The sequence below is a fragment of the Micrasema longulum genome, unplaced genomic scaffold, assembly GCF_059751315.1.
Source record: "Micrasema longulum isolate JH-2025_06_02 unplaced genomic scaffold, ASM5975131v1 h1tg001556l, whole genome shotgun sequence".
In the NCBI taxonomy this organism is placed as follows: domain Eukaryota; kingdom Metazoa; phylum Arthropoda; class Insecta; order Trichoptera; family Brachycentridae; genus Micrasema; species Micrasema longulum.
The window spans coordinates 7,564-79,652 of record NW_028278739.1 but is presented as its reverse complement, the minus strand read 5'-3'; the positions used below and the strand labels follow the sequence as shown (position 1 = coordinate 79,652).

General features: G+C 38.6%; 4 protein-coding genes across 7 annotated transcripts; 3 read left to right on the top strand and 1 right to left on the bottom strand.

Annotated features, from left to right (window-relative positions):
- Window positions 1-647: 647 nt before the first annotated feature.
- LOC148274938 (N-acetylglucosaminyl-phosphatidylinositol de-N-acetylase-like) lies at window positions 648-12,698 on the top strand. Of its 2 annotated transcripts, XM_088236395.1 has the most exons (4): window positions 648-1,182; window positions 3,363-3,650; window positions 8,286-8,379; window positions 12,415-12,698. In XM_088236395.1, exons 1-4 carry the CDS (start codon window positions 864-866, stop codon window positions 12,587-12,589), a joined length of 876 nt encoding a protein of 291 aa, XP_088092521.1. In that variant the 5' UTR covers window positions 648-863; the 3' UTR covers window positions 12,590-12,698. The 2 variants fall into 2 exon arrangements, with proteins under 2 accessions (XP_088092521.1, XP_088092522.1); XM_088236396.1 differs by lacking the exon at window positions 3,363-3,650 and having other exon boundaries at window positions 12,415-12,690.
- Window positions 12,699-16,613: 3,915 nt separating this feature from the next.
- Window positions 16,614-27,145, top strand: LOC148274937 (phosphatidylinositol transfer protein alpha isoform-like). The gene is made up of 5 exons (XM_088236394.1): window positions 16,614-16,706; window positions 17,114-17,144; window positions 20,689-20,800; window positions 23,283-23,512; window positions 25,100-27,145. The coding sequence occupies exons 1-5, from the start codon at window positions 16,690-16,692 to the stop codon at window positions 25,526-25,528; spliced, it is 819 nt and encodes a 272-aa protein (XP_088092520.1). The 5' UTR covers window positions 16,614-16,689; the 3' UTR covers window positions 25,529-27,145.
- A 961-nt stretch (window positions 27,146-28,106) lies between these two features.
- On the top strand, window positions 28,107-32,176 carry LOC148274936 (uncharacterized). The gene is made up of 3 exons (XM_088236398.1): window positions 28,107-31,412; window positions 31,485-31,680; window positions 31,952-32,176. The coding sequence occupies exons 1-3, from the start codon at window positions 28,678-28,680 to the stop codon at window positions 32,087-32,089; spliced, it is 3,069 nt and encodes a 1,022-aa protein (XP_088092524.1). The 5' UTR covers window positions 28,107-28,677; the 3' UTR covers window positions 32,090-32,176.
- Window positions 32,177-32,248: 72 nt separating this feature from the next.
- LOC148274935 (uncharacterized) lies at window positions 32,249-46,196 on the bottom strand. Of its 3 annotated transcripts, none has more exons than XM_088236401.1 (6): window positions 46,000-46,196; window positions 45,698-45,814; window positions 45,144-45,572; window positions 35,479-35,704; window positions 34,399-34,605; window positions 32,249-34,198 (listed from the first exon to the last, which is right to left on the bottom strand). In XM_088236401.1, exons 2-6 carry the CDS (start codon window positions 45,801-45,803, stop codon window positions 33,391-33,393), a joined length of 1,776 nt encoding a protein of 591 aa, XP_088092527.1. In that variant the 5' UTR covers window positions 45,804-45,814; window positions 46,000-46,196; the 3' UTR covers window positions 32,249-33,390. The 3 variants fall into 3 exon arrangements, with proteins under 3 accessions (XP_088092527.1, XP_088092526.1, XP_088092525.1); XM_088236400.1 differs by having other exon boundaries at window positions 32,251-34,198; window positions 35,479-35,701; window positions 45,144-45,608; XM_088236399.1 differs by having other exon boundaries at window positions 32,252-34,198; window positions 45,144-45,608.
- Window positions 46,197-72,089: the final 25,893 nt, after the last annotated feature.

The following is a 72,089-nucleotide window of genomic DNA, read 5'->3' as shown; positions in this document are numbered from 1 at the left end:
TGTTCGTATCGTATCCTAAATTATTTTGTGAGATATAATATTAGTATACACACTGTGTCGTCAAACTCCATATATGGTATGCCGACAAACCCCAATCACAATTTTACGACAACGCTATTTGTTCACGACAAATACAATTAACTTAAATATTGCATAAAATCACGAATAAAACTTCTACATTTATTTATATACTATATAAACATTCAACATTATTGATGACAATACAATACAACAAAATATTTACTTACTTTGTAAAAATATGAAAAATCATACATTAATCTGAATACACGTCGTTTTTCTAAAAACAATGAATGGATACTGACGCGAGATCTGCATGGACGCTTGTATACTGACTTAGAGACCTCTGAGCTGGTATCATGAAAGCATTTATAGCGTGGTATAGCGCGTATTAAGAACGTAAATATTCACCATACCGCGTTATAAATGCGTTCATAATACTAGGCTTGGTGCGATGATGGGGTGAATGATTTATTTCGAGTCCACAAACCTTGCGTGTCAACTAACACCGGTCTCCCGTATTAATTTATATAAAAAAATTAAAACACCATAACTCTGGCTAGGACACCCTAGTAGCGAGGTAAATAATGCCATTATGAAAAGATGTAGAAGACTTTTGAATTTTTGACACTGAAATGAATTATTTCTATGACGAATCCAAAATTTTTGTGTATTGTGACAATTCATACTGAAAACCATTTGGTTTAAGTTGATTTTGGCTGATTTGCCAAGTCTTCTTTCAAATCATTTTAATTACATACCGTAATGTTTTTCCTTACAATACTTTTAACTAATTATGCATCGAGTTTCAGTCATTGTAGTAATAAAGACATATTTCTTTTCAAATGTCTGTAAATGAACCATTTCCTTATGACGTTGGGGATCTTTTATGGAAGTTTTATTCTTCCACCAAAGACGAGTTGACGACATATTGCTGTAGTTTTGCAGAAAATGTTTTTTTATGGATTTTATCATACTTTTTGATTTGTGGATTTTTATATGTCTGGACTCTTAAAAGAAATTGGTCGTGCTCTAAAATCGAAGGTGTCAAAAGAGCACTTTTCGTGATTGCACACCCAGATGACGAGTGCATGTTCTTCGGACCCACAATAGTTCACTTCCTAAGGCGGGGTATCGATGTGCACTTGCTGTGCCTTTCCCAAGGTAAGCGCGCGAGGGCTTATATTAATAACGAAGAATTTTCTATAAGAAAGACGGTACATTTGTATCTAACCTTACCTTCATTAGTCGAGAGTGTAAATCTGGCAAGTCCGATTTGGACTATTTTACAGGGGGGTAGTAGAGTAATCGGGAATAATTAGTCAAGTTTGTATTTTATTTCGATTGCACCTGTATATATTATAAAGAAATGTATTCACCATTGTTAAGTAGACTAAATATGTCCATAATTATTATTGTAGTTGGGTAATGTATATGGCGGTGTACAATAAATAAATATCCGAGCATTACTTGCAGCTACAGAATGCATGGACGATTCTAGTTCCCCGTTTCTAATTATGATCTATTTCAATTATAACAGATAGAGGCTATATTACGGCACGTTTTGCAGGTACAGAGCGCATGGACGGTAAGTAATCTAGCCCCTGTTTACATTATGTTTTAATTTGATAGTGAAGTTTAGTGTTTGAATGATATTAAAATTTAAAAAAAGAAATAAAAAAAAAACTCATTTTTAAAAATACGAGTTAGATTATAACAAGTCTTGCAGCTATTGAGCGCATGGTCTGTTGAAATTCTAGACGTTGATAACATTCACATACTGAAGCAAGATTACCAATCGTCTTGCAGCTACAAAGCGCATTGACGAGTGGAATTCTAGCAACTTAAAATTATATCAATAAATTTATAAAAAATAAATATTGAGCATAGCAAATAATTTGTCAAGTGTTCGTGCTAAAAAGTAAATAGCCGTAAATAAATAAATAAACCACCTCTTGTAATGCGAGTTCTCTATGAGCAATGCCTCTCTATTGGTGGACATAGCAGGTTTACGCTTTATGTTTTTAGCAGAGTAATCAGGAATAATTAGTTGAATCACCAAACCACCAAACCACCTCTTTTTACAAGAGTTCTCTATGAGCAGTGCCTCTATTGGGGGACATACGCTTTATGTTTTTGAATGGAATGGACTTGTAACCAGTTACTGTCTTTTATACAGCACATTGTATTAGACTAGGCTATTTGATAGAAGTATGGAGATTTTTTTGCTTTATAAAATGGTATCAATATGTCGCCATCATTAAAAAAGGGACTTAACAGATTTACACTCTTAGCCGGTGACTTGGTACTTTTGTATCGAAGGTTTCCCGTGTTCAATGTTTTATTTACAAATATGAGAAAACAAATGTGAAAAAATCCCACTACAAAATTTCAAACGAATATTAAAATTTTTGTGCACTATCTATGAACTTATATAATCAAGTAACATAAATTATGATGAGCTAATGTATTTTTTTTAATCATCATCATCATCACGCTCTTATCCACACCCCGTGGTGCATAGGGCGATGCAATTGTAAACTTAAAGCAGTGTATCTCGATCATTTGCTGCGCAAAAGTATGATAAAGAGTCCTACAAAAGTTCTACTGTCTGTTCATTGTTACTAGAATTTCCAAATGAACAAACCAGCATCACAATATCTGACAGAGAATGGCCCATTTCACATGTACCTTCCAAATCCGCATGGCAAAATTAGGGGGATTGAAATTCATTTAATTTTTTTATTTTTCTCTCGGGTAAAAATTCTGCTAAAGAAAGTCGAGTGGAATTTTGCCATGATGTGAAATCGGCCAATTATTTGACATCACTTCTGAGCAATCACCCGCGCGCTACCGCTTATAGAGCCACCCATATGCGTAAAAGTCCAAGTAGGTTTATCAACCACCGAGTTAGCTACAGTTTGCAGCGAAACAGTGTGCGGTACTCGGGTTGGGAATGGCCAAATCCATATTAATTTACTTTAGTAATTACTTGTGAATTTATGTATGTATTTATTTCCTTAAAAGGTAGGTATTATAAATTTATTATTGAGGGGTTATTCCAATTTCTATTTCTATAACTCTACATTGTCAAACAAAATAATAACAGCCGCCAGCAGAGTGAAGTAACATAAAAATTATAATCATAAGCGATTGAGCGAAATTGCATCTATGTATGCAGTAACGCGTGCGTTATTACTCAGAGGATATCACGCGGTGAGCTCGTCGGCAGCAGCCAGTCTCCGTGAATGTACTTTAGTCCAGGGACTGCAAAATATCGCAAAAACAACAGGAACATGCACTTATCACTCCACTTGCGGCCTAATAGTTGATTACGTACCCAGGGGACCACAAGGGCCGCGGTCGCGAGCGGCGCGGCGAGCTGTGGCGCGCGTGCGCGGCGCTAGGTGTGCGGCCTGCGCGCATCACGTTGCTGCACGACCCGGCGCTGGTGGACGGCCCCCACCACTGGCCGTCGGCGCCGCTGGCTGAGCGCACGCTGCGGCTGGCGGAGGCGCTGGACGCGGACGCGCTGGTCACCTTCGATCGGGACGGGGTGTCGGGCCACCCCAATCACCGCTCCATATTCCACGCCGTGGGCCGACTGTGCCTGGAGCGCCGACTGCCCCCGAGTGAGCAACTTCTAACCGTCGATTATGTTTTTTACTGTCATTTCCCATCAAAGGGAAGTAGTGTTGCCTATATAATTTATATATCTTATAATGTAATTGCCGAATGTAGGAAGTACTCAAAATTTGGAAAAAAAGCTAAAATTTGGTAAGGTCACGGTGGGGTGTGCGGTGCTGCATATGTTGCTTGAAAATATATATTTATTTATTTATTTGACACTTTATATACATATACAATATATATACATATTTTTTTTACATATTTTTTTTTTTGCACCACAACAGGCCAGGAGGCCTAATTACAGTAGTGAATTACATCACAGAGCACCCAGGCTTGAAAAAAATCACATTTTAATTTTTGTGTTCTCACCGGGAATCGAACCCGGAACCTTCCGTGCGTGAGTCAAGCGTCTTGACCACTACACCACGGAGTATATTGCGGGCATATTGCCTTAAGGCAATTTCTTCCTACCTACCCAAACCGTTCAGTTTAAGAAAATTATAAATACATGGACGTATTGAATCTTACAATTTTAAACAAATTTTTTTTTAAAAGATTAACAAAATAAAAATATATAAAAAAAAAAAACACTACTATGAAGAGAGGAGAGGGGATGGAAAGGAAAGAAGAAGGATAAAGGAACAATTTAAGAAGAAGAATTGCATGATTATTTCAATAATCTTTTGGTGACTTGTATGAAAAGCATCGAACAGAGTCATGTAATCCTCAAATATAATGATGATAATAATCGGATAATAGAGTTTTATAAGTAGATTATACAGTGAATAAACAATTTTTGCTACTGTTTGTGTAATTGCAATTTGGTCATGAGGAAGAATGACAATATCTGACAGCCCTCCATATGTTTTGTTAAACCCACAGTGAAAGTAAAGTAAAATTAAGTTTGCAATTTATGAAATTGACGAAGCGAATTGGTGTAGCTACTTAATATTTGACAAAAAACATTTTTTAGTACGAGTGAAAACGATAAGAAGACCCGTGGTCTTTGTTCGGATATGTGGACAGAGTGCTTTCACTGTTCGATTATAAATTATTATTCATTATTTACTTTTTTTATTTTTACACAGATCATGTACGTAAGCAATAAATATATTAATAAACACTACAACAGGGGTAAAGAACATTTGCGGGTATGGAAAATGGTATATACAGGACTTTGGCTGGTTTTAAGTTGCCACTTTACACACTGACTAACATATACCATTCTGCCTATGAACGTTTATATTTCTTCAGTTCTTCCATCTGTTGAAATTTGTGAAGTTAAAGATCTGAAATCTTCTTTGAGGGGGTGAGATTCTTCATACTAGGCAACTAATCTAAATCTAGTCCTTGTCTACAAACTATCGTCATCATAATACCCTTATCTGAATCTGATGGTTCACAGGGCACGGCATTGTTTGTTCAATTCAATTATAATCATTTAGTTTTTGGGAATTTATTAAATCACTCTTATATTCATATTTTTGTACTAGTATTTGTTAAGTATATTTTTATATTATATAATATACTAACTTTTCCCTCGGCTTCGATCGTGATTATTGGTATTCGAGAAAAATAAGTTGATTTACCCTTTTTTTTTTTTTTACGCCCATAAGGCTTTTACATACATGGAAGTTATATAAAACATGAGTATATAAACAACATGTAACATACACGTTACCACGTGTGTGCGCTGGTTCGTCACCCGCGTCTGCCGCAGTCAGGCTTCCCGGCATAAACGAGAAGCCACCCTCCCAGACAGAGTCAAAGACAAAGTCGGAAGGTAGGAGCACAACTGCGCCGACCACAAGTCAACCTCAATAGCCCTGAAAAGGACTTTCCACCCGGTCCAAGTAGCGTAGAGAGGCGAAGGCAGTCAGCTGGCAGAGCGGAGCGAAGAGCGAAGTGCAAGAGGGTGAACAGAGGGGAAAACTCAACGAAACACGTCCGAACTGTTCAGAGTTAGGTACTCAACTGATTTATTATGGCAAAATACACGCCTTAAAAAGCGATGCGCTTCGGGCCCCGTGGGGGTAGCTCACCCTCACCAATCGCTACATGCCGCCGGCCGCAGGTGGTGTAAATACAGGCTATTTCGTCGGCAGCCGCGACGCGCGCAACATGATGATTACAAATTTATATTTAAATATTATAAGTATTGCTGAGGCCAGGCTCGAAAGTGAATAATTTATCTTTATTGGGATAGCATTCAGTTGTACATATACCGGAGATTCTAGCTAATTTATCTTATTTTTTTGTATTGTACAGTCGAACTTGGTTATTACGAGGAAGATGGGACCGATTGAATTTGCTCATTATAAGCGTTACTAGTTATACCAGAGAAAGGTTTTTTTATACAATCGCTATTGCACATTGTCACTAAGTAAACAAGTAAATACATATGTTTACATACAAGATAATTCATACAGAAAATTTTTAAAAAATATTGGGGAAAATTATAATAAATGCTTACAAACATACCTATCATATGAAGACATTATTACATTTAAAATCGTTGTTTCCAAATTGTTTTGTGAACTTTTCCACTTGCGCCTTCAATATTGGTCCATCAACGGAAAATCCTGCGTTTCTTTGGATACAAAACCATTGGAGCAATGCTTCATCGACATTAGTACGATTGCACTTTCAAATTTTTTTTGTGTCCGTGATATTCTTTTCAAATGCAGACAAATAAACACCCTTATTTTTCCACAATGTTGACACTGTGGATGAAGACACTTCCTCTTGTTAGTAGACATGTTTATAGTTCGGTTAGGTTATAACTGATCTGGGGTGCTATCCTGAACCACTCTCGTGGCACGAGAAAACAGTTTTTATCGTGTATTTTGTATGTAAATACACGAGATAATACAGCCACGATAGCGTTTGGAATACCAGCCCTGGTCTAGAACTCATTTGACATCACCCCCTTGTTATGTTTATTGTGTATTGAAATAAGCATAGAACATTAAAAATCTTTAAAAAGCCCCATTAAAACCCCTGAAACAAGCATTCACAAACTACAAAAACACATTGTAACGTATGCGTTACCACGTTTTTGTGCGCACCCGCGTCTGCCGCAGTCAAGCTTCCCGGCGTAAGTGGGAAGCCGCCCTCCCAGACAGAGTCAAAGACAAAGTCGGAAGGTAGGAGCACAGCTGCGCCGACCGCAAGTCAACCTCAATAGCCCTGAAAAGGACTTTCCACTCGGTCCAAGTGATGTAGAGAGGCGAAGGCAGTCAGCAGGCAGAGCGGAGCGAAGGGCGAAGTGCAGGAAGGCGAACAGGGAGGAGAACGGAATAAAACACGTCTGAACTGTTCAGAGTTGGGAACTCAACTAATTTATTCATACAAAATAATCGCCTTATAAAGCGGTGCGCGTCGGGCTCCGTGAGTCAGCCGTCCCACCCGCTCCGGCTGCCTGGGAGTGGTGGGGGTAGCACACCCCCGCCACTCGCTACATGCCCCCGGCCGCAGGTGGCGTAAATACGGGTGCCTAGCGCCCGTACGGGCCATTTCGTCGCAGCCGCGACGTGTGCAACATGACAATACAATATACAATATAGGCCCTTTTCAGGGCCTTACAAACACGATTAAGACACAATATGAAATACAGACATAAAAGAGGCTGGCTATATTCTCCCGGTATTACTGAGGCCAGGCTCGAAAGCAAATCATTTATCTTTATTGGGAGCCTAGCGCTCAGTCACACAAATACCGGGTTCCTAGCTAAGTTTATTAATTCACTCAGTTATCATTTACATTTACATATATCATTTACTTTTTCATACTTTTACTTTACTTCATCACTTTCATTTGTCCATTCTAACGTTCTTCGCGTGTCTGGAGCACAGATGTTGATTGTAACAATGTGCTGAACCGGCACTTACTTCAAAAGTCTGGATTTTTTTAAAAACCATGCGTGTTCATTTTTTAATATTGAAAAATCCAATTAGGTACCTAGACACTTACATATCTATCATAAACATAATCCGATCCCAACGCTCGGCGGTATTTATCCTTTACGCTAGCCGATCATTTGGATTTTATTACTTAGGTTCTTATTTTGACAATTATGTTTTTAACAATTGAAGATTTTTAAAGTAATTTTTGACAATATCTTTGTTCCGTATGTCCGAGAAGTAGCTCGTTATAAGAGCGCATAATTGTATGGAGAAAACCATGAACTAAAATGTCAACTAATGTTTCCTCGTTACATCTGAGATTTCGCTATTTCCGTGATCGTTATAACCGAGTTCGACTGTACATATTTTATGCATTTACACTGTGCGTCCGGAACACAACATAAAATTTTAAAACTACAATATAAAGCAATAAAAGATAGAACAGTGTTCAGAAGTAAAGTTGGTATAAAAAAAAGAAGATGAGTATATAAACAACATAAATTTAAAAAAATACAAAATTAAGAAATAAAATATAGGAACAACAGTCAGTTTTCCGTTGTGACAACGTGAATGAAACACAAACAGACAAACGCCCTTGTACTATTAGTATGGATTGAGTAAAAGCCCTATGGGCGTAAATAAATAATCTTGTATTTTGGACTATGTCAATATTCCTCCATTTCGCCAGTAAATAGTAAGATATTATAAATTGTACTTTCTTTACATTTGCAGATTGCCGCTTATTTACACTGGATTCTGTGAATTTATTGCGAAAGTATTGGGGATATCTAGATTTACCTCTAAGCTTCCTTCTAGCTTCTAATAGGTAAGATTTTTTTTCATTATTAATGCTTAAATAATTCAACAATGTTTGAGTATGTCCAAATGCTTGCAGACTGGCTGGATTTCCTCCCTAGGGAGTTGTTCATATTTAAATTTATTTCAAGTTCAGTTTTCCCTCTCTGTTGAAATAAATTTAAAGCTTAAATAAATATTTACATACTGTCTAAACTACTTCCTGGCGTTTAATATTATCTATGCAAAGTTCAATTAACAATTTCGTCGATACATAAAATGAGAATATTTAGTGGACTTGCCAACCTTTCTGTTAATTTGAGTTTGACCCTTATCCTTATAGTACCTAAATATCTTATTTTAATATAACCGTGCATTTATGAACTAGAAATGATTGGACCAACTTTTTCCCCTCTATTAATAAATAGCACTGGTTACAGCATCACCAGTTTATACACCAGTTTATCACCAGTTTATATACTTTGAATGTGATTATCTTACATATTTATTTTAAACCAGGCGAAAAGAATGTGCTTGTCGACTAATTGACGGATGCATTCAGAAAATAGGAAACTGGATGGAAAGTAGACATTAAACCCATCGAAAACTATACAATTTTGTAAGGAATGGCTTCAGCCAGGTGACAGAATTGGATTCAGGACACGGAACTACCCCATATAAGGAGTACCATTTTACCCACCGTTAAACTACTGGGAGTCTTCCTTAAGGCTGTAGTCTGGTAAAACGAACGCAAAATTAGGAAATCATACGATTTTGCCATTTTAAAACGAATGTTTGTTAAAAATCGCGCAATAAAAAAAATTAAAAATTATATATTAGATAAAAACAATACTATCAAAAAATGTACTTCAAAGTTTCATATAACTAAAATATAATTACTTTTAGACCGGCAGATTACGCCATTTCAAATTTAGACTAAGCTTATTAATCTGGGATCTCAATAAAGACTAAGTATTGAACTAAAATTTTTAATAATGATTTAAAGATAATAAATTTTAAAAGGAGATGGCCGCGGCAGAATCTTATTTTTTTGTTTTTGAAAAGAAATATAAGCATTTTAAATCACATAAATTTTTGTAAAATTTTCCTTTATTTCTACGTAAATTATGCAATCAGTAATACCATAAAAAATTTGAAAATATTGAACTAGTTTAGTTAAAACTTTTTTTTATAGAACTGTATTTTTTTTTTTTTTTTCAATACGATAATTCTAGTTGTAATATTCAATTTTAAATAATGTCTTATTTGGGTTTTTATTACATTCAGATCGGCCCTCAGAGCGGCCGCAGACGGACGTGTTTTCTGTGCTCAAAATTTTAATGCCTTTTTCAAAACAAAATTTAGTTCGAAACATATATTTTTTGTGTCCCTTCTTACACAATTTAAACCAGGATCAAAACCAAGTTATTTTTTGAATGAATAGTTTGTTCGAATTTGATAAATAATTCAAAAATGTAATTTCACGTCATATTCAAATAACCATTAACGACGTCATTTTACCCGTACACAAAAACGGTCAAATTGCACATTTATCTAGGACATACCAGCACTCGGTAGGTACTATGTACAAAAGTGTACACTAAACAGCCATATAATTATTACAATGTCGCGAACGCAGCCAACTTCAGTCTACTTGATTGACGTCTTGCTTAGCCGGCGACTCAGACTAATAATACTTTCTATCAATCAGAATTACTTTATTATAGAAATCAAAGACGAGTGATACTTTAATCCATAAATTTGGAATATTTAGTGACCGATTTTATCATTACAATGCCGAAAAAAACATATGCTTTAGTCCCAAAACGAAAACTAAATCAATCCCAGTTTTCACTTGATTCTCAGATAAGAAAGAAAATAGCAGAACATGTCGGGAGTAAAAATTTTTTAGACCTGTTTGAAATGCAAAATCTAAAGTGATATTTGAAATATATTTTCATTATTTAAAAATAATTTTCCAGGACATAACAATAAGTTCATGCTTCTCTATCAGCTGAGACAAATCAAATACATATGCAAAAATTTGACGGTTGATGCCGCTCATCAATCAATAAATGCTTTTGTAGTGTCTATTATCGTAATGGTATCTACACAGGTCTACCGATGAGTATAATGATTCACCTTCAGTCTGTATAAAACGTCGCAGCGATACTTATTGTCGGAAACTCTAAATTCAGTCATATCACTCCACTACTTCGAGAATTACACTGACACACATACTCTGTTGGCTTATGTATGAGTCACTGCACAACTGCTCCGAAATATCTAAAAGAAATATGGATTCCAGATGGACCAGCTGACAGGTATCTCTTAATTAGATCATCTAAAAGCCCACCAACCACCCGCATGTGTTCTGCAGTCCCGGGGGATGACGGGGGTCAGCTGCGCACGGAGGAAGATAGATAAACTAAATAATTTTTAAGAAATACAAACTCTGCAGATCAATAAAGTGGAGGAAGATGTGTGGACAGCGGCCAACAGGTCGTCCCTACTCTTCGGATTCCCCCAATGTATTATTTAAAAATAAAATATGTAGGCACAAAATTTACAAACAACTGATTGAAAGAAATAGAAAACAAAACAAGTAAATACAAATAATGACTAAAGATTATAGTTAAATCTGTTTTGTTTCCATTTGTTTCATGTGTTTTGTAACCGACCCGTTACAGGGGGGGTGGCGGCTTCGTCTCCCTGGTTCCGTTCAATCGGCCCACCCGGCGTAAATGGGGGGCCTGAGCCCGGCCCACCGAGAAAGCGCTGACCGCTAAGTCAACCTCAGTGGCCCTGAAAAGGGCTTTCCAACACGTCCTGTTGGTTCAACGAGCCCGCGCGCGGGTTTAGTCGACAGTATGCCGCGCGGCGCACAACATACAACAATAAATACTTACAAATAAACATATACAAATACAAAATCAACATAAAATTATCCAAATAAAATCCTATTCTACATTGTCCTCGGTATAGCCAAGGCCGAACCCGAAAGTGGATCAAATCGCCTTTATTATGGATTCAACACTTGGCTTTCACATATACCGAGGACCTATACTATCAAACATTATTTATAACGAACAATCACATAGTATTCCGTGGCTTCCATCGCTCCCAGCGCGTCCGGAACACGTTTATTCTGATAATATACAATAAAAAATGAGCATTATGTGCACATCAGTACAAGTTTTTTTTCTTTTTCAAAGATACGGATAAGAAATAATAAAATAAAACAGATTTCATATTTACAAAGAAAATCAGGAATATATACTAATTACAGCAAACAGAAATAAAAGCACGGATGATGAAGCACAGTGAGAGAACGGCCTAGAATAAAGTAGGACTCCCCGGGTGATCATCCCCGTAAGGAGAGACAAAGCGTCAGTTACGCTTAGATCAGCCGCATCTACCGCAATTTCGCAACTAGCGCAATATATTTGGTAAACGCTCACCTGCGGTCGCCCCAAGGCCAATGCCCTAAAGCTCTTCTGCCGCCAGAAGTGCCAAATTATAATGAGTACTCTTAGAATCACTTTATAAAGCGCCCTTTGATGTATTATATTAGAAAAATGGTGCTCTGTAAGTTATTCATAATAATAATATTAACATATTACAACAGAGATGAAGAACATTTGAGAGAAGGTAATATAGAAGAGTATAATAAAGGTTTCAGCTCTTTAACTTCACAAACATCAACAGAAGAAAGAATTGAAGAAATATAGATGTTTAAATATGGGCAGAATGGTGAATGTTACACAGTGTGTAAAGTGGCCACTTAAACCAGCCATTGACAGGTCATAAGCCCTGTAGATGCCTAGACTTCTATATTTCCTTCTCTCAAATGTTCTTCATCTCTTTTGTAATATGTTAATGTAAACAGCTCCCCAGGGAGTCGAATCCAGTCCTTGTCTACAAAAATTTGGACAAACTCAAAATATTGTTGATAATAATATTAATTGAGGCGATATTCTGTGCCAGGTTTCTAGGTTGACACATGTTTGTAGATGCGAATAGCGCACCTAAATCAGCTCATAACTATTGAGGTTATTATTTGCAGATTTGTGCTGCCTCTGCAGGAGAGGAAGGTGGTAGTTAACGCCATGAAGGAACACAAGTCTCAGCTAGTTTGGTTCCGCCACCTTTACCTCTTCTTCTCCAGATTTATCGTCATCAACACCCTCAAGGAGGTCACCGTCCTCGATCTCGAATTGGAGCTAGACCTCGAGGACTAATCTCTTCCTGCAGTCGTGCTACATATCCGCTCAATTCAACCAAAGTTATATTATTTACTTAAGATAATGTTATTAGAAGTATTTTAATAAATTTAATCAAACACTCCTTTTTTAGCTTTTTATTTTTTATTTTAAGCCGATTTCGGTAATACCATAAGGTAAATAAACATTTTACTACGTGACAAGAGAAGAAGCTCTTCCTGTTTTACAAACAACTTTACTGTACCTAGAAGACATTAAACTTCCGCTTCATAAAGTGGTTTGACTAAAATAAACTGGAATAACACTGACTGACTCGTCACAAGAACCATGCCCGGGAAGGACGGACAGGTGTGCAGACCTCCAGGCGGTTAAGATCGCGGTCCTACTACGCCACACCGATGACAGCACCCACAAAGACACCATCCTGTGGCAGCAAGGCCCGATGCGAGACCAGCAGGTGCCGACTGCGACATCGCCGCTCGTATAGCGAAAGAAGGCGGAATGCGGCGGCAACTGCCGATCGTTTAAAACAACATCAAGCCTGGCGGCCCTCGTTCAGGCTCATAGACAGAGATGATTGCTGCATGGGGAAAAATGTTCGACTGGGCACCGAGAAATTGTTAGACCCTGATGGTAGCGGGAGCTTTTCGAGTCGTCGCTAGGGCTACACGCAGTGCTTCAATAAGAATAACCGGCACTAGTGTTTTTACGAAGTTTTTTACATGTTGGTTTTTTATGTTTATTTCAGCTAGGAATCTCGATTTTGTAATCTAATAAGCTGCCTCTAATAAAGATCGTTAAATATGGCGGAGGCAGGCGTTAGAATATCGAGACTCTAGCCATAACTATGTATGCCTCATTAAATCCAACTAAAACGAATGTCACCCTTTTAGGATGACGGGATGTAGGATCTTTTCCCGTATTATTTATGCATTAATTAAGACACGGGGATGATGTCTACATACTTAAATTTTATGTGAAATATATTTTATGTGATAAAAATAATTACATAATTTCAGTATTATTAGACTTCAGAAGAGCTTTTGAAACAATAGATAGAGAAATAGTCATTTTAAAGCTTAAGAAAATTGGGATAAAGGGAATTGCTTTAAAATCGTTCACAGAATATTTGAGAAATAGATATCAGACTACGAAAATTGGAGATATTCTATCTGATGGTATATCTTTACCCAATTTTATACTTACTCCTGATGATGGGTAATTCAGAATACCCGAAACTAGTTGTGTTATAATATATTAAACTCTAATGTGGTAAAAATTACAAAGTGTTTCATTTGAAATAAATTTAAAATGTTTTTCCACAAAGTAAATGCTAAAACAATACAATAGTCATTTATAATGGCGCAAAGTAAATAGATTGAACTGATATGGATTGAAATATAGATGATAATGTACATTTTATTATATTTCTATATTTTAAAATATAAATTCTGAATAAAACAAAATATATGTATTCCGGTGTTGCCTAGTATGATGTAAGAAAAATAGCTCAATCAAATGAATCTCACCCGCATCAATAAACAGCAGGAAGAGTTGAAGGAATATGGAAACAAAGGCAAAACAGTGAACATTACATGTCAGATGAGCCAGGTGATAGGTCATAAGCCCTGTAATTGCCTAAACATCAATGTCCCCTTCTCTAAAGTGTTCCCCATCTCTGTTGTAATATGTTATACATATATAATACATAATTATATTTTAAAAATATGAATAAGTACGAGAAAAGTTCAGAAATAATCTAATTACAAATGACATTTGTACGAAGACGTTGATGTTTTTCGCCCTAAGAAATTATATTATTTTTAAATTTACAAATCAATACAGCATAGGGGAAAATTAGTTGCGGAATATTAAAAGAAGCAGTAGCAGTTTGTCGGATAGTGCCAACATCACAATAACATCAAAATGATAAACTGAATCTCTATAATATTATTTCTCCATTAGTGTTACTTGAATGGTGGATAGATTTGTCTTGTCAGTACCAAATATAATTATTTAAACCTTATTGACATGACTATGTATCACGTAGATTTAATAAACAGGAAAAAAATGATACTTGTTTTGCAAGACAAAAATGTTTCATTTTTTTAAAAGGTAGTATACAATATAGTCAAACCAAGTCATCAAAAAGGTCGAGAGTTTCAAATACCTGGTAGAATATGCTACGGAAAATGGCAGCTTTACAAATGAACTGGGAGTGCGGCTAGGAATAGCAAGCGTCACATTCAACAGTATGAAGGCTGTCTGGAGATCGGATATTCACTCCTTGAAAACCAAATTCTGCCTATATAACGCCTGTGTAACACTTATTCTCCTCTACTGATGTGAATCGTGACACTATGTGTGTGTGGTGGTTTGACTTTGTAAGGAATGAAGTAATAAGAGAACAGACGCATCAAACTCTGGTGACAACTGTCATCAAGCGGAGGAGATACGATTGGGTTGGCCATTTACTGCACATGCCTCCTGAGAGTTTTAATGTCCTGAACGTCCGCTGCTGACTGGTCCATCTGCAATTCATGTCAGAATTAAACTAAAATAACAAAGAAAGATCTCAAAGAGGTGTAAAAAACTATTAGCCATCCAAATAAGGCATGTAGGCCATACAGTTGAAGTCTAAAGGGCTGAATTGCATATCATGTGACCACCTACTGTTGGAAAATGTGGCAAAAATGTCTTTACAAGAGACTGGTTGCTGGTAACTGGCGGCCTCCGTGGTGTAGTGGTCAAGACGCTTGACTCACGCACGGAAGGTTCCGGGTTCGATTCCCGGTGAGAACACAAAAATTAAAAATGTAATTTTTCTCAAGCCTGGTTGTTTTGTAATGTAATTCACCACTGTAATTGGGCCTCCTGGCCTGTTGTGGTGCAAAAAAAAAAATGGGATAAGAAAAAATGAACTGATGGAAGAAGAAGTGCGCCTTCATAATACATAGGTATAGGTAGGTAGTCTGCTTTGTGTAATTTTGCAGTGGATGAATTTAATATGTACGTACAAATTATTCTTCCCATGTTAAAAGGGTCGCTCTGTACGAGCTGGTATAGAATGGCTGATGGAGGGGCGGCAATAGCTCGGGTTTCTCTAATCGGACTCGGCTTCTCGCTCTACTAATAACCTGATGAACCGATATACTCTACCACCATTAAAAAAGGAAACATAACTTTATTTTTTTTGTTTTATGCTGAAGAGCAAATTTGTTGTAGTTATGTGCACTGATGTAGATATAAGGAATTGAAAGCAGTTAATGGAAATTCTAAAAATGCACCCTACGTGTTGTGTAATCAATATGAATAGACATTATTACGTTTAGATATATAAAGATCCATTGAGAATTTAATACTTGTGTAATTTGAAAGGGAAGTTTAAGCCTTTGCACGGCTATTATTAGTAAACGATCAAACATCACATAGATCGGCCAATGTGAGCTCTGTAAGTGCCTGAACTTCCATCGGTCTGAATGCAATATTTTGAGTTGACCTACCTACTTTACCAATCTGTGTCGGAATTGTATTCTTTGTCAATAAACACATAAAATGCGGGGCTTAAAAATAAAGGGAAATATTTTTATTTGCAAAATACATCCATCAAATGACAGGTCATAACCCCTATAAATGCCAAGATTTCCGCAATCCCTACTGGAAATTCTTAATCCAGTCTACAGACGTGTGGACTGTGGATACATTATCAATTATGAAATGATTTGTGATAAAGGTGCGAGGTAATTTAGTTTTTGGAGTAAATAATAAATTAATGAGGTTTTATCACAAGTTTGCATAAAATATTTAAAACATTTATTTCCGTAAAAAGTTTTAATTGCGGTTGAATTTTCAATACTATTGGTAAATATTTTTGTACAAATCAATAATGTATATTAATTTATCGATTGTGGTACGAAAAAGAATTTTCCTCGATAATTCAAGGATATTTTTCCAACAACGTAATATCCGGTCACCCTCCCCTGACGCCATATCCGTTGCGTCACGACATTAGCGGCGCACGCGCAGACGTCGTATGTTCTCCAGTGAGCCACTCAATCGGTTGTCGGCGGTAGCGTTTTCTGTGTGCGATTAGTGTATTCAATTTAGTGAATAGCAAAATGATTTATAAAGAATTGTAAGTAATCGCTTTACGCCGACTTTGAATTCGTATCTAGTCCGAGTAAACTTTGCAGTTTTCTGTTATAAAATGTCAAAAATCAATGCACGAGCTTTCGCCGAGGCCAGCCTTATCTTGTACTGCACTACTTTATCGTTACGAAATATTGTCCGCAAAGCCTTTTCATGCAGCGGATCAATATTCCAATATCGATAAACCTCAAAATTTCTTAATTATCCGCCAATATACTTACCAGAGTATCAAAGTGACACTGACAGATCGTCGGGTCAAGGCTGTGCAATTCCATGACATGTCGTCAATTATTTCACTCCGTTATTATTTCCAATCTCAGTTTCTCGCGTGTTATCCCTCATTATTATTACTCAACATGTTCATTAACTTATCCGATGAACGTTTTATTTCAGCCGATTGCCGTTGCCGCTGACAGTCGAGGAGGTAAGTTTCGTTCTATCCACATCCACACTCGCCACTTCGCCTGCCTTCATTAGTCACCAATTCATTACCCGATTATCTGATTACCTCACCTCGACGGTGCGAGAGATTCACGCTTACTTGCTGTGGCTTTTAACTCATATCCCGGCGATGATAATCCGTAATATTTTCCTATTGACTTTAAATTGAGTTTTTTATTCTTTTGGCTTCTTAAATTCCGGCTTGTATCTTTGAAAAAAATGGGAGACAAACATTTGATAACATCTATTCTATTGTTAAAAAGAAAGCGTCGGATCCTAACGGATAACTCGGTGAATGAAGAGAGAAATAATAATTAGCCTTCTCTTGTGTTCCTTTAGAGGAAATTTACCGAGTAATTCTTCCAATTCGCCCCTTTTTTAATTGGTTCAAATTCAACATTTTCTCCGTTAGACGGGGTTTCGGTATAAAAACAATTAACCCGATTCCATCTCCCTTTTTAAGTAATTGAATTTTTCTCCAAACAATTCATTCATTTGTTCACAGTAAGTACTTCATTTTGCATTTTTTGAGACAAAAGTCCCAACTCTCTGTACTATTTTTAATTGAGTATTTTTTCATGCACTCATATTATATTTGCCTCCGAATGTGTTGATGAAATCAAAAATATGTACTACTACCGTCGTGCTATTTTCCCTGGGAGTAGGCAGAGACGATGGATGTCACACACTTCTATCCTGACATACATTCCTAGCTTCTTCCACATTCATACATCTTGTTGTGCATGCCCTTCGGTTGTCTCTGCTGTTGATATGACCAGACCAGAGATTTTGGTTTATCTAATCATGCCACGTCTCCCTTGGTCGTCCTCGTCCTATATTACCATTCATTCTCGCCATATATATATGTTTTACCATTATTTCATCATCCATTACCTCTTCATGACCAAATTATCTCAGCGATCTTTTCTCAATCTTATCGATTGTACCTGTCTCAGATTTGCAGTCTCGCTTAATTTCGTAATTTGTAACCCTGTCATGCATTGATTTCCCACACATTAGTCTGGGAAACCGAATTTTGACCGCGTTCACTCTGCTTTCATCCTTCTCCTGCCGATTCCACTTTTCACTTCCGTACATGAGTGTCGGGACTGAAACCCCACTGTGCACTGCCAGTCTAGCTTCGATTTAAATAAATATATATATATATATATATTATATATCTACATGTTATATATCTAACCTGATTTAATAGAATAAATATTTGTTAGCAGTTCTGTCTATATTATATTATAAAAAGGTTGATATTTGTATCTAAAAGAAGTTGTCTGTATCTATTACTATTACTATTACCATCTCTTGTTTTCGCACGCATCTTATTTCTTGAGCCGGATTTTTATAAATAATTTAACAGGTATAATTTTTTTATAAAATTGCTAAATTAAAATGAATATGAAGACCGGATTTGAAAAACGGCGTTGTCAAGATGTAAAAATAAACTAAATATTTTTTTATGTTACCAAAGTTTTACATGTTAACAGTCATGTCCCGAAACTGGTGAGCACACTAATTTCATTATTTCTAAGTAATATAATTTTCCTATTCTATCGATACTACTCTTAAATCAATGTGATCACATAAAAAAATAATTACATGGGACTTGCGTCAAATTTTTTGTCCGGTGAAAATTCTCATCATTAGAACTTGTACTTTGTATTTCATTTTATGACACCAAACAAAAAATGCTACTATGCGGTTTTTTAGTTATAAGGAAATTTTAACATAAAATGTCTTGAAGGCGTAATAATTTATCATAATTACATCTCGCTGGCACTATTAAGTCATATTTTGTAAATAAAGAGAGATTTTAAAATATATTTCCATCATCGAAATTTGAATTCCCGTATTTTATTATATATCAGTCCTTCACAAAAGAAGTGCTTAAGCAACTGCTTTTAAATGGGAAAAGAAAATGAATAGCGGTTGGCGTGTTCACCTACGATGCTCGATGTCCCGGGTTCGATTCCTGGGTTGTTCCTGGACTGGCGCTTGAACTGAAAGACTTCATGTAACAGTCGATCGAGATGCGGTGCATTTAGTTTAACAATTCGATGCCCTATGTGCTTTTGGGTGTGGATAGGAGATACGATGTGATGATGATTAAATGGGTTGATTTTATCAATGATTTTATTTATTTATACTTTTACATTGTTTGTATTCTTTTTTTTTATACAGAATGATGTTCCCTCACTGGGGTGTCCCGTGCCGAGGGAAACATTTTACAAAATGTGAAAAATGCCTAAGATTAGCTATTTAACAAAGTTAACATAAAACAACAATAAAAAAAACTCAATTAATCCAATAAACCTAATTATCATTAACATAATAAACAATAAAAAGCTAAAATAATTATAAAAAAACATAACCAATTTATATAGACCAATAGAACAAACTTCATAAACAGTACACACATTTTACCTTTTTGGCTTGATCCACTCATCGATCTGTGCGCAACCCACCTCCACTATCCATTTCTTAATAACAATTTTATATTGTGAGAACTTACTAATTGTCCTTATGGATAATGGAAGTAGATTGTACACACACCGAGTAGTAGGCCAATCCTCTTTTACTGAAGGTTGTATTTATTTTTTTGCAGCATCAGAGTGGAGTATCTAGTAACTCTTGTATTTGTAACGGAAGGTAGAGAATAATGTTTACGTGCGTATAGTAACAAATCTTTAACATAAAGTTGTTTTATAGATTTTACATAAAATTTTTCAAATATACCGAGAGAGCTAGTTCTGATTGGGACTCTTAAGATAATTTTTATTGAAGCTTTTTGTGCAATTATTATATCATCACTGATGAGATCAAACGAGATAAAAAGTCTAGAGTATAATAATTTATTCCATTGATTTAAAAAATAAATAAATACAATTTATTATATGCTTTCGAGACATGTATTCCTAAGCGATCTAAATTAGATACTTAACTATGTACTTGCTAAGGAAATCAATTGTTTTAACAGCAGTTCGCTGTGTATGTTCAAACATTATTTACGAATAAACAATGAATCATTTATGTAATACCTCCTTTTATACTTATTTTTTTTAAGTAAATCTTCAAGTATTATTTTACAAACGTCAAACAGCGGAGGATTAAATCTTGCAAAATTTTGACAAATGCACAAATTTCTATGCTTACTCTTTTTGGAGATTTTACCCACCGTTTAATGTATGCAAAAATTGTTGCGCATCCCGCGTTTTCAACAAACTAGACAACTTACAGCACTAGTTCATCAGTCGTAATATACAGATATGTGCATATATTTAGAATCCCCTTTTAAAATAATGATTTTTTATGCATTTTTGGACAATTTTTCCAATATAACTGTTTTACAATATAACTGATTTCAACATATTTTGCATTTCAATAAATGCAATCGGTGCCGAGATAGTTGATAGTTGAATAATTGATTGATTGTGTTTGATTGAAATAATTGTCTGTCTACGTGTCCCGTGTGTTGTGTACTATCTAAATACCGTGTATATTATGTATGTTCGCAGTACCAAGTGGGGCAGCTGTGGGCGGTGGCCGAGGCTTCTAAAAACGAGACGGGAGGAGGAGAGGGGATCGAAGTTTTAAAGAATGAACCTTTTAAAGATTATCCCCTTCTCGGTGAGCTTTCTGCATTTACTTATTATTCCAAACATTCCTCTAAATCTTATAAAACTCTGGATATTGCCACCGAATTATCAAATTTGTTATCTTTGATGAAGATTAATAGTTGTGTTCTGATAAAATTGGAATATTTTAGAATAAATACGTAATCGACGTCAGATAAAAGTCTATCATTCTTTTACGCTGCAAAAATTTGTTTTATTTCATTCGATTTTATACCTATATCAAATTACATTTAGATATTTCATATTCATGTTACTAATTTATGGAACAATATTACGGATCGACATGCACAGATGTGTGTGTATGTATATAATTGTCCACCTACACATAACAACAGTAATGTTTGCGCAATTGTTTTCTCCCAAATTGCAATCGTGTTCATGGCTGAAGCGAAATATAAAGCAAATGAATGTTTCGTGTTCACTTTTTAAACCAATATAAACTAAAGGTGAATTTTTGTAAACATCGCCAGTCACTGGACATTACGGTGATATGTATGATGGCGACTATTTACACCGCTTTATCTGCTAAATTAATACTTATTAATAGTTGGTGAATATTACTACTGCAAACTTTTCATTGTCTACCGATTTTGAGATGTTATGTCACTTCGTCGGGACTTTTACCTCATTCATATAAATACTAAAAAAATCGTTGTGGAAGAGATCTTATAATGTAAGAAATCAAACACTGATTTGAGTCTACTGAAAACTTTATTTTATTTTTACAAATATAAAAACAAAAATTTTGTGACAATTGTTTCGCCTTGTTAGGGCATTTTCAAACGAATGTGAAGATTAGATGGATTGAATCTTCTTATATAGTTATATAATTCAAGGTACTTAAGTAATAAATAAAAATAATCTTATGAACTATAGCATGTACATCAATCATAATTGCGGGGAAAACCAATAGTTGAGGGCAAGGCTAAGTGTTTAATAGGTAATGGGGAATTTAGGTATTTATATTTGAATTTCGAAAAAATTTACCACAAAGTATTTATTGACGTACATGAATGTATTGTAAAATGAATGATTAATGAAGCTTTATAGTTTTATGTCTTTAGATAATATTGTGGAAAATATATCAATAATATTGTAATAGGTTCGTGTTTTTTATAATTTTAATACACAATTAAAATATTATAAAAAAAATTATATAAACATAAATGTATTTTTATACAATATTTATATTTTAAGAATTTCTAAAAATTTAAATGCAATTGTAAAATGATTCATCTATTAATAACGCATCATGCAAGCAATCATTTTACAAGGCGAAATGAAAAATCCCCTAACAAGGCGAAACAATTGTCACGAAATTTTTGTTTTTATATTTGTAAAAATAAAATAATGTTTTCAGTAAACTAAAATCAGTGTTTGATTTATTATATTATAAGTTTAAATATGGAGTTCTACAAAATAAACACCAAATCAATCAATAAATAGAAGAGATCAGTTGACGGTATTTTTTTGCATATGGAGTGGAACAGAATGTTGATTAACTTTGTTTTTTAACTAATAATAATTAAGAACTTAATGTAAAAATAAAGTTTACTCAGGAAATTGAAAAAGATATCAATGAAACTTTTTAGACTTAACGATTAATGTTAATCAAATATTGTTCTATGCTTGTCCCTAAATGAGTTTTACATTATATAATAGAAAATAATGCCTATGTTTTCTAAATAAATAAAAATAAAATAGAATTTGATAATCCGTCATTGATGATTCACCCAACCATCCAATATTTCATGCCACCTTTCAGACAATGTCACTTCAATGGAGGCACATAAAAATCATTGATACTGTTAAAAATAAATTATTCATCGTATCCATCTATTAAGTACAAACGGCGTCGTAGCTAGGGGCTTGCTAGGCAGGCGACTGCCGGGGGCAACCCACAGCCTTCTTTTCTCTTTCTTTTCGCCCTAGGCACTCGTGACCCTAGCTGCGACGCTGAATACGACAGACATATTTTGATATCTTACATACTAATAATAAAGGATTAAAATCAAATAACTTGGAGGTATTTAATGTTAATAAGCCTTTTAAAATTAATATACCCGTAATAAAATTGAAATACAGCCCTCTTTTCGACTTTCGATCGAACCAATCTGATGCTTTTCAATGTTTATAACTAAAAAGTCAGTAAGTGGTTGACCTAATATTTACAATAAATTAGTAGAAATTTTTAACCTCAAAATAATGCTTGAAATATAAAAAATAATAATAGTAAATGAATACATAACTAATTAATTTATATATTTATGTTGAATCTCCATTTTGTTTTTGTTCATTTTCTATATTATTCAATAAATAAATAAAATAATTTTGTCTACTTATGTTGTGCTTTATTTACTGTGTATTTTTTTAGCATTGTTATTCAAGTATGTGATTTTTTCTAAAGCACTCTTTATATTTAGTCAATACACAAAACATACATATTTTGTATGAATATATTGCGCGTGTTGCAGGAGGAAAGTTCTCGGCCGGACAGTACACGTACAAGATCTACCACCTGGCGTCTAAAGTGCCGGCCTTCATCAGACTGCTGGCCCCCAAGGGTTCGCTGGAGATCCACGAGGAAGCCTGGAACGCGTACCCCTACTGCCGCACGGTGCTCACCAATCCCGGCTACATGAAGGAGAACTTCATCATCTCCATCGAATCACTCCACCTGGAGGACGAAGGAGATTCCGAAAATGTAAAATCTTAACCATAATTAGCTAATACCAGAAAATTTTCGCAGGTTTCATGTGTCTTTTGTGATACTTCTTAACCGTTTAAATCCCAGACAGATTCAACCGATTTTTGGAAAGAAAAATACCGTCAATATGTCAATAGGGATAAATTTTGTTAGAGGATATCACGCAGAATCATAAGTGGAATGGTCTTTCTTTTCATTTTAGGCAGTGTGTTAAATTACCAGTAAAACATATTCTAGATATTTACTGCAAACATTCACATTATACTGTATCATGCGCGAGATATTTCACTCGTGGCACCTAAAGGGATGCATAGATTGGCAACGTTCAAAGTGATATATTTTAACAGTGATAAAATTCTATTTAGAAAATAAATATTTATTTGTGTATGTTTCTTGCAAAAAGGAGTAGATTTCGACAATGAAATAAGTACATCCTTATTTAAGTTTTTTTAACTTGAAATATGAACTTAAAATCATACTTATATTCTTTATCTTAATCTAGAAATATTAATTTACTAATTTCAAGTGATAGGAGTTGATAATACCAAATACATCAATTGAGTATTCATTTTTTATTATGCCAAGATAAGAATGAATGAAAAATAGTATTTATTACAATATCTTATTCTACTGTAAGTGAATATAGGAAAATTCTCTATTTACCCATTGTACTATGTAACTCAAGAAGAACTTGCATCATAATTATATTGTCATTTAAAAAAATTAAGTTTTTTGATACTTATAATGTTTTATAAATAATATGAAATTGTTATGTCTAATAATTATTATTAAATTCCTAAATATATATATCATAATATATTATGTAGAAATAGTACCCAATGTCAGTATTCACTTCAGTAATATTTGTTTCTGTATTTTTTTTTCTGAATTGTTTGCGTATGACTGATATATCGTAGGTTTCTGGTACAAGTTAACTACATTTTACTAGTTGCGAGAATTGCACTTTTAAAGTTGATAGCTCATTCCAAATCATCTATTTAAATAAAACTGCAAGTTGAAAATTAGATTTTTTTTTGTATCTATAAAATATGAAATATTTTTATTTACTTTTCAAACAAAGATTATTTTATGCCATTTCTGAAGAAATTTCATTTTTCGAAAATTTGTAGTTACCAACTTGTGCGAGAAACCCGATAATATATTATACAAATTGAGAAGAAAAAACTTCCACTAAAGATCCTTGACCCTAGAACTGGCGAAACTTCTCCTTAGATATCACAATTTATATAAAATTATGTCAAGAAATGCTTCTAATAGTGAGTACATTACCATTTTGATTTTCCCACATAATTTTCCCTTAATTTTTATGGCAGAATGCAATTCAGTTTTTATTTTTGAGGGGTTTATTGTGCAATTTTACGGTAAAAAACTGGGTTGACAAATCTATATATATAGTAAAGGGGTATGTATATACCCACATACGACATTGCGGATAGACTGATATTATACTTCTGTCATATCCCGCTTCGGTCAGCACATTAAGTACAAATAATTGTGCTATATTCTCTCAACACACCAGACTATGTTAACTACGTATAAAGGAATAAGTTTGTATTTTGGCAGGTCCACGAGCTGTCTCCCGAGAAGCTCAAGTCACGCGAGGTGGTGTACATCGACATCGCCAACGACCCCGTCTCCAGCAGCGACTACAAGCCGGAGCTGGACCCCACCAAGTTCCACTCGCACAAGACTGGGCGCGGGCCCTTCACGGGCCCCAACTGGGTCCGCGGACACAAGCCCGCCATGACCTGCTACAAGCTCGTCACCGTGGAGTTCAAGTGGTTCGGCCTGCAGAACAAGGTGGAGAGCTTCATCCTCAAGTCGGAGAGGCGGCTGTTCACCACATTCCACAGGCAGGTGGTGTGCTGGCTCGACAAGTGGCACGGCCTGACCATGGCCGACATCCGCGCCATCGAGGACAAGACCAAGGAGGACCTGGACAAGCTGCGGCGGCAGGGAGAGGTTCGCGGCATGCGTGCGGATAACGAGTAGCTCTCCGCTCCGGCCAGCCGGTGATAGTCTACTTCGTAGCCGGCTCTCTCACTTCGGGAAGAGTTCTATTATTGTATTTATAAGTGTATAAAATGGTGCGAGAAGTCGCTGCAGATGGTAAACGGCGTTTGAGAATGGACTGTTTTTTGTGATTTCTTACAAAATATATTTTTATCGCGTCCTCGAGTATTATTACAGATGCTGATGAAATATTTATTCGTTCGGAGACATAAGATGTTTTGAATATTTTTGTAAAACATTAGTCGTGTTTGTATCGGTTGTAACCCTCGGTTACTTGTAATATACCTCGGTAGTCATTGTGTTATTGGAACGGTTAGTCGGGAACTCCCGGAACCGAGGCTCGGAAGCTGGAACTACGGCCCCCACATTCCAGATTCCTTCTACCGACCTTCTCGGATAGTCTAATAAACCAATTCCTAGTGACAATTATTGTTAGGCTTCCATTTACCGTAGCTAGAGTCGTCGTCATTGTTCGTACGAATATAAGCCCTCGGTGAACAGATAATGATTGGAAGAAAACACATCGTAGTTCTGGGACTGTAGGCAGACTGGGGCCGTGTGGCAGTATTAGGTTTCCTCGCACTCGTACAAGATATGCATATTATGTAATGTTAGGTCGGGTTATGGCTCTGTATGGACGCACAGTAACTCGGGAAGCACGGTAGAAAATTCCAGTTCATTCGAGTCTAGTTGAAACTGCGCTGTGAATAAACTTATTTAATCTCATCTAATTTTCCAGATATAGCTCCGCAAATGGTTATGTTCGTCGGTGAAGTGTATTGTATATATCTTTATTTTCTAAAAAACTACTTCAGCATTCACCTACTTAATGTTAACTTGAATAAATTTTTTTGGTTGTATAATTTTTGTATATTTTCATTTTATTTCCTTTTATCTTTATGTTCAGAAAGAAATTCTAACATCAACCGAATCGCATTAAGGGGCTGCCATCGGAGAAGACAGTATAACGTATTTAGAATATTATGTAGAAAACTGACCTACTGAAAATGCAATATATAGATAAATAATACTTACTGTTGATGTTGTTAGATTGTTGAATGCTCTGTGGAATATCTATGGCAGGAAGGTTTCCTCGGAACTAATCCCTAGCACTTTGTACATAATATAATATATCGGTTGGCGTCGTTTCACATCTTTATCTTTAGTAACAAGTCTCCACACATCCTTAATGTTTTATATTATGTTCCACGGAACAGAGTTTAGGACTACTTAGAACTGTAACCTTAGAGAGTATATTTACTTAGTATGTATTCAGAATCTGCAATTATGTATGTACATGAAAATTAAATCTTATATTTGGACCTTCTACAATATTATATAAATATATTGTAAATAAAGTGTAAATGGTTGTTAGAAAAATATATTCAAAAATATTTTGTGATGTTTAAATTAAACATTTCTGTTAATTGTAACACATTTCGTCAATTTGGATTTATAAATGTTCTCGTTACTGTGTTGAGGTCATTGGTGGCTGCTTAGTGTCAGTGACCGGCCGCTGCCGCTAGTGTCGGCCACCACCTAGCGCCGGTGACTGAGACCGTCACATTTACATAATAAATAAAGCAGACACAACTACTTTTCTTCTTTTCCTCTCCTTTCCAAATTCACATCCTATGTAATATTTTTACAATCTTTAGATAATATTTAAACCCCGGTATATACGGATTGTGTATGTTATAGTCGCATGTTCATATGTTTGTAATTTCCCATACTGAGCAGGAGGAGAAAGTTGCTGCAAGACAATAAACCCTAAAACAATATTGTCACCGACAGTTTCGTTTACGCAACAATTGCGATTTCGTTGCTATAACTGCAGAAAAAATATGTACCTACGTATTGAAATCAATAGGATTATGAATTTTAACTGTATTTGATGTGAAATAAACATAAACATTTAACTGGTCTTTATCTGCCATCTATTGAATTCATAGGTAACATGAGTTGTTTCAGTCCGGTGCCACATGCTAGTGTTTATTGATTCAAAGATTGAGATCCAAATCAATTTGGAAATAGTTCCACTGACCATGTTATATGCATGGTTATAATAAAAAAACTAATATGTAATGCAAAGATTCTGTCGATGTTACGTGAAAGTGAAGAACGGGTTGTTTCGGGTGCTATGCATGCTGCATGCAGCAATACACCCGCGAGCTGTGGTGTAAATACAACCAATGTAGTGTTAGGGGTATGTAAGTGTGTTGCAACAACGGTTTTAGAGCCCTACATACTCTTTCCCGACATTGTAGTGCGGGTGAGATGTTTGCCGCTTCCCCGCTGGGATGGACTGCTGCGGCACCGGATAGCGGGTCTCAGAGAAAGGCTGGGGAAAAGACTAAATATCCTAATCAGCCAATTATTGGAAAACTTCCGGGAATCGATGTTGTGGCAGGATTGGAGCGGGACGCTTAAGTGACATTCATTTTAATTTAGGTTACCCATTTAGTCAATTTTTTAGTTTAATTATCTTTTCCTTTTTGTTTTTCTCTTGAATATTAAAATTTATTTACTTTGTATCCATTAAATTTTCATACAAATTACGTTGTCCTTTATTTTTTTACTGATTGATTTATACTGGTTATATTGCTGGTCGGTTATTACTCTACCCTCCCAATAGAGCTGGAATAAAATGATTATTATTATCTTGGCGTACCTATATTTTATGTATTATAATATATACCTGTATTCACCCATTTGCTATCTGTGTTAAATATTATGGTGTATTATCAGGTGCCCTCACGCAATTTATTTAGCTTTAACTGTAAATAAAAATAATACTTGTGTATTTTAGACAATTAAAATTAAACAGGTACCAGGAAAGTTTTGATTGTTTATGAAATTCCCAACGTTATTTGTCTATGGTTTGCGTTTACGGTATTGCTTGACATTGATGACAGTTGACAGTTCAAAATCTCAACACTTATTTTGTGTTAGTGGATAAGCGGTTTACTGGTTTGATACTTCTATAGCATTGATTGACCTTAAGTATATAGAAGTGACACAATTTGCGAAAGTTACATAAATAGCTACCATTGTTTCTTTGCTTAACTTTTTTCTGCGGTTTTGTTAATTAAACAGATTTTATTAAATATCAATCTTCATAATAAGAAATGGACGAGTCTTCTCCCGGTAGAATACTTTTGCGACTCGAAGAGTTGAGACGTTGGCAGAAGTTACAAGAAGAGCGCCTGTATCAGGAGCAACTGTTACAAAGGAAACAGCTCACCGACCAGCAATACAAACTATGTAAAAAGTTCGATATTTCTCAATACGATTTATCGAACACCACAGTAGATGGTTCATCTTCATTTCACGATAAAAGTTTACCCTCAGAAGAAGATTCGAAGCTCGCAAAATCACTAAGTGGATTGTCGAATGTTATTGAGGGCGTTTCAGTACTCGCCGTTTCCCGGGATAATGTTCCGCTGTCCAAAGCGCAACCTCCGGTTTACTCACGATCCACTATTGACCATACGGACAAATGTTTAAATTTCGACGAGCTACCGGTATTGTCCGCGGTCAAAGATTTCGAAACATTACTAGAAGATAAAATAAAAAATAACGACGCGGGTATAATTTTTTCGAAAATTGAAAAAGAAAAAAAAAATATGATTAAACCCATGAAATTCCTTAGGAAAGGCCGAGGAATGGCGAGATTTAATATGACTCCCGACGATATCGGCCTCAAAGCTTCCACAAAACGAGTCAGGCCTGATCCTCCCCCCGCCTGCTCCCCCTCCCCGATCCTACGCGTTCCCCCGGTAGAGCTAGAGGTGTCTCCGATGAAATTGGCTGGTTTAAACAGCGGCTCCGAGGATCACGTCGCGAGAGATCTCCGCAGTCGGATAGAGTTCGACGGTTACATTACTCCACCGAAGAACACCAAGACTTGGGGATCATTACTGACGGAGGAACAGGAACATTACGGGGGTCTGTTGAGCCAGAATTCCGGATGTTCCGATACTTCGGTGGCCAGCACCGGCACCCTGAAGTCGCGCAAAGAGCTAGATGAGCAACGCATTTTCGAGCTTCTGGAAAGGAAAGTGGCCAATTCCAGTTTCAGTTCTAACAGCAGCTTTATCGGTCGGCTGATAGCGGCGCGCGGTTGTTCCGACACTCCCACAGCAAATAGGAACTTCGTTCACTCTTTCCCTCATGTTCTTAATTTGAAACCCGATCTGACAGATATTGAAACAATAGAAAACTTAAACAGCAGTCGAGAATCTGAAGCAGTCGGAGGACACCAGTCGCGACCGGGAACCGACGAAGAAACTACAGGAGATGACGAATATAGCGAAAGCACGGACACTGAACAAACCTGCAGAGTCTCCTTGAACGGCTCTATGTCTACATCTACTCCTAATCAAAATCAGAAGGGCCACCTTGACAAGGATTCCTCGAATTGTAGCCCCCCTACTAATGGAAATGTTATAAAAATTATGATTTGTCAAGAGGATGCAGATAGTTTTAAAGTCGTTAAAGATCTGGATGATTCCTCCGCTATCCATAGTTTAGATGAAAACAGAACTCTTCTTCATCATGATAGTGATAAAGCAGACACTGCGCACTTAAATTATGACATTTTAGAACGAGTTAACCTTTCTTCCAAAGTGGAACTGTTAAAAACCAGGTTGAAGGAATTGGAAAGTGAGATAAATATTTTTAAAGTGGAAAATGAATTAGTGTCCAAAATGAGAAAGGAATTGGAATCTGAAAGGGAATTATTTCTCGCGGAAAAAGCCAAAGCTGAAAGGAAACTCAATGAGGATAAGGTCGTTTCGGAGTATTATTTAGCGGAAGAAAAAGAAAAACTCACCAAACAGAAGCGTCTCTACGATCGATATGTAAAAGACATGAAAGGAAATTCAATAAAAAAAGAAAAGGAAGATACTATTTTCCTTAAAAATGAATTATCAAATCTCAGAGAACAAACAAAGGCTCGGGAAGCTAAAACAGGAGCTGCCCAAGCCTCTCTGAGGACTAGACTCAAGACTTTAGAACGAGAAAACGCCGATCTGAAGACAGCGAATGATAAATTGAGAAAGGAAAACATAAGAATACGTAATGCCAATATGAGATCTCGCCGACTATCAAATATTCAGAAGCTAGCGGAAATTAACAAGTCTCTCGCCCAGTTTAGTATCGAAAAAGAGCTAGAAGATGAAAACCGTAATTTAAAATTAAGAAATACTGATTCAAAAATAAAGAAACCCAAGTCTAATGTTGTGGAACATCGAACCCTTCTACGGAGGTCTAAAAGTGTGCCTAATTTTCGCATGACTTCGCACTATGCAAAATATTTTAGTCAGAGAGACGAAGAGTGGAAGCGAAACACCGAACAGCAACTCGGGTACGGACTTCTCTCTGATAGTGACGACGCTTCCCTCTCTTGCGACCGATTATCTCCCAAATATTATCCTCCAACAAGCATATTACCAGAAGTCAAAGGTTTAAAGCCAGAGTTGAATACTACAAATTTTAAAAACGATTCCAAAAAGAAAAAAGAAAATTTGAAAAGCAGTATTAGCGAAGATCTCGTGGAGAAAATGTACACCGAAAAGTTTAATGCGGATAACGAGACAATCAGCAGTGAGGAGACTGTCCCCGGGTCAGGATCAGTAGACCACACGGTCGTGGAGCGACCCGATGGAAGTAAGGAGATTAAGTTCAGCAACGGTAACATCAAGGTCGTCTCTCCGGACCAGTCGTATTCCAAGTTCACATACTACAACGGCGATGTCAAGGAGACATTCTACAGAGAAGGGACCATCAAATACTACTACCGGGACTCCGACACGCACCACACCACATACCGAGACGGCTCGCAGCTGCTGCTGTTCCCCGAGTGAGTATACACCCACCGTATGGAGCGGGAGCTGCACTTTTGGCTGCGCGTACTGATGGCGGTGTGTTGCAGCGGGCAGCTGGAGCGGCGGCACGCAGACGGCGCGGTGGAGAGCCGGCTGGCGGATGGCCGCACGGGATGGGCGCAGGCCGGGGGCGCCAGCGAATGGCGCTTCCCAGACGGCACGCTGTTGCGGGTAGCCCCCGGCGGGGATCGCACCTTGCGCTTCCCCAACGGACAGGTGGAGGTTCACACGGCGGACCATAAGGTTTCTGTATATATTTTTTCATTAATCCAGGCCCTCATAAATGTACATATGTACCGTCACTACTTCAACATGTGTTCATTTTCACACTGGGAATCGGGCCAGGGTACGAATTCTGATGGGAAGTCAAAATTTATCTTCAATTTTATCTACAAATTTTTCTGTATGAAAAATAGAATACGTTTACAATTTTTTTGTCTAAACATGTTCAATTACCGGTTACCGATGAAGATACTTTGAATTGGGGGGGGTAACGCAAATTGCTCTGTTTCAGAGACGAGAGTACCCGGACGGTACGGTGAAGGTGGTGTACTCGGATGGAGCCGTGGAGACGCGCTATGCGAGCGGAAGGGTACGCGTCCGCAACGCCGAGGGGCACCTTCTGTTGGATTCGGGAGGGAGAGATAAATAACAAGACCATTTTGTGTGTAAAATTACAATTATTATGATACAATTAATTATTTGTAAAAGAAAATTTATAATTAAAAGATGTTTTTTCGATCAGCATAATAAAAACATATTGAATTTTTCATGTCAATAAAATCCAGAATCACAAATACACTAAGCGATGACTGTCTATTCACAATGTGGATACTAAAATAGAACTACTCTTAATAAAATTACATCTGTTAAATTTCTAGTCACAAATATTTTATGGCAATTTCCCCTACAAGTAGATGTAGTATAAATTAATGTTAATATAAAGTTCTCATGCGGCTTCCTCTACCCGCTCCGTGTACAGCACACGGGAAGGATTGTATAGAAAAAATATCATCTATAAATAACTCTTGTTTCCGCAGAAACCATTACTCTTACAATATATATATATTTGTATAGTAATATATATTTATATATAATATTATGTCCTACTCTAATGTTTACTTGTGAAATTCATGTTTCTGATATGGATGCTAAACAGAACATCGAAGACTCGTCAACTAAATCTAAATAATAATATTACGCTTCCGCACATCCGATCATATTACCTGACCTACCTGTCATCGTAGACACTGAACTCACTCTTCTCCCCTAGTTCTAATTCAATTTACATGGTGTTTCGGTTCTTTAAGAATACATCTACAGCTAACGGGGGTCCCGAGGAAGAAGCCGCACCGACTAAGCTAAGGGAACACACCTACGTGGCACTAGCGTAGACACTTGCAGCGACGTGTTCTGTGAAGGCCATCGTTTCAGTACTTGTATTTACACCACTATCCTAACCTAGGGACCGCAGGCGTCTCGGCGTACATTCCAAATTGCTTCTCAAAATGATTGTGTCCGATAGCGACATCGGCTCTCGATTGTCCAGAGCATTATATAAAAATATCCCTTCAAAACTATTTGGACAATCGTCGGGGAATCCAAGATTCGAGCGATGAAAACACTAATTACGGTAAAATAATATAAAAACTGGTGGCTACGCATGCGATAATATATCAGCGCCTAATTTACGCCGTGGTACAAATTTAGACAAAATTTCAATAGGAACGCGTATCCGAAAGTATCATCTAAATTAACGATTTATTTTAATTTTGCTCTCGCCACCCTCGAGAATTAGCTGCGTTTAGTTCCTCGGACCGGCCGGCAGGAGGTAACGGGTCACCTAAAACGACGACGCGATGCTTTTTACAAATGCGCAGAAAAATTTACACTAGCTCCCGTATCCGGAAAGTAGGGCCGAAACTCTGACAATTAGGAAAGGAAGGGGGCGTCCTAGCGTATCGTACGCAGCTTGCTCAGGGGAGAATCCTCTTCGTCCGAGGAGATGACGATGCGCTGTCGTGGCTTGCCGGAGGTCTGCCCTCGCGTCACGCGGCGTCCCTCTTTGGGGGCCCGGCTCTCCGGGGCAGGCTCCGCAACGACAGGCGCGGCGCGCACGGGATACTTACTCTCCCCCTCCTCTCCCTCGTCAGCCGAGGCCCGCGCGGCGGACTTGCGCGGGCCGCGTCGCGAGCCCGGTTTGGGCCCCCGGCGGCGCGGCGCCGGACCGCTGTACAGCGCGCGGCAGGCCTCTAATGTCGGCTCGCCCTGCAGCCCGCGCTCACGCAGCAGGCCCAGCAGTCGCGCCACGCGCTCCTTGTTGGAGCCGCAGCCGTCCACCAGCTGCGTGTAGTCGTATGCGACGCCCGCGGCCTTGAGGAAGCGCTTCATGTCAGTGACGCCGGCGGGCTTGTCCCCCGAGTGCACGGAGGGCGTGCGTGGCCCGTCGGAGCGCCGGTTGACCGTCTTGGAGCCGCGCGGGCGGCCGGGGCGGCGCCGCGGCTCGCCGCCCGCGCCCTCTGCGCCCCCCGCGCCACCCTCGCTGCCCGTAGAGTCGCTGTCGGAGGACTCGTCGGAGGAACTGTCGGAGGACGAGTACACGAGGGTGACATTTCCCGCGACCTTGGCCTGTTGCTGCAGCTTATCTCGCTCCGTATTGGTGTCGTAGTAGTTGTACAGAACCTCCATGGGGACCGGGACATCCCCGAAGTACACCTCGTTGGGAATGTGCACTGGCTCCAGTTCGTCGTCGCTCCATCTCCTGTAAATGGTACGATATTCATATTTGCAATTCTCCGATATAAATAATATTTTTGCTTCCCTTTACGGTGCACAGAGCGATTAATTGATACACCGATTGCGGCGTAGTCTAAATGTGTTTTATATTTATATTTTCTGTTTTACCTTCTTAAATAAAAATAAATACAAAAAAAACAATAATGGTTAAAACAGGGAAGCGACCTTCTGAAGCGAATTCCCGAGAAATCCCTCTTGAAGGGCCTCATGTAGCCGGCAGAGTGTGTGGCCCCCCGGGGGCGCCCCACCGCCCCGCGCCCCGCCCCCCCCTTTCCACCCTGTCCTTGCAGCTCGGGGGGCTTGGGCTTGTTGGTGGAGCCCTTCGGCCGGCCCCGGCGCTTGCCTTCTGATGTCCCCGAAGTGCTCTCTGATCTGTAAGTATTACGGATGTGCTTAGTAAAAACATAATCGATCATAAACTGTACATTATTGGAAACATAAATAACTTTCAAACATTAATTATCTCAGTACACGTACATTATACTTAATCCAAAATAAGATTAACATACTACAATACGAAATTAGATTCGTCCTGCGCATCTTCCCTTGAAAACAAATTCTACTGACATTTGCAAAGAATACGTGTACGAACAGTCGCCAAGTCCGGGTGTACAATACAGCCTCGACTATAAATGTCAATTTTATAAAGAAGGCTCATATTGGACTGCCATGGGCCAGCTCCATTGGCATTAGCATTATTCTGAATTGAGGATGGTTCTCCTTTGTTACATTCCCCCCTACGATCGCCTACTGACATTATCTGAATATTTTGTGCGGTTGCAGAAGCATGATTATGAATGGTATGAATGACAATCATTCTTCTTTATTACAGTTAGACTTCTTCGAACAAAAAATAAATAATGCCGCCCGGAGGGGTGATATTTCACTGCAGTATTGTCGATTTGCGATCATTCAAAACCACAGTCAGAGTAACTCATTCTAGTTTCCCAGGAATACAGCGTTAGTTTCGAATTGCGACCTAGGTCATACGTTTCAGATTCCGCTTCGAAAATGAAGAAGAACGTAGTAGTACAACGACACAAAACCCTCGAACATATAGGAAAACATTCCGAGAATTCGCCCAATACAACACGCAATAAGTACATACAATTACAAAGACAATACTGGCTAAGTGCTAATGCGGATCTTAACATGACCCCATCGAACTCATGCGAAATTCCCTTTCATCAAAACCCGAATCATGAGCAAAATGAACCGAGTTTAGGGAAATAGTACAGAACATACCCGGGTGCTTTAGTCTCCGGGGTGGCGGGAATCGCATCAGGCGGGCACGCGGGGGCGGCCGCAGGGGCGGAGGCGGCGGACGCGGCGGCGGGGGTCGCCGGAGGCGCGGCGGGGGCCAACACCGCGGGGGGCGCGGCTGGGGACACAGCAGGGGGCGCGGGAGCGGCGGCAGCGGGGGCCGGCGCCGGGCTCGCCTTGCGCTCCTCCGGCTCCGGCTCGGTGTCTACTAAAGAAGGTCGGATGTTTTGTTCATCAATTTGATGTAAATAGCAAATTACTTCCTATGGTATATCATAAGATGTTTAAACAAACGTGTCGCACTGGCGAAGATAATAAATTTCAAAATATTAGAAAAAATGTGCTAAACTTATTTTCTTTTCATTTTTATAATTAACATAATAGTGAAATAATTGTGATTATATTTTGTGTCCATTACTATAATACTTTGTGTACTTCTTAATCAAATATTCTAAGAGCCTTCTGGACATTTATAAATAAATAAACCATCAGTTGAATGTTATAACAAATATATAATATATGGTGAGGTTGAAAATTCAATACGGTCAAATATAATATTTTTTGGAATTACGTAAAATCCTTAAAGAGTCACGATTCAAATATACCGATGTCCATGTTATATAATTCGCAACATACGAACAATATGGAGGACACTGTAAATTTTTTTGAAAGCTTTTTTGGTGAAGTTTATCACGAAGCTCTAGATGATAATTTGCCACACCTTTCTCTGGAAGAATGTCTAGACATAACGAGTTGTAATATCTCTGTTTTAAATAAAATTAGTCAAATAAAATTATTAGATATTCATAAAACCGCCTACTATACTTACTTACATACTTTTTGCTACCTATACTTTTTTACATAATTGTCTACATGAATCGAGTTTTCCATTAAAATACTTGGTTAATTTGTCATTGTCTGTAGGCCTATTTCCGGATCTATGGAAAATTAATTATTCGATATTTAAAAAGGGTAATAAAAATGAAAATAAAAACTATTTGAAAGCCCCGTACTTGACAAAATAATTCCTCAGTTCAACATGGAATTACTCTCAGCAAATCAACTATGACAAATTTGATTACTTACCAAAATTATATAATTAACGCTTTAAATTGTTGGTAAAAAAAATATTTGTAAGGAGTTAAGAGGGAATATGCTGAATTGCTTTTCAAAGTTATACAACTGGTAGATGATATATGACAGTGAAAGTTGATGATTTTGTGTCAATTATTTTTGGCGACAAGTGGGGTTCCTCAAGCATTCCATTTAGGATTGTTTTTTGTGTATTTTTGCTAATGGTGTAGTAAAGAAATTGAAGATTTTAATATTTCACTGTTTGCCGATGACTTAAAAATACATTCGATTATAAAGGATTGTTATACTCTTAATATAGAAATATAGTGTTGTATTTCAGTTAAATATAAGTAAATGTCAAAGTATAACCTTCTGTAGATGTAAAATCTCCACTAAATTGATATATTTAAGAGTGTCTCAATATCAGGGTATTTTGCTTGATGAGAAACTACAGTTTACTTTTCATATTAATCAGACAGCTAATGATGGAATGAAGATGCTCGGATTTGTTTTGAGAGTAGCGTCAAGTTTAAAAATGTATTTACTGTAAAACAATTGTACCGCTTATTAGTAAGGAGCAGACTTGAATACAACTCTTCGGTTTGGTCACCCTATTATGAAATTCATTCTCATGCTATCGAAAGAGGAAAAGATAAATTAAAAATACCCATAGAAACCTTAAACTATGTTTTCCTCAGAAGAGAAATGAGATTACTTGAATTGTCAGACTGCAGAGTTATAGCTGATTTGTTATATTTATTTAAAACGATGAAATCGATAGCCCTGTTTTGCTTGAACTAATTCAAATTTGAATACCCGGTAGGTGCACTAGAAGTAAAGAATATTTTTTTTGTAACAATTCATGGACCAGCTTGGGATTCTGTTAATGAATTAAAATGTAATCTCTCAGTATTTTTTAGAAAAGTAATGGATTTTTTTTAACTTGTACATAATATAAATTGTACATCGGCGGATTCGTTGCCAAATGGCAACTTCTTCCGACCAACTGATAAAATAAAGGTGTTAAGTTTTCGTATTGTTCTAAAAAACATTTTATCATTATTGTATTATTTTTATTTTTTATTATTACCTAGTTGAATACTGAATTGAGAAATCGGACAAAAGGAAATTAAAAGGTGGCCTATGCCCGAGTGGGTAGGTTGAGCCGACCTCGGGAGATACAAGACATTTGCCCGCAGACCTCAGGCCTCGAGAGCGTACAGCTAATCACCTTACTGTATCGGACATCACTGCTCGTATGGCAAAAAAAGCGTAATGCGGTGGAAAGTGCCGATCATTTAAAACATCATCAAACCTAGCGGCCCTTGTTGGGGCTCATAGACGGAGGCGGTTTCTACACGAGGAAAATTTTTCGACTAAGCGCTGAAAATCCTTAGACCTCGATGGCACCTGAAGCTTCGCGAATCGTCGCTAGGGCTACACGCGGCGCTTCAACCAGAGCGGCCGGCACCGGTGTTTTTTTTTTCAAGTTTCTCTATATGTTAGTTTTCTTGCTTATTTTGGCTAGTAGTCTCGATTTTGTAATCTAATAAGCTGCCCCTTTTAATAAAGACGGTTAATTATGTCACTTGCGGGAGCATACGTTAGAATATCGAGACTCTAGCCATAAATATGTATGGGATTATGAGGTACTCGGCCTTACTGAATCCCTCTAAAACGTGTGTCACCCTTTTAATCGGTATGTCTTGTATGATATTTTCCCGTGTTATTTATGTATTAAGTGGGACACGGGGATGATGCTTACATACTTCATTTTTATGTAAAATGTATACCGAAGGTGTTATATGACTTTAAAAGTAGTGATGAAAAAATAAAATATAAAAATGTCCAGCCGATTAGAGAGCGTCCAACGCATTAATCCGGGGCAGCCCGACCCCCTCTCGCTCTCTCCTGCGGCTTAGGTATGCTGTCCCGCACCCTGTCCGACAGTGACACGGTGCAAATAATTTAATAAAACCTGGGTGTTTTTGTGAATAAAGTTGTGAATAAAGTTGTGTATAAATTAAGTCTAAGCGTGTTTTATTGGAATTACGCCCTCTCCGCCTATGACTCTGCCGCCTGCCCTTCTTGGAGGATATTACCGCCGACCCAGCCAGAGAAGCCTATCTCATCCGAGATAGCCGGACTACAGCAGCTACAGAGCCAGCCCTATCTACAGTTCAACTATACACACGGCGAGGTGTCGTGTATACCTTACCTTCTTAAAACTTATTGATTACTAAACCTCCACAAAATAGGACACCAGAATCCCTCATACCCGATCTGGCAATGTAAAACGGACAATGATTTCGAAAAAAGCACTTCATCTAATAACTATTCCCTGCATATCGATACATATAACGTGCGCATGATGCAGGTCCTCAGAAAAGATATCCACGCAACTCGTATCATGGATAAATATCAATTAGATATTCTTGGCATGAGCGAGGCGTGTTGGAAAGGATCTGAAAAAGGCTATTGGAAAAACTTACTCGTATACACTCTGGTCAGCAGCAGTATCATCACCAAGGTGTGACCCACCCTCAGAACTGCTGACAGTTCGATCACTATCATTCGGTGCTTAGGTGCCACAGAAACTTCAGATGCCCTAATAAAGGATGCCTTCTATGACGCTCATCACGCGATTATCGCATCTCTTCCAAGAAGAGACCGCGTGATAGTAATGAGCGATTTTAATGCAAGAGTCGGAACAGATCCATCATTTGGCCCATCGGTGATGGGAAGGCATGGCCTCGGGCAAGTCAATGACAATGGTAGAAGGCTGATAGGCTACCATCAGCGACCTTGTCATTGGTGTTCAAACCCTATTTCCCCATAAATTTATCCATAAATACATTTAGACTTCTCTCGACGGAAGAACGAAAGCGCAGCTAGATCGCATTCTTTATGGCCGCATTACCCGAAAAGAACTTCTGGATGTCAGGACCTAAAGAGGGACCGATATTTATAATGACTACAGTTTACTCATTGCTAAGATCTGGCTGCAGCTTAAGCGTCTTCCGAAACCTCCTAGGCGAAAGACAGCCGAAACTTAAGTCTGATGACACGCGACAGAGATTCGAGGATACGGTCAGTCAACGCACTCAGCTGATTGATGACCAACCCCCCCACTACAGACCTTATTGAAGTGGAGTGGGGAAATCTCAAATCAGCTCTTGTTTATTCCGCGAATGATATACTCAGCCCGAAACAGGGGAGAAGACCCGTTTGGATTTCAGATAGTATATGGGGTAAAATAGTAGAACACGCTAAACTTAAAGCACTGAGAGATAGTGAAGATGACCCTAACCGAGTGGACACCTGTAGAGATGTCTATAGGCGCCAGGATCGTTTGGTTAAATGTTCTGAAAAACTGGATAAACACCGTCATCTAGACTCTATAATTGCAACTGCGGAACAAGCGGCTCGAAGAAATGACACCTGAAAATTATTTCAAATCATGCGTAAGATCTGTGGTAAACGCACGATCATCCCATTAGTTATAAAAAACTCTGATGGAGTGATCGAATCGTAAAGGAAATATGGCGTGGTCATTTCCAGAGAGTACCAAATCGCCTCCCTCCTCCTTCCACTCTCGATATCTCAATAGAGATGGAATTTTGAAATAATACGGTCCGGAAATGAAGTTACATTTTTTAAACATTAATTTAACAATGCATATTAGCATATTATGTATTTACTTTTTTTAACTGTCCTGTGTGGAACGTATCCCTCGTGTAAAAAGAAGTTCCAATGCACAAAGAAAAAATGGTTCTCTATATAACATAAGTTAATCCCGAAATGGTCAAAAATGATATTTTAGTGTTTTCTATTAGGGATTTAAATTATTATTACAATGAAACATAAAAATAAACTAATAAGTCCTATCCATAGTAAAATATTTTTTTGTAAACCTCACAAATCCCACTGCGAGGGTAATTTTTCGTGATGTATTCAGCTCTGATGATTATTGTTTTTAATTTCAAGATTACAACTGTTTGCACTATTCACCGAGGATTATAGCAAAGTAAAGCATTTCTACAAACATAATATAACTGTTTTGAAGGCAAGTGATTTATTTCCTAGATTTCATGAAATGTAACTACCCTAAATATTCACATACGCTAGATTTCGATGGAACGGGAAGTTGAATTGTATAAATTTCAACTTGAAATCGGTTAAGTTTATAAGTACCTATATTATTGTGATTCTTTATGTAACCTGATATTACATAGTGTTTAAATTATTTTAAGATGTCAACAGAAAAGGACACGTTCCGTACAAAAAAAGAAAATACATTTTTAACCCTTAATTCATTTTATTCAATTTTCAACAACCCAATTCTCAGGTAAAAATAACGATAATGAAAATACGGTGGTTAATGTTTAATCTTCTGCTCTAGATGCATATCTCACGGAATATGTTAAACAATTGGATCCCTATTCTTATAGTCAATAATCAGTAAACGAAGTAAGCACAAAAGAAAGAGGCGACTGCAGTATTAAATTAGGTTTTATAAATCATAGTGGAAGAGTGAAAAAAATTAATTAAAACAAGAAAAGGGTTATAAATATTTTGGAAGAAAAATGATTCAAAATTAATTGTGAGATATTCAGAAAAAAGGGCAAATTAAAAACTGATGGAAATGACTGCTAACAAAAGTATGCTTAATCATTTCAGATGATGAGAGAGGGTGAAGCTGACGCAACCAAAATTCTCAAAATGTCGAAAGTTGTTGAAATGTAGAAAGTGAAACTAAATGGAACTGATCTTTATTTTATTATTTTACCAGGGAAGACAATGTTGTAAAAGTTTGGAAACCATATTTTGTAATACATTAGGAATTAAGAAATGGTATGTTAGGAATCTGAAAAAAAAGTCATCACATGAAAAAGAAAAATGTCTGTAGATTCGTGGATTATAATAAAACAATGAATGAAAACTGTTAACAATGAACAAGACATAGTTAATCTTCTTGCCTCCCACTTTTCATCTGTATGCTCTTCTAATTGTCCACTGAATTATGTCGAAACATTTGACCACCATAATACAGTTGACCTTAGTTGCTGCCATATATCGACCAACGGTGTATTTATTGCTCTCCAATCTCTCAAAGGTAAAACCAATACTGGTCTTGATTGTATTCCCGAAATATTAATTAAGAATTGTAGATTTGTTATCCCACTACCCCTATCTATCATTTTCAATCTATCGCTTCAATCTGGTGAGTTTCCAGTAGCTTGGAAATAATCGTTTATTACACTTATCTATAAATCTGGAAACAAATCGGACGTCACTAACTATAGACCAATCTCAATTCTATCTCACATACCTAAACTATTCGAAGCAATATTAACACATAAAATTACTCCTATTTTCAAAAATATCTTAGTTGATCCGCAACATGGTTTTCAGTCTGGTAAATCAACCACGACCAATCTCTTGTCTTTTACCGACACTATTTTTAGGGGTCTGGAGAAAAATAAACAATTTGATGTGATTTATACCGATTTTTCTAAAGCTTTTGACAAGGTCGATCACCAAATACTATTGACCAAACTGTCTTCGTTTGGAATGCGTAATCCATTGTTATCTTTCTTTAAGTCATATCTCAGTGAAAGGAAACAGTTTGTAAGGGTAAATAATTCCATCTCAAACAGCATTAATGTATCTTCGGGTGTACAACAGGTTGCTCACCTTGCTCCTTTGCTATTCAATATGTTCATCAATGATATAAAAAATGCTTTTCTTATTTCATCAATTTGGCTGTTTGCTGATGACACTAAAATTCTCAAACAGATTGACAGCCCTTCCGATTGTTCACTATTACAATCTGACTTATTGTCTTTTGGCACCTGGTGATCATCCAATAATCTACATCTCAACTTAAGTAAGTGCAAGGTTATGAGATTTTTTGGTCTGGAAAACCCAATCATATACGACCACTCACTGAATGATGAAATATTATCATCTGTGTCTAGTATACGAGATTTAGGTATTATACTTGACACTAAACTTTCTTTTACAATTCATATTGAACATGTTATCAATAAATCCTTAAAACTTCTTGGATTTATTAACAAAGCACAGCTGACTTGAAACATATCAATACCCTTACCCTTACCCCCTCTTCTGTTCCCTAGTTCGCCCGCACCTAGAGTGTTCCTCTGTTTTCTGGTCTCCATATTATAATGTTCACATCAAGAATATTGAATCAGTTCAACATCGATTTTTGAGAAAGATAGGCTGGAGGTTGGGCTTATCCAGAGACCTATATATGTATGAGTTAGAAACTACCTTGAATATATCTTCTCTTCAAAACCGTCGAAATAAATCCGATCTTATAGTGCTATTTAAAATTCTCAACTCACTCTTTGATGCGCCTGAACTACTGAGCTCAATAAAATTAAATATCCCAACTAGAAACCTCAAACAAAACTTACTCTTTCATATCGATAACCATAGAACTAACTATGGTTTTCATTCCCCTATGCCCAGAATTCTTAGGTCTGCCAACAAACATACCAGTCTTGATTTCTTTGATAACAAGTTGTCTTCTTTCAAACGATCACTGAATCAAGTTCAATTATAAACACCCCTTTCCCGCTTCCACTCCCACAAAGTCTACTATAAACCATCGAGTCTTTCTACTTTTTTAATAATAATTTTCTATGTATAAATGTGTCCATAAAAATGCCCATTGGGCGTGTATATAAATAAATAAAATAAAAACGTTAATTTTTCAAACATATTTTATCGTGGGGTATATCAAAACCGAAACGTAACAACGGCAAATTCATTATTAAATATTGCTATGATGCATAATTTTAATACAAAGACTTTTTTTTTGGAATACGGACTTACCCTGCCACTGAATGCTTGTCGATTTGATGTATTCAACAATCAAATGTTCAAACATGAAAAACAGTAACATAAATGTTCCCGCTGAATACAATTAGGTATGTCGCTTTGCCAGAAAAAATCCTAAGCCATATTATTGTAAATATTGGTATTAAAGACGAATTTTAGAAATTCTAATGTATTCAATTTTCTAAGAATATTTAACCTGGCAAGAATGCGGCGACCCGGTTTTTACTTAATATAAGTGCGGTATTGCACGACCGACTGGGAAGACTGAGTACCGATATATTACAATTTCCAGATGATTGTGCTATACTGCTCCGGATGATATTTGAAAACCTTCCAACTCTGCATAATCTCACATACTATAAAGAATTGCCGATACGCTGCGATCGGAGTACCGATGCAGTGTCTTATGCACCACGAGGCGAATAAGGATATTACGATGATGACATTAAAAGTATGATTTTATAATAAATTGTATTGGTTAAACCGAGAAAGTACCGAGGCTTGCGAGAGTTAAAATTCAGTTTTGTTGAAGGATTTCCATCTTTATTATGATCATTTACTCCGATAATTGTAAAACACAGTGCCGGTCATTACACGGAACGAATATATATTCTAGATAATCACTGTGTGTGCACACGGAGCGACGTTGGTATGATGGTGATATTACAAAAAACCATAAACCTAACACAGCACCGATTACGTACACAACACAATATATAATTTCTGAACGGGACAGCACAATGTGACGAGAATATGTATCTCCGTTGTTGTGAATAACAAGTGTGGTGTTTGTTATATATGTATAGGAGATTTAGTATTTTTTAACTTTGTTCTTTATTACAATATTTGAGTTTGTCCAATCTCTTCTCTATTCTCCATCCCTGTTGTTATTTGTTTGTTCTGTCTAAATATTATTTTTGTCAATGAGACTCGGCTTCCATTTGTAGCGGAGAGCTAAATTTTGATAAATTACTAATTGCTCTTCCTAATAGAGATAAAAAATTAAATTTCATCATAAAAATAACTTTTGCACTTTTGACTTTGTATTTTCAACCCAAATGTGTGAAAACCTCCTAATTTTTTCTAAGGTTTTCTTATGTTTTAAATTCAAATTTGTAAGAAATTAAGTGTAAATATAAAAAAGGATATAATATTCATTTTAAAATGTCGTAATTCCGCTACTGAAGAAGAAAAAAACCATTTTAACTCTCTCCTGAAAAAGACAGTTTGGTATTTACGACCATAAAGCAAAAATACCTTCATCATTATATCTCTTTCTGTACATATTTTGATAATATATGCTACATCAAGATAAGGTGATCAGTCTTACGCTTCAGGTGCCGTCCAGGAACAATGAAATATTGCAGTTTAATCAACCTTGCCAGGAATCAAAGCCGGGACCTTAAGAATGGTAAGCGAGAGCGCCGACAACTACATAACGAGGCGGACTTATCTTACCTGAGAGCAGCCATCGAGTCGAAAACACCCGTCCGGAGTTTCAGTTCTATTTCACACACAGAACTGTATTCTTCATCCCCCCGGGCGTAAACAATAGATAAATATTAAAAAAAAAAAATAATGTGAATTACATACGACATTTGAAAGTTATGAATATCTATGGGATCTCTTTAAAGGTTGATTTTTTCGGGACACGATAGTAAATAATATGGATATCATCGAGCCGGTTATCGCATCAGACTCACCGGGAGGGGTGGCGGGCGCGGGAGCGGCGGGGGCCGGGGCGGGCGCGAGGGCAGGGCCGGGCGCGAGGGCGGGGCGCGCGCCCGTCTCCTCCTTGAACAGGTCCGTCTTGATCTTGATCTTGGGCTCCTCCGCCTCGCTGGCCGCGCGCTGCGGCTCCGGCTTGGCGGGCGGCTCCGGCTTGGCGGCGGCCGGCGGCGCCCACTTGGGCGGCGCGTGGTGCGGCGCCAGCAGCGCGTGGTGCCGCTGCGGCTCGTACGCCATGTGCAGGTGCTGCTGGTGCTGCAGGAAGGGCGGCTGCTGGTAGGGCTGGTGCGCGGGCGGCGCGTACGGCAGCCGCGCACCGTAGCCCTCGCTCCACTCGCCGCCGTAGTAGGCGGCGCCGCCGCCGTACGCGCCCGCGGCGCCGCCGTACACCTGGTGCCCGTTGTCTGCGGGAAAATGGCCGACAACTTTGTGTAAGTGATCTGGGGGAAACCGACAGAAAGCAGACAGACGGCGTTACAGACGGTCGGGTGACAGCGCGCGGCAATGGGAAGCGGGCGGGGAAACTCACCCATGTAGTTGAGCGGGAGGCCGTTTCCTTGCACCACCCCGGCGCCTCCTTCGCCCTCCATCCTCACCCGCTTGTGGTTCATGGTCCTGTCCTCGTAGTTGTTCATGTTGCGTGTCGCTGAAATAAGTTGAGATAACATTTAGCGCGGATCCGCCGAACTCGAGGGTGCTAATTACAGCTTCTGACGTGACGCCGATACTCGAAACGTCGAGTAAAATCGACAGTTCGCGACGATTATGACAGACGCTATAGGACGCCACTTTTGGAAAACATTAGGTTAGGTCTTCGGGAAGGAAGCTTACCTTTGTTTGGCGATGAAAACTATCGATTTCGGTTACAACATGTATTTGCGCTCGCTCACATACGACCGCGAGATATCGAAATCCATAAATGACACTTGAAATTGAGATTTTGCGTAAAAAAACTGTGTATATATCGGCAAAACTGACAGTAAAAACACAAAAAACACAGCGCAGGAAAGAGTAAATTAATTTTATTTTTTTTCTTCAGATGGCAACTATAATCACTTTTCATAATATTCATATTTTTATTTTATTCCAAATAGCTGGCAAGTATACCACGTTACCAACCTGAAAGCGCCGTGAAGTCGGAACGATAGCTACACGTTTACGGGGTATGTTGTGGAAATAATTTCACCGGTGGGCGTGCTGCGTCAATATGAAATATTTTGTTTTATTAGGTTCATCCGTTAATTTTATTTTTACTCTTTCAATATGAAAATGACGTTCAAAATACGAGTTCTAAAAATAAGCACTAAACACTAATATTTAAGTATTTGGTGATATTTCAACAATTGACGTACCTCAGTGATTTTAATTAATTTATGTTCAAAACTCTATTTTCGTGATTTTGATTCGGCTCTCCGGGCCTCGCTTTATCGGCCCTGCAGGCCTCAGTTGATCAGCCCTTCGGGCCTCAGTTGATTAATTAGAATCTTGGGCACTGTAAAATTTCACCCTGTTGAGCCTCACAATTATTTTTTTTGCTGTTAGGAGCAATCTAAATATAATAATGAACCGGGGTGTGGTTCCGTGGCTAGTATCATGGATCCAGGGATCAGAGGTCCAATTTTCGCACCCCACATACCTGTTTAAAATATTCATGCATTAAAACCTTTTGTCCCCGTAAAGTAAGCAAATATTTTTGTTTTAGATTATAAAATCAACCTTTGTATTGAGAAAAAATGCGGCGATGTTTTAAAATATTTCCATACAAATTTAAATATAACTTTCCAATACATTTTATTTTTCTCCTATCTAGGGTTTCTGAGCAATAATGCATTTAAATATAACCTTTTAGTTCATGCTAGCCAATTTCGAAAAGAACCCCATTTTAATTACCACCTTTACAAGTAAATTCATTAAAATAAATCCTCATTTACCTTAACCGTTACTAGGTATTCACAGATATTTCGTCTATTTTTAATGTCAATTAGGATTCAATACCTCGGGTCAAATTCAAATGACCAAGCGGCAAATTACCTAGAATTCCAAAACCCTTTCTATTGAAAATAATAACTTTAACAATAAATACAGACCCATGTTTTTCCGCTGGGGAAAAACATAACCTTTTTAATAATAATTCATAAACCGATGGCCATTGAAATAATATTTTTATTTTAAAAACTTGTAACAAAATAACAAAATAAAACGCATAATTAATTTCTCAATAATACATACAAACCTTTCTTCTTCAAATTTCATACATCTTCATTCATACGCGCGCCGATTATTCTAACTTGCCACATATAAACTTAAAACTCATAGAGGTTATAAAACCTTTCGCGCCAACATTTTATAATCCACCCCCGTGGTACTTAAGGCACTGCACCAGTGCGCCAATCGCAAAGTATCAGCGAAAATGGTATAATATGTATGAAGGTATTTTACATCCACCTTGCCAGGAATCGAACCTAGGACCTCAAGTAGGCGAACGCGCTAACCACTACACTAGGAGGCGAACCATTTCCAATTGTTTAATTAATGATTCCTTTTCTAATCTTCATAGGTATAAATTAGTTTCATGATTTAATTTTCTATGTTTAGTGTTACGGACGTCGTGTAGACTCAGCAGCCCTTCCTGGGGCCTCTTGAATAGCTAGTGTAGAAGCCTCGGTATATGTAAATCTGAAATGCTGCCTCCACAATAAAGACTTTAATTTGTTACCTTCGGGGGTGGCTTTCGTTATACCGAGGCCTATAGAATTAGGATTTATTATTAAATTTATAAATATATTGCATTGCCCTTAATTAATAATAATATTTTCTCTGTACATGTTTCTTACCGCGCGGTCTGCGCCCGAGTGCGGGCGGGTGGCGGGGGGAGTAGTCTTATACGTGTCGAGAGAGAGATAGACAGAGCGGGCGACAGCGCGCTATCTCTCTCGTGACAGGATTGGTCGGCCTACTCCCGCCTGCCATTGGCCGGCCTATGTCAGCCGCGCGGATTAGTTATGTATAAAACGCCGCAGCGCAAAAAATAAATCAGTGTCAACCTTTTACTCGTGTTTGAATCATCTCCCGCTCTACTCTCCGCCGATACCGACTACGCTACAAGACCTTCGTCTGCCCTTGGATTCAACTTCTGGACTTCTCACCTTACGGATCCCGACTGCGGCGCTCTCTTGGAAGTAAAAGTCCTTTTCAGGACTACTAGTCAAATCGGCTTTTCGCTGCAGTAAACCGGTGCCAGTGCTTCGCCCTTCGGTTCCCGCCGCCAGTGAAATTAAGTGTGTGCTTCGTTCTTCGGTTTCCGCTGCCTTACAAACAGCGGAAGGGACGACCTATTGAAGAGTGGTGGACCCGCTAACTCGTCGGTAGCGCGTCAGCTACATATTCAGTGGGATGAATCAGCGGTTTGGCTAGGCTAGGTTCGGTTGGGTTCAGTTGGGTTCGGTTGAGTTCGCTTGGGTTCGGTTCGGTTGGGTTCGGTTGGGTTCGGTTGGGTTAGGTTGGGTTAGGTTCCCCCCTGCGCCTGTCACCTTGTCGTGGTAGGGGGGCTTGTTGTCGCTTCGGCGACTACTAAGAACAGGCACATGCTGTATGAAAATGTCCTTATTACCATCAGCAGTTACGGTGCAGGGGGTCGGACGCCCAGTACCGGTGGTCGGGAGTGAGCAAGCGGGCTCCCGGGCATCGTCAACCTGCGATCGCAGTGTGGAGGGGGTGGCCGACCTGGCCCCCACCGCATCTTCTGCTACTGGAAGTTACCAGGTCTAGATTTAAGGAGTTGCTCTCGCGACATCGCGCTGAGCTTTGAGAAGCTCCAGATCTTTGTTAAGGGGAGATCAAATGTTCATCTCCCCTTAAAAGAGGGGATCGCCTGCCTAGGCACTTTCCTTCAGATGCTGTCAGACGAGTTGTAGGACTTAGAGAAGGGTGATGGGGTTGTAATAGCGGACTTTGTCCCCACTTGTCCCCAAATGATGACGGCCTCAGTTGCTGTGGTCTGGGGCGAGAGGAAAAAGAAGGGCAAGGGGAATCATAAGTTGATCGATCCAAAGCCTATTCCTCCTCCAAAGTCTGAGACCAACTCCCTTTCTCTCCCTTCTACGTCGGCCGGTGCAGCAAAGTTGGCACCGACCACAGAGAGAGTGGAAAAAAGTGGGGAGACACGGGAAAAGGAGAGGAAGTGTGAAAGAAGGAAGAAAGCGAGAACTTGCGGGCAATGAAAGCATCCACCCCTTTCCCGAAACTGTTCATAAAGACTTGAGTCTTTCTTCAGTTTCGCATATCAATATCAATTTTTTTTTTTTTTTTTAACTAATTAAGCAAAAATTTAATATTTCTTTACAATCAAACCGCGAAAATAACAAAACAAATAAACTTTAAAAACATTCATTGTACCCCTCACCGCAGTTTTGTCAGTTCGTGATCAATCAAATACACATGGTCAGCACAATCACCCTTTTCTAATTTCCCAGTATTACAGTGGAGGAATACAGTGTTAGTTCTAAATTGAGACCGCGGCCGTACGCTCCAGATCCCGCATCGGAAAGGAAGAAGAACGTAGTAATACAAACAAATCAATCAAACGACACGAAACCCAAATACATATAGGAAACATTAAAATAATTTGCCCTATACAACATGCACTCAATCAACAGAAGAAAAACAATACGTATCTATAACAAATCACAGTGGAACATCAAATCATCAAGACACTACCGGCAAAATCCTAACACAGATCCTAACATGATCCCTATCGAACTCAGGCGAAATTACTTTTCTTCATAGTACTGAATTCCTCGTAAAAACCATTTTCCTAATACCAACAGTAGAAACAATCCGATGCAAAGACCTTAATCGTCCTAACAATCTCACAGACCTTAAAACAGACGAAACGGGTCCTAGAGCATGGTCGGCGCGTGGTTCTCTTGAGTTAGTCTACTATTTAGATTTGTAATTTACCATTTCCCTTCTATGGGACAAAAACAACACAGACGGACAAGAGTTCAGTTCAGACAACCAATGCTAGTACCCAAGTATGCATCCTTTTATCTTAAACTGATTTAGTACTCATGGTAGGCCTTTACCCAGTTCCTCCCATTTTTCTACCCATTCGCTCACAAAATGAAAAAATGCTTTGACGTTAGTTGGATTACCGAATAAGCTTGGATTCCACATCGGCCTCGTCACCTCTGTCAAGCCGTTTAGCATGTTTTCCCTTTCAGTATCTAAAATCGGGCAATGCCATAGGATATGTTCAGCCGTCTGACGGGGCTCCCCGCAAGTACATTCAGGATCTCTTACTAGTGCGAGGTCATATAATTTTGACCTAAACTCACCATGTCCAGACAACATCTGGACAACACAGTGATCCAAATTAATTTTCTTAAGGCTTAGTCTTTTTTGTATGCCCGGAAAAAATGTATGCGTCCAGCGCTTCGTCAGAGATGCATCCCACCTAATTTGCCGCTCGTCAATAGTTTTTTCTGTTATTCTTTTTGTCAATGGTTTTAATCTACTACCCTCTCGGTGTTGAACACTGATGTCAAAATATGTAACCAACTCACCTTTTTTTAGTAGTTTCACCGAAACAGATTCCATTACCTCTAAGTCTGCCGGAAGTTCCCCGGCCAGGACAGGTAAAGCGGCTGTGGACACAGTTCTATAAGCACCCGTGAGTGCAATGAGAGGGGCTCTTTGGCCACTCAGGAGGGTCCTGTAGACGCCACCAGAGGATGCACGATGAGCCCAAACTTTAGCAGCATATGTTAATTGTGCGACATAAGTTCCTCGGTATATTAGACGGACCCCATTACTTTTTATTCCCCACGTTGCTCGGCTCACCCTTCGTACTTTCATAAAAAGCGAAGACGCCTTTGAGGATATCATTTTGGCATGAGCCAAAAACGATTCTTGGGTATCCAAAAAGACACCTAAGTACCTTACATCTTGGAAAAATCGTATTCCCCGCCCACCCATCCTGATTGTGGGTTTTCTTCCTCTGTCAGAGATACCCTTCACCATGAGTCCCATAGTCTTTTGCGGTGAGAATGTTAGTCTGTTCCTATTTCCCCATTCTAAAATTAGTTTAAGTGCCTCACGCCCCCTAATTTCTAACTCCTTTCTACTGTTTCCTGACAATAGAAGAAGAGCGTCGTCTGCGTAAGCCACCATATCGCTGCCTGCCAGAAAAGGTAAACGCAGCAAGTCATCAAATAGTATGTTCCATAGTGATGGCCCCAGGATAGAACCCTGTGGACAACCCATGATCGTCGTTCTACACACGGTTATGGATCCGTGGACTACAGAGATGGATCTATCACTAAGGTAGCTCCGGATGATCCCAAAAAGTTCCTTCGGACAACCTCTGGATTTTAATTTTGTCAATACCATCGGCCACCAGGCGTTGTCAAATGCACCGGAGATATCGAGGAATATCCTACAGGCAAATCTCGCCCGGCAATCATCTCTCCATTTGCTGGCACGGAGTATGGCATCCTCCGTAGACCGGGCTTTAGTAAAACCGTACTGCTTTGGAGAGGGAGCAGAGAGCCAGCCTTCCAACCTATTTCTAATGAGATTTTCAAGAACTTTACCGAGAGCTGGGAGGAGCGTTATCGGCCTGTAAGCCTTGGGATCAGATTCCTTTTTATCGTTACCCTTCGGGATGATCCGCAGCAATCCTACTTTCCAAACTTTTGGGAATATCCCTGCTTTTAGACATAAACTCATTAGAGTTGTGAATTCACGCCTGGCAAAGTACCATACGTTTCTCACAATTTCTCCGTTAACTCTGTCAATACCAGGTGCCTTTTTTGGTCCGAGGGATTTTATGATTTTATCGATTTCACCCTCCGTGACAACAGACACCTCGATATCACTGGTACTAGGGTCAGCGACGCTGATTCTTCTGACCAGAGTGTGGTACGGAGAATCATTTACTTCACAGTCTTGTGGAATCAGTGAATCTAAAAGAGCCTTCAAGGTAGACTCGAAAGTGGAGGTAGTTAAATTACCAACAATCACGTTGTTCAAATATTTGTCCGAGCCTTTTCCATTCTTCTTTAGAACACTGGTTAGGCTCCAAGGATCTGCGTTGCCCATCTCAGTGATCCACTTTCTCCAATTCGTTTGCTTAGCTTTTAAAATGGCAGCACAATAGGCGCGCCGCGCAATATTTACCCTATTTTTATACTGTTCGAGCACGTCTGCGGAGATCACCTTACTGAGGGCAACTCCCAACCTACGGGATGCCCTTTTGAAAAAACCTTTTAGCGAGGTTAGTTTCTCGCTCCACCAAGGTGTCTTTAACCGTCCGCTAGGTCTAGATCGACCTAAACTCGAATCAGCTGACCGGGTCACACACAAATTAAAAAATTCCCCAAGTGTGACGTCCCCCCTAGCCGCTCTAACGTCAAAGTTTAATAACTGGTCCGAAAGATCCTGACCAAATCGATACCAATCCGCAGATCTAGTCTTATAAGACCAAGTGTCCGTCCTTACCTGGCTTTGTGTTTCAATTCCAATACAAAAAGTTATTAATCTATGATCGCTAGACATCTCACCGGCTTGAACTGTCCACCTTGTAGTGTAGGTGGCAAGGCCACCCGAAACTAGGGTAAGGTCGATGTTGCTTTCTCCACATGGACCCGAAAACGTTTTTGGTTGACCTTCCGAGTTGAGCAAGATCAATCCAAATCCCATCACAAACTCTTCCACTGCATCTTGCCTCAGTGTGCGGCACCGCACCGTGTCGAACCAGATCGCAGAACGTGCATTAAAGTCTCCCCCAATTATGAATTGGGCGTGTCGGTAAGATAGCATTACTGACTGCAGACCCCGGACATGGGGTCCAGCATGTTGGTCGTATTTCAGATATACCGAGACTACCACCAACTCAACACCTCTTAGGTCCAGGGAAATGCAAAGTCTGTAGTCATCAGACAGGTGATGCAACAGCAACGGTCTAAGGGAGCGATTCCAGATTGCTATATCTGCACCGGGGCAAGTACCTGTTTCCAAGACCGTAATATCCTCGCCCAGGTATACAGTCCTGCCTAAGACAGTGTATTGCTCCTGAATGAGAATTAAATCTAGTTTATGTGACTCGAATACCCGATGCGACTCAAGAGTCGCAGCCCTAGATCTGCCAAGATTCACTTGCCCAATTTTTAGGTTAACCTTTTCAATCCCCATAATTGGTTTGTCTTATGTATGCGTTTACAGCGGCCAGATATGCTGGGCACTCCTGTGATCCCGTTAGGTGGTCGTTGGGCTTTTTAAATCGCGTGCAGGTGGCACACTTACTTGGGCCACTCTTATTCGGGCAGCCTGTATAACCATGGCCAACACCAGCACAATATTTACACACCTCCTCTTTCTGTGTGCAATACTTGCCAACATGACCATACATTTGGCATTTGAAGCAACGGATGGCCCCAATGTAGTCTCTTGTTCTACAGCTATTCCATCCTACTATGATATGTCCCTGTTCAACAAGGACAGACCTGACCTCCGGGTGTACAGAATAAATGCAACCAACCACAGTACGGTCCCGTGGGCCAAAAAGTGCTATTCTTCTCGTAGTTTTAATAACATCCTCTTTTGAAATATTAAGACGATCTCTTAGGTTTGTCTCATACATTTGCTCCAGAAACTCATCCTCCTTTATGTCTTTGGGGACGTCATAAATGACGACCCTTGGTTGTTTCCCTTTAGGTTCAACTAGGTTGAAACCATGACTTTTCAATCTATCCGTTGCTTTCTTAATTTGACCAAGTCCGTCCTTATTAGAGGTCTCTATTAAGATTCCCGCTTGCTTTATTTTGCGGACTCGCACTGGAACAAAGCCATCTTGCTTGGGATCCAAAACTTTTTTGAGAGTGTTTTGGGTCTCTTCCGCCGTTATTCCTTCTAGTTTCTCTGGATATATGAGAAGTGTTGGTCTAGAGGGCACAATTACTCTTTCCTTACCTTTGCCCGTTTTCAGGGCTAATGCGTATGTTCCCTTGATATTGGCACCACTTACGTTAGCAGGCTGGGTACTTCTTTCCTCCTGATTTGAGAGAATACTTAGCATTCCCTCAAGCCTCCTTCTTTCCCCTACCTCCCTCTCAAGACGAACTGCTAATTGTCCAACCGCTTCGAGAATATCAAAATTCGCTCCTTGTATACCTGCCCTCAAGTCTGAGTTCAGGCGAGCCTTCTCCATTGTTATGATCTTTTCTATGATTGCTATTCCACCTCTGACTAGAATAAGCTCTTTACAAGGAGCATTTGCAATCCCCTTGTCATCTTCACTCCCTTTTTCATTCTGATTCTCCCTCTCATCAATTCGCTTACTATCTTCTACTCTCACCCTGTTCTTATTGCATTCTTTCTCCCTATCAACTACCTTTTCTCTATCCTTCGCATTTCCCCTTTCTTTCTCCCTCTCTCTATCCCTCTCCCTTCTGGTTTCCCTTCTTGCCTCCTACTTTGACGGTGATATGGAGGGGGTTCTCTCCTTCCTCAGTCTCTTCAGGTTGATCTGCCCACCGCCATCCAGCGTTTCCGCATCTGCAGGAGGTGACCGCTTCAAAGACGTTCTTGGTGTGAAAATGTTTTGCTCATTCCCCCCACCATCATCCTCAGAAGAGGATGACATTTCAATAAAAATTTAAAGTAATATGCAGTGATGAAAAACAATAAAAATCAAAAGTATACACTTGGTTTAAATTTAATAATAAAAATAAAAAAATAAAAAAAATAAAAAAATAAATGTATATTTACATATATTTTAAAATTGAAGATAATACTGACATGTAGGTACAGTTTATTTTGATGTTAATTATGATAAGTTCAGCTAAATATATATATACATAATTATAGTTTATAAGTACTTACCACTGTTTCCTGTTCGGGAGTAAGTCTAAAAAGAAAGGCATGTTGATTGATATCGAATAAAAATAAGTAATTAAATTATTTTTTTTAAATAAATAAAAAAAAAATATGAGTAAATGTAAATAAATAAAAAGGAAGCTTAACGAATATGAAAATTATTTTACGAAATTTTTAATGATTTTGAATGGCTCAAAATTTAAGAAATCAATGTAATATTTACTTTAAAACTGCTGTTTAGATGTACTTTAATAATTCAATAAGTTTAAATAAGCATCTTACTTAAAACTATTTACTATAATAAACAGATATTCATAAAATACAACTGAACGCCTCACGTAACTCGGCTTTCTTCGCAACGAGAATCGGGCGAGTCGAAGTAAGTATCATGTAGGGGTGTACCCACATTTACACATTACGCTCGGCTTAGCTCGTGTTCCCTCGGCTTTACTCGGCACAAGGTACTGGGCGAGTCTAAGTTTGCTGTCGGAGGTGTGTACCCACTTGATAATAAGTTTTATGAAGACACTAAAATCACTAAAAACACTAAGAGAATATCCTAAAACACAAAAACCAATAACCCCAGCGTGCACAGCAGAAAGAACTGGACCGGGTAGTGGGAATAATTGTTTAAAACTAGCACTATATAAAATTAGATAACGGTTTTTTTTTGCGAGAGCAAAATAATAAGTTTTATGATAACACTAAAATAACTAAAAACACTAAAAGATTACACTAAAACACAAAACAAATAACACCAGCGTGCGCGGCATAAAAAACTGGACCGTGTAGTGGGGATAATTGTTTAACATTAGCACTATAGAAAATTAGAGAACGGTTTTTTGCGTGAGCGGCATAAAGTTGTGGCGGTTTAAACGGTTGTTTGAACTGAAATCGGAACTTGCGGGCAGCGGGAAACTTAAAAATAGCGATGCGATTATCGTCAAGGCGACTGACACAGCTTCTTATGCGGACATCTGCAAGAAATTGGGTAAGCACCCAAAGATGTCCGCCCCCGATGCACCGCAGGTGAAAACCGCGAGACGCACAAAAACCGGGGATCTTCTGCTGGAGGTTTTGAGGAACGGTGACGGTCTCGCGAGTGTCATTAAGGAGATTGTTTGTGAGTCTGCGACCGTGCGACGCGCGGTTTCTACCACAACGGTCGTCATCAGGGACTTGAACGAAGGAGTTGAGATTGTGGACGTGCTGGATGCCCTCACCAAGCAAGTGAAGGTTGACAGGGCGGAACACGTCAAGATCCTTAGCTTGCGACCGGCATATGGGGGCACCCAGGTATGCTGGTGCAAACTCCCGTGCAGCAAGCTCACCACGGAGCTCCTAAAAAGAGGCAAACATAAAATTGGGCTTGTCGTGTGCCACCTCCGGGAGCGGATGAGCCTGACCCGTTGCTTTCGGTGTCTGGGATATGGGCATCTGGCGGCAGTATGCCGGCTCCCTGACAGATCTAATCTGTGCCGAAATTGTTCCCAGCCGGGACATAAGGCTGCAGACTGCCGGAGCAGCCCACTATGCCCTCTTTGCATTACTTATGGCGAAGAGAACGCCAAACATCGGAGCGGTAGCTCCAGTGCCGGGCACACCAAGGCGCTCGCAATTGCGAGAAGGAAAAACAAGAAGGCTCTTTCGTGACCTTACGATTCTGCAAATCAACCTGAATTGCTGTAAAGCCTGCCCAGGATTTGATGCAAAAGGCGGCGCGCGAGTACCGGGCGGACTTGGTGATTGTTTCTGAACAGTACCGGAACCTGAAAAGGGGATGGTATTTGGACCCAAGTTTGAGGTCAGCATCTTCTCCAGCCGGATGGAGCGCCAAAAGATTACGGGCTGACGCTTTATGCGAAAGCATCGCAGATGGTCTGGAATTGCACCCTGATTCTACCGCTGAAGAGACAGTGGGGATGGTGACGGAAGCCATCGTCAGGGGCTGTGATGCCTCCATGCCTAAGCGTAAGGAGGGATCTCAGGGGAGGCGAGTCTATTGGTGGAATGACACCATAGACAACGAGGCAAGCTCGCCGGAGGCCAGATATGGTGTCTTCTCAGCGAAGTTGTTCATTCCACTCAGGAGAGTATACAGGAGTATGGCAGGGCGTATGAGTAGGCGCCATACAGGAGTATGGCGCCCCAATATGGGCAGACGCCATGAGGGTGGAGAGAACGCGGCTCATGATGGCCGGAGTACAACGTCGGATGGCACTGAGGGTATCCATGGGATACCGGACTGTGTCTGAGAATGCGGCGCTCGTCGTGGCAGGAATGATCCCCGTGGACCTACTGGCTGCTGAAAGGCTGGCCACGTACGCGGGCATGGAGAAGGCGACTGCACGTGCTCAAACGATGACTCGCTGGCAGGAGCGGTGGGACTCGGCGGTGAAGGGAAGGTGGACGCAGAGGCTGATAGGCAACCTCAACGAGTGGACGGGGAGAGACCATGCCTCTGCTATCACTTGACCCAGCTGCTGACGGGACACGGATGTTTCGGAGCCTACCTGAAAAGGATAGGCAAGGAAGAAACATCCGCATGCCACCACTGTGACTCTGACGACGACTCGGCAGAGCACACAATCTTTGAGTGCACCTCCTGGGAATCACTCAGGAGGGAGCTGGAAGAGTCTCTCGGTGGGATCCGAGTCTCCCCGGAAGGGATGGTCCCCTCCATGCTCCAAAACGCGTCCTTCTGGCACAGCTGGGAGAAGTTTGCGAGAACAGTAATGCTCGCAAAAGAGGAGGCCAAGCGGGAAAGGAGACGCCTCCGCCCTGGGTTAGGTTGGGTTAGGTTTTTTTTTGTTTTTTTTTTTTTTTCCCTTCTCTTCTTTATTTTTATCACCCTGCTTATATGTACAAGGTTGAATTACCAAACGAAGAAATAGCATTGTATTTACAGATATTCATTTTGAAAAATATTATATAAGAAGAGAAAGAGAAGCTGAGTTGAGCAGAACTGCTTTTCACCTACATATTTGGATTCTTACAAGGTTTATATATTCGCTTTTTTAAAATAGTATATAAGATATTGAAATTATTAAATAAATGAAAATAAAAATTTGTTTCTCTACAAATCAAATAATTCCTTTTAACAAGAAAAATAACATTTTATGTACAGATTTTCCCTTTCTGAATAATTTTATGTAAGAAAATAAAAGGAAGCAGAGTTCAACTGCCTTACACCTACAAAAGGTTATACATACATTGTTGTAAAATAGTTTATAGATGATGGAAACAGTAAAAGAAATAAAAAATAACTAAAATATCAAATTAAATTAATTTCTGTGCAAATCAATGCACCGCACCTTACAACAAGAAAAATTCGATTCTTTGTACAAATTTTCACTCTGAGAATAATATTTTACAAGAAAATAATCGGAAGCAGAGTTGAGCTGCCTTATACCTACAAGCTAGGTTTCCCACAAAGTTTATACATATACTGTTACAGAATAGTAGTAAAGATAATGAAACAGTTTGCTAATATAAAAAAAAATGAATATTTGTGCAAATAAAAGCACCTTTGCAACAAGAAAGATAATAAAGACAAACACAGGACAGTCAAAAATACTACATAATGGACTTAAACACTACAACGACCTACCTTACTACTTGAAAACTTTTAATGGAGACAAATTTAAAATCAATCTGAAAAAGCACATGATGACTGAACTAACTAGACTAGACGAGACATAAAATGACTAGGCAATATTAAATTTCTAATGTAACCCTAACGGGTTTTTTAAAATTGTAAATAAATAAAAAATAAAAAAAAAATTATATACAGATATTCACCTTTAGAATAATTTTATGCAAGAGAAGAAAAAGAAGGAGAGTTCAACTGCTTTACATCTACATGCTAGGTTCCCCACAAGGTTATACATATACTTTTATAAAATAGTATGAAAGATAATGATATTAGTAAAATAGTTTTAAATTAAATAAGCTAAGAAAAATAAAATACAGAAACATTGAAATAAAAAAATACACTACTTATTTTTCGTCAACTACATGTAAACACTAATAAAATACATATTTAAACAAAATGAACAATATATAACCCACTTATTTTTAATAAAAATTAGAAAGGGTATAAATAAATAATATGCACTTATTAGTGCAGTTTTTAGTTTTAATGTAAATTATTAATTCTTCGGAAACTATTGTTCTTAATCAATACCATTTTTTTTCAAAAAAATCGGATATAAAATAATCGATTATATCAACACGTTAAATAATATTCATAAGAACATCACAAAGAGTTTTTACGAATGTGTTAGTGAAAAAGTAATGTACCGCAATAGCGGTACATTACTTTTTCATTGGAAACGAATAATAATTCGTTTCAATTTGCTTCGATAATAATATCGATTTATCGTTTATAAAAACGAATATTTATTGATATTTAACCCTTAGACTGCTAAACAACGATATATCGTTGTTGTTAATCCCTATCATAAAGTTCTAACTAGACTGATGCTGACGTCATAATCCCCAAAAGGGTAAATGAATTCGGGAACTGCTTGTTGCACTTAACCGTCAGTGGTATAAAACATTTTCAAAACAAACAAATTACTTATTCGACGGGTTATTATTCAGTTTCGTACATAGGTATATAGGTACGAAACTGAATAATAACCCGTATAAAAACCCGCTGAAATAGTTCAGCCCAACGGAAAATTTAATACAAAAAATGTTTTCTTACGCGCGGTAAAAATTCGAACATTAAATTGTACAGCAAAGTTTCTTGAAAATTAATAAAAAATAATATAAAATATTTTAATAAAAACGAACTACTTTAAACGACGTCACTTGTTCATATGAATCATCCAAGATATATTTTACTCAAATTTTGTTTAGCATGCATTGATGGAAGAGGTAGGTTTGATAATAAGGGCACTTTGCCCCGCAATCAACAAAAAAACTATCATAATACTGTCGTTTCAATAATAACTATTAAAACAATGCGCCTTGAGATTGCTGTGCGAGATCATTTTTGTTTGTTTTTATTTTCGATTAAGAAAGGGTTTACAACCACTGTACGAAAATGTGTTGCGGGCGGCACGAGTTGTCTATCTTGCTCACTCCACTGGGCTTGAATTAGATATTTATGAAATGGAAGATTTTTCTTGGAATTGCTATTAATTTTTAAAACAGTAGTGTGTTTGGAAAACAACGTATTCGATAAAATATTTTTAAAATGTATTAATAATAAGATTTCTGATTAGATTCTTGAAAAACTGCGTAGCAGCGTAAGGGTTAAGTAAATTTATATATACTTCGGTAACATTTATATTTACATACATTATCACCAAACCCTTATCAGAACCCAATGGTGCATCGGCCATTGCATTGTTAATTAGAATTTTTATATTATTTAAATCATTATATTGACATAATAAAGTAATATTTGGATACAATAAACATTAACGTATGCGAGTGTAAGAGTCCTTGTTTACGCCTTCAACTTTACTAAGCAGAAAATTAACTATCAATCAAATTACCAAAGCAATCAAATTATATAAAAAAAAGAGAATTAAAAATACTTTTTTTGTAAAACACTTTATTTGTTCACACAACTGACTAGTTTCGGCTTCAAAACTTTTCCCTCTTAAGGGTTATTTAACAAGTAAACATACATTATACATATATTCGGTTGTGTAAACAAATACAGTGGATCACAAAACAGTATTTTTTATTCTCAAAAAAAAATTATATTACGATGATTTACAAACATCTAAAATAATACAATGACATTATTTTCATCACCATCAAACCCTTATTCGCACCCATTGGTGCATAAGGTACTGGAGGTGCAAGTAATGATGTACCGCGGGAAAATTCCCGAGAGCGTAACTCCCCGGAGCGGGAGTACATTCCTCCACATACCCGAAACCATTTTAAAGACTGTGGGTCTTCCTATCGGTTTTACTCATACAAAAAAGCAATATTTTGGTCAATAAATGAGTTGATCTTTTGAAATTTCCAATTTCATATATTATTTCAATTAAATTTGACTTTACTACGTTCACTGCCCCTTTCACTGTGAGTTTGGAAGATTATATGGAGGGTCTTAGTCGGATATTGTCATTCATCCTTATAAACATACATGTGTATATTGCAAGCATAAATGGTAGCAAAAGCGGTATTTATTTGTATCACAATAAATTAGAGATGCAAGGCGGTAAAATTACCGCGGTATTTTACGGTAATTTTCGGTAAGAAACGAATATGACGTACTAATTTTTATTTTTCGAAAATATAACAAATACAAGTAGATTTGTTTTAGGATGCGTTACATTACAGTGAAAACCAGGCTTAGATTCACCGGGTGGTTGTCGAGATTTATTATAAGTATGGGACGTTCAAGGTCATTCGGTATGTACTTTTTGATTATTTTTTTTATAAAGAAGGTTATTATGTTTTGAAACTTAACAGGATCGGTGGACATAATGCCCTAAGTAAAACTTGTAAAGTAAAGTAAAAAAACCTAAGTAAAGTGTGTGACCTTTAACGACTATCGCTCATGCCGCAATTTTGAAAAAAAAATGTTTTTTGCTTACAATTACGTCCCTTTAGATTAAAAAAAAAATAAAGTTTGAGAATTTTTTTTTACCAAAAATGATCATATATTTTTTTCTTTTGACCAATACTTTCCAAGATACACGTTTGAACATCAAATAGAGTTTATCGAAATAGCGGAAAAGCGGTATTTGCACTAACTTTTCACTAATTATTTGATAGTTGACCTATAAAAAGTCGTCATCATCATCATCATCATTCTATGCCCGCTACCTAGTTGGAGCATATGGTGTTCACAAAGATCCTCCAGGAATATCGGTCGGCTTGTGAAGTAGCATTCTGTAATATATGACCCCACGCAAAAACCCAAAAAAACGGGAATTTCGTCATAACTTCTTTATTTTAAATAGTTTTACACCATATGATCACCTCCAAAATATTCTCCCTTGACTACAGAACTGTAATTATTATCTGCCCGGACGGACGTAGACAACAAATGCATTTACAATGTTCATAGTTTGTATGCACACATAGATGCATGTTCACACATATGAAAAAATTATTCATATTCCAATTTACATTAATATGTTTTGTATTTAGCTTAATTTTTTTTTTTTATGAACAAATATCTTCATTATTGATTTTATAAAATAATCATTAGTACCTTTATTTACAAATTGTTCATACCTACATTTTAATTTATTTATTTACATACATAAGTTTACTGTACATTATTTGAGGCATAAGTCCCAACTCTATGGGACTAAAAGTCCTGTATTGAGATGGGACGAGCAATTATATGACACAGACACATGAGTATATCACCACAAATATAGGATAAGAAAATGAAAATATTTTTTAAGAAAAAAAAAACATATGTATGGCACATCAATATGGTAAACAGTAAACTCAAGCATTCGGAAAATCATCAAGCAGTTTACTACTCAAATTCCTTTTACTTAGGAAAATCCAGCCCTTAACTCCTTTCTCGAAAATAGATTTTGTCCTTGAGAGCTTAATACGTTCTTCTAAAATATTGAACACTCTCGGTACGATAAATGAGAAAAAGCGAAAGCAAAAGAAAGAGCAAAAGTCGTACGGGTTTTGGGTATGATATAATTAATGCTCTGGGAAAACCTCGTACGGACATTTTGCTGAGACCTCTCCTCATTGTTTGACCAGAAGTGTGTAAGTGCTTCTTTAAGGTACAGTTGTCTCATATCCAGCACCTTCAGGTATTGGAACAACTGTTCTGTTGGAGGGCGCCGGAATATCATTCTCAATAATAATTTCTGTGAAATTATGAGAGGCTTTAAAATGTATGTAATCGTATATGTATGTGTGTATATGAGTACTTACATTTATATTTATATTTTGTTTTTTATTACTTTGTCGAAATTTTTACATAATTTTGAATTTGGATTTTAGGCCGGAGCGTTCTTAACAATTTTACATCGATTGATAAGGTGGTTGATAGCTTTCCTCATTAAGGTTTGAAAAAAACAAATAATTTTTGAAAATCATTTTTGAATAAGTCCACTTATATTCACTAGACATTGTCACAAATACATGTATACACACATACACACACCCTCACACAATATATATAGTCACTCCCACTAACATCCACTTTTTTCGTTTTTTTACCTTCATTTATGTTTTTTTCCCTTACAATATTATCGTACTTGAAAAATTCAATTCAGAAAGATCAACGTCAGAGATCAAAGGTCAAATGTCAAAGGTAAAATGTCAGGTCAGCAAATGTGGGGGGTCAGCAAAGGTCAGAGGTCAAATGTCAAAGTTCAAATGTCAGATCAGCAAAGGTCAGAGGTTAAATGACAAATGTCAAAGGTCAAATGTCAAATGTCAAAGGTTAAAGGTCAAATATCAAAGGTCAAATGTAAAAGGTCAAAGTTAAAATGTCAGGTCAGGGGTTCAATTTCAAAGGTCAACAAAGTTCAGAGGTCAAAGGTCAAATGTCAAAGGTGGGGGTTCTGCAAGGTCAAATGTCAAAGGTCATAGGAATATTTTAAATGGGTTAGGTTAGGTCAAAGGTCAGAGGTCAAATGTCAAGAGTCAAATGTCAAATTTCAAAAAAGGATCAACAAAGGTCAGAGGTCAAATGTCAAAGGTCAGAGGTCATAGGTCAGAGGTCAAATATCAAAGGTGGGGGTTTAGCAAAGGCCAGAGGTCAAATGTCAAAGTTCAAATGTCATAGGTCAAATTTTAGATAGGTGAGGTTAGGTCAAAGGTCAGAGGTCAAATGTTAAAGGTCAAAGGTCAAATGTCAAAGTTCAAATAAAGGTCAACAAAGATCACAGGTCAAATGTCAAAGGTTAAATGGTAAAGGTCAAATGTCAAAGTTCAAATGTAAAATGACAAAGTTAAAATGTCAGGTCAGCAAAGGTCAAAGGAAACATTTCAAAGATCAACAAAGTTCAGAGGTCAAATGTCAAAGTTTAAATGTCAGGTGATTTTCTCCTCCTTCGCAAAAAAAAAAAAAAAAAGGTTAGGTTAGGTTAGGTTTTTTTTTTTTTTTTTTTTTTTTTCTTTGTTGTGTTATTTGATATCCCTTGCTTATAACTATACAAGGTGATATTTTTGGGCTGTTATTTTTGTTAGTGCTTTGTGTATGATTTTATGTGTTTATGTTTTGTGTTGAAGCTGTGACATGGACTATTTGCACTTTCCGACATTCGTCTAGTGCCTATCCATCTTCGTCCCGCCCGCCCACGTTTTACCAAACAATGTCGCGATTCCCAGTCCAGTGTCACGCTTCATGCACAGGCGGTCACCTTGCGGTTTTTGCCAAGTGCGCTCTGCGTACACTAACTTAGTCACCACAACATATCCAGCAACACGTGCGCATGTCGAGACTCGGAATTGGAATCAGCACCGTTGTCAAGGGAACCATGTAAAACCTTGACTGGAAAGGGATTAACATAAATTTATATTTCTATAACATTATTATTGTTATTACAATAAATGTAACGAAAGTTACATAATAATTTGTAACAATAAGTTATTTAACAATAGATACTTAACAAAAGTTACGCACCTACTTCATAACAATATATATGTAGCAAAAGTTACATATCAACTTCAAAACAATAATGTAACAAAAGTTACATTACAGAGTCAGTCAAAGCAACAAGTAACAACAAGTAACAAAATAACAGTAACAACTGTAAAATGGTTAAACTATAGCAATTTAAATATAAAATATAGCTATGTCTATTGTTAGTGCATGCATATCACAGTTGAAAAGTTTTGGGTACCTGCCCCATTACTTGTTCATTGGCCTTATTTTTTCTATTATTAGTTTAGCATAAGACACGAACTTTTGGGACAATATGCTGTGCTGTAGAACTGTCCGAAAATCTTCAATTGCAATTTTTCTTTTGTTGCACTCTTTTTCCAAATCATACCTTTCTTTCGCAAACATTGGGCAGTGAAGGAGAAGATGTTGGACATTTTGCTCGCTTAGCGTATCGCATGGGCAGGCACTGCTACTCTTCAATTTAAATCTGTGAAGATACGAAAGTGTAGCACCGTGACCTGTGAGAATTTGTGTTAATTCAAAGGTGTGTTTGTTTGCTTTGCCAAATTGTTTGCAGTCATTTAAATTTTCAAAGAAATATTTAGTTACTGACCCAGTAGAGCTTGTTTGGTATCGGTTTTCCCATTCTTCGAGAGACTTTTCTCTTAGTTCCCTTTTTGCGTAGCTTAGTGGAAACTTTGTGTATAGCTTTACAGTTTTTACGTGTAAGGCTGCATCTTTCGCTAACTCATCAGCTCTATCATTTCCAGAGAGACCGTTATGACCACGTATCCACAAGAATTTGCATTCAATGCCTCTTTTCTCGAGATTTCTCGAAGATTCTTGTATGCAGAATACCATGGGATTGTTAGGCGATCCATCATCTAGCGCCTGAATAGAGCTTTTTGAATCTGACAATAAGTTGACAGTCTTCCAGTTTTTCTTTTTGCTAGTGACCCATTCTAGTGCCTTCACAATTGCGAAGAGTTCGGCTTGGAATACCGTGCAGTAGTCTGCCATGGGAAGCTTCTTACTGTACAACTCTCCGGAATTGTCAAATGCGGCGAAGGCAGCGCCCACTTTCCCTCCAGTTTTACTGCCGTCCGTGTAGATGTCTATTTCATCCTCTGGAAATTCAAGTCTGGCGTACGTTTCTGGATGCCCAGTAGATAAGCCCACTTGTTTGCTTGGATGTGGAAGATCTGTATAGGCGATCCTTCCTTGATACAATATGTCGTTTGGAGCATTTATGATAGTATGGTTCAATTTTGTGTAATAGATATCGCTAATCTCTTTAATTCTAATATCCAATGGCATGAGTCCTGCAATTGCCTGGACCGAGGTGAGGGATGTAGTTCTATATGCTTTGCTTATTCTTATTCCCATTGACCGTTGAATTCTATTTAGTTTTGTCTGGATATTTTTCCTCTTTGCTGCTTCTGACCATACCGCGGCAGCATAAGTAATAGTGGGTTCTACTACCCCGCTATAAATCGTTCTTACTATTTCTGGGCTGAGTCCCCATGTCGGTTTGGCCATGAATGTTAGGCGATTTGCTATTTTCGCTGCTTTTTTTGTTATTGAGTCAACGTGTTTACTCCAATTTAGATTTTCGTCCAGAACTACACCAAGGATTTTACAATCTTTGACAAAATAAAGCCTTTTTCCTCTCATAAATATATTTGGAGGTTGTGCTTTTCTCTTAGTTATAAATAGAGCATTTGTTTTTTCTTCGGAAAATTTTAATTTTACTTTGTCTCCCCAAGAAGTGACTAAGGAGAGAGTTTCGTTTGTTATTTGTTCCAATAAGTTCGTATCTTTGTGCTTTATTAAAACTAGGACATCATCTGCAAATGCTTGTAAATGAACATTGCAGTGATAACTTAACTGTAAAAGTTCGTCTAGGACGATATTCCAAAGCACCGGTCCACAAGCAGATCCCTGTATGCAACCTTTGTTTGAACTTTTATTTGAGTATGCGCCAGCGTATTTAACTTCTACCATCCTGTCGGAGTGGTAGTCTTGGAAGACATTGAATATGTTCTTGGGGCACTCAAGTTTTGTTAATTGATTTAAAATATGGGGCCACCAAGCGTTATCGAAGGCCCCTTTAATATCTAAAGATATAGCACAGACATGGTAACCATTCTTTGTTGCTTCTTTAATGAGAGTGACCGCGTTCACCATAGCGTCTTCGGCACTCTTTTGTTGGGTAAATCCGTATTGATTAGGGCTTAGTTTTTCAAGTTTATTGAATCTCCATGAGATTCTTTTGATTAGAAGTTTTTCTAAGACCTTTCCAAATACGGGTAAAAAACCGATTGGCCTATATGAAGACACGTCTCCGTAATCTTCCTTACCTGGTTTTGGGATTACTTTTACTCTGGCAATTTTCCATAGTGCTGGGAAGCAGCCGAGTCTCAGACTCGCATTAAATATGCTATGAATGGTGTTCGGAATGCATTCGAATGTTTTTTGGCAAATGTCTGCAGTGAAATGATCGCGGCCCGGTGCTTTACTGGAATTTAAACTGAATAGAATATTTCTTATTTCTAATAACGTAAAAGGCATATCATTATCGGCTAGTAGATTTTTTGCTATATTTTGCCTAATTTCGAGTTGCTCGCTTGTTTCACCGTGCGTGGTATCATCCGGAAAGAAATGTTTAAGAAGCTCAGTTGCCGACTCCTGCGCTGAGGTGGTTTGAACGCCGTTGAATTTAAGCGTCTCGGGGGGTCGTGATTGTGAATTTCTTAATATTCTTTGTACCGTAGACCAAACCGTATCTTTATTTTGTCCCGTACAGAAATCCTTCCAGCTTTTAGTCTTAGCTAACGAGATCGCCTCTTTATATTTTTGCTTGATCTCTATGTATGCTGGTAATGTTACAAAATTTCTTCTACCAGCAGCCGAGTTAACCAATTTCCTTTTTAATCTAATGACTTCTTTTTTAAGATCATTTAGTTCTGCAGTCCACCAGGGACATTTTTTGGTTTTTGAGGCTTTAATGTTGGGGATGGATGAGCGACAGGCTTCAGATATTGCATCTGTAATCGTACTTACCTGTCTGTAAGGGCGCTCGGTTCAATATTTTCGTCTATTTTTATTGAATTTAGCTCTTTTTCTGTTAATATTTTCTTTAAGGTTTTTTGAAATGTTTTCCAGTTTGCTTTGCTGGTTTTGTATAGAAACGTCGTAGCGTCATTTACACAAGTATTAGAGTCCGTTTCTAATTTAATATTAAATGTAACTGCATTATGGTCTGAAAGAGCGGCTAGCTGTCGGTCGACTCGCCATTTTTCGACTAGACCAATCATGTTTGTAGAGCATGTTGTGATGTCTATGATGCTTGTTAACAAATCATTTCCTCGAAACGTTTCGAATGTGGGTGTGGTTCCCTCGTTTAATATGTGAAGTTGATTTTGGGACATGAAGTCATTAACTCTATCTCCTCTTTTGTCTGATCTGTCGCTGCCCCACCAGATGCTCTTAGAATTTGCATCTGCCCCGATAAGAATTAGATTTTTGATCTTATCGTTCAACATGGTGCTGATTTTGCTCAGGCAGGAGTCGACGTCTTCGCTTGGAGTAAAATATTGGGAGCCTAATACAAGTGGTTGTAATGTTGTTTTAATTTCAATAAAAACGCTCGTAGTATCACTATATTTATCTAAGAGTATGCAGCTCTGAGATATCTCAGAGTTAAAAATTATAACGGCTGCCTTTACTGGTGAATTTCGGCTACACTTTTGAAATATTTTGCCACTGAACGTTGATTTATTGATCTTTCCGGTGTTACCAGTATACGGCTCTTGTATGAGTGCTATGTCATACTTTTGTTGTATAGCTTGTTCTAAAAATGACAATGTGGCTGCCTCGCATCTTTGGAGGTTTGCCTGAGCAACTTTAATGGTTTTTATAGATTTACTGTCCATAATCGACCATGTTTCTATATCTAACTAGTTGTCTTTGGTGTGCCGGACACTCCAGACTTAGAGCTTTGTGGTCAGTTGGTGTTTTGCTTTTATAAACTTTGTTGACTATGGAGCAGTTGTAACATTTAATTTTTATGTCGGTATTTAAGCATTGAGCAGCTTTGTGCTCTCCGCCACACTTCCAACAGACCTCTTTGTTTTTGCAATGAGCAACGGAATGTCCGTAACTCATGCATTTTTGACATGAAATGATGGCCATGTATTCTGCCACCCAGACTCTGTCGTACCCAATATTAACGCGTTCCATTTTAACGAGGCGGGACCAAATTTCAGGCTCGACTGAAATCACGGCGCATTTGCGTGTGACATCTTTTTTAAAAGCTAGTGTAAAGAGAACGGAAGCCTTAGGAGTGGAAGTTTCATTAGTGTCTATTAGGGCTGTGTTTTGATTAAACAGAGCAGTTACGATCTGTTTTTTGGTAAGATCGGCGTCGATCCCCTTCAAGATGACCTTTGGTCTAATCTTGGTGCCGATTTGGGCTTTAAGACTGTCATTTTTTGAAATTTCGGCCGATAGCTGGTTGCATTGTTCTTCAGTATCGCACTGTATAAGAACTTTATTGTTTGTTGTCTTTTTAAGGCTTTTTATTCCGATCCCTAATGCTGCAACGTTGACGGTGCTTTCAATAGTTTTTTCGAGGGTTTCGCTCGCTGTAGGCGTTATTTTACCCTGAATAATAACCGTGTGCCGAGTTTTCGGTTTCAAGGCTGGTTGGTCGGAATTGTGATAAGCTGTTTGTAAATTTGCTGCTGCTACACCCGCATAACTCACAGGAGGAGTATAAACAGTAGCATTATTTGGTTGAGAGGGAGTGTTAGATGGGGAAGACACTTGAACTGCCAACACTGAACTGTGTCTAATTTCCTGTTCTAAGGCCTGTTCCGTAAAGGAGAGCTTCGCGGCTAGCATCTCCGATTGGTGCTTTAGACCAATAGACATCATTTCTGACTCGAAGGTGGCATTTGCAGTAATGATATCAGAAAGGCATTCTGATATTTCATTCTTTATAGCGGCTTTAATGTTGCCGCTATTACAAAGAGCTCTGAGAGCCTGTTCTGCTTTATCTTTAATGACTAATGCTGGGGATATTACGAGTTTGGAGGCTCGAGCGGGTTCAGATGCCTGCGGTTCAGCAGTAAAAGCTCTCTCTGAACCTGGGGAAAAGTCAGGTGGATCTATTTTCTTTTTCGTAGGGGTACGTTGCATTTTACTAAGCGAGAGCTAAAAAAAAAAAAAAAAAGGTAGATTCAATTGGCCCAAGCGGCCGGAGGCACTCACCAAATGCAGAGACGAAACACAACTGAAGTTAAATTAAAAGAAGGAATCGATATAACGAATATGAAAAGACGCTTCTTCGGGAAGCTTCTATTTCCGGAAAGAAAAAATTACAGGTGGCACTGACAAAACAAAGATGGCCCGCCGCCGGTACCTTTTCGAATTTATAATATAAAAATGGAATTTAATCTACTTTACTGAATTTATTTACTCACTTATTTAAAAAGAATGAAAGATTTTAATAAACGTCACAAAAAAACTGAAGCTAATTTGACGGAAACGAGTTTACTTGATTGAACGCACAAATGGACGCCACACAAAACAAAACAAAACTGAAGTTAAATTTACTGATGTGAAAAAACTACTACTTTAGAGGAAACGAGTGAATTTAATGGAAGAAATCAATGGAAACACAAAACAATAATACAAAATGCTGTAAGTTGTTAGGTTAGGTTAGGTTAGGTTAGGTTAGGTTAGGTTAGGTTAGGTTAGGTTAGGTTAGGTTCCCCCCTGCGCCTGTCACCTTGTCGTGGTAGGGGGGCTTGTTGTCGCTTCGGCGACTACTAAGAACAGGCACATGCTGTATGAAAATGTCCATATTACCATCAGCAGTTACGGTGCAGGGTGTCGGACGCCCAGTACCGGTGGTCGGGAGTGAGCAAGCGGGCTCCCGGGCATCGTCAGCCTGCGACCGCAGTGTGGAGGGGGTGGCCGACCTGGCCCCCACCGCATCTTCTGCTACAGGAAGTTTTTCTAGACTAAAGGAGTTGCTCTCGCGACATCGCGCTGAGCTTGAGAAGCTCCAGATCTTTGTTAAGGGGAGATCAAATGTCCATCTCCCCTTAAAAGAGGGAATCGCCTTCCTAGGCACTTCCCTTCAGATGCTGTCAGACGAGTTGGAGGACTTAGAGAAGGGTGATGGGGTTGTAACAACTGTAACAACGAACTTTGTCCCCACTTGTCCCCAAATGATGACGGCCTCAGTTGCTGTGGTCCGGGGTGAGAGGAATAAGAAGGGCCAGGGGAATCACAAGTTTATCGACCCAAAGCCTATTCCTCCTCCAAAGACTGAGACCAACTCCCTTTCTCTCCCTTCTACGTCGGCCGGTGCAGCAAAGTTGGCACCGACTACAGACGGGGAGTGGAAAAAAGTGGGGAGACATGGAAAAAGGAGAGGAAGAGTGAAAGAAGAAAGAAAACGAGAACTTGCGAGCAGCGGGAAACCAAAAAATAGCGATGCGATCATCGTCAAGGCGACTGACGCAGCTTCCTATGCGGACATCTGCAAGAAATTGGGTAAGCACCCAAAGATGTCCGCCCCCGATGCACCGCAGGTGAAAACCGCGAGACGCACAAGAACCGGGGATCTCCTGCTGGAGGTTCTGAAGAACGGTGACGGTCTCGCAAAAGTCATTAAGGAGATTGTTGGTGAGTCTGCGACCGTGCGACGCGCGGTTTCTACCACCACGGTCGTCATCAGGGACTTGGACGAAGGAGTTGAGATTGTGGACGTGCTGGATGCCCTCACCAAGCAAGTGGAGGTTGACAGGGCGGAACACGTCAAGATTCTGAGCTTGCGACCGGCATACGGGGGCACCCAGGTATGCTGGTGCAAACTCCCGTGCAGCAGGCTCACCACGGAGCTCCTAAAAATAGGCAAACTAAAAATTGGGCTTGTCGTGTGCCGCCTCCGGGAGCGGATGAGCCTGACCCGTTGCTTTCGGTGTCTAGGATATGGGCATTTGGCGAGAGTATGCCGGCTTCCTGACAGATCTAATCTGTGCCGGAATTGTTCCCAGCCGGGACATAAGGCTGCAGACTGCCGGAGCAGCCCACTATGCCCTCTTTGCATTACCTATGGCAATGAGAACGCCAAACATCGGAGCGGTAGCTCCCAGTGCCGGGCACACCAGGAGGCGCTCGCGATTGCGAGAAAGAGACCAAAGAAGACCCTTCCTTGACCATCCGATTCCTGCAGATCAACCTGAATGGCTGCAAAGCTGCCCAGGATCTGATGCTGCAGGTGGCACGAGAGCGGCGGGTGGATGTCGTCATTGTGTCGGAGCAGTACCGAAACCTGAAAAGGGGATGGTACCCAGATCCGACCACGAGGGCGGCGATCTACTTGCCCTCAGGCCTACAAATCACAAAGGCTGCGCCAGGTGGTGGAGGAACCGGATGGACCTGGATAGAGGTAGACGGGTAC

Coding starts and splice junctions, on each gene's coding strand:
- LOC148274938 (XM_088236395.1), top strand. CDS start 864: ATGTCTGTAAATGAACCATTTCCTTATGACGTTGGGGATCTTTTATGG. Junction 3,651..8,285: donor GGAGCGCCGACTGCCCCCGA/GTGAGCAACTTC, acceptor TTACATTTGCAG/ATTGCCGCTTATTTACACTG. Junction 8,380..12,414: donor TTCCTTCTAGCTTCTAATAG/GTAAGATTTTTT, acceptor TATTATTTGCAG/ATTTGTGCTGCCTCTGCAGG.
- LOC148274937 (XM_088236394.1), top strand. Junction 17,145..20,688: donor TGCCGCTGACAGTCGAGGAG/GTAAGTTTCGTT, acceptor GTATGTTCGCAG/TACCAAGTGGGGCAGCTGTG. Junction 23,513..25,099: donor ACGAAGGAGATTCCGAAAAT/GTAAAATCTTAA, acceptor GTATTTTGGCAG/GTCCACGAGCTGTCTCCCGA.
- LOC148274936 (XM_088236398.1), top strand. CDS start 28,678: ATGGACGAGTCTTCTCCCGGTAGAATACTTTTGCGACTCGAAGAGTTG. Junction 31,413..31,484: donor CAGCTGCTGCTGTTCCCCGA/GTGAGTATACAC, acceptor GGTGTGTTGCAG/CGGGCAGCTGGAGCGGCGGC. Junction 31,681..31,951: donor TTCACACGGCGGACCATAAG/GTTTCTGTATAT, acceptor GCTCTGTTTCAG/AGACGAGAGTACCCGGACGG.
- LOC148274935 (XM_088236399.1), bottom strand. CDS start 45,803: ATGAACAACTACGAGGACAGGACCATGAACCACAAGCGGGTGAGGATG. Junction 35,705..45,143: donor CGCGCCCGCCACCCCTCCCG/GTGAGTCTGATG, acceptor GACCTTCTTTAG/TAGACACCGAGCCGGAGCCG. Junction 34,606..35,478: donor CCGGAGACTAAAGCACCCGG/GTATGTTCTGTA, acceptor TAATACTTACAG/ATCAGAGAGCACTTCGGGGA.